The following is a 71,750-nucleotide window of genomic DNA, read 5'->3' on the forward strand; positions in this document are numbered from 1 at the left end:
GAGTAAAAAGGCAAAGTGAGCCAGGAAAGACGCCAAAAAGCAGAGCAGAGCCCAGAGCTAGCAGAGCGACCGAGGACCCGGCAAAACCAAAAGCTGCTTGTCTGAGAGGACCGCCCCCCACAGGTGGCCAGGAAGAAGGCAGGAGACACTTACAACAGCGCCAGGGATAAGGGAGGTGACGTCACCTCAGATTCTGCAGATACCGAGATGGTGAGTGAATGTGATGGGCAATTTCATGCCAAGGATTCAACAATTAGGTGAAATGAAAAAATTCCTCAAAAGACCAAACTACCAAAGCCCAAACACGATGACATAGGTAAACTGAATCGGCCTATATTTAATGATGAAATTGAATCTGTAGTTTAAAACCTTCCCACGAAGAAAACTCCAGGCCAGGATGACTTCACTGGTGTATTCAACCAGTTTAAGGGGAAAATACACTAATTCTACATAAACTCTTTCATAAAATTTAAGAGGAGTGAATATCTCCCAACTAATTTTATGAGGCCAACATAACCCTGATTAAAAACAAAGCCATTACTAGAGAAGTAAACCGCAGAGCAGTCCCTCTTGAAGAGAGGAAAACCCTAAACCCAGTTTTCATAAACTGAACGTAGTAACAGGATAAACATAGTGACTGGGGGGGGGGGTTTCCCAGGAATGCAAGATTAGTTTAACATTTGAAAATCAATAAGCTTATTTCATCATACTAAAAAAATCAATAAAGACAAAATATGATCATCTAAATACAGAGAAAGGATTTGACAACACTCAACATCCATTGCCAGTAAGAGCTCAGCAAACTAGGGAACAGGGGACACCCTCAGCCACTTCAGGGTGCCTCTGAAACGCAGCAGCTCCCGTCCCACTCAACATGAAACGCCCGGTGGTTGCCTAAGATCTAGGAAGGGCCAACAAGACCCTTCTCACCGTTTGTGTCCCTTGTTGTCCTAGAGACCTTGGCCAGGATGGCAGGGCGAGAGGGAGACGCAGACCCACCTGGAGAGCAGGGAGCAGGCCTGTCCTCACGTGGAACGTTCTGTGGGAACGATGACAGCGGAGAACCAGGAGAAGCGAGTTCAGCAAAGTGGCAGATGAGGTCAGTTCACATAGACCGACTGCATTTCCACAACCAGCAACAAGCAACTGGAAAGTGAAATTTAAAAAGCAGTATCATTTACAACAGCATCAGAAACACATAATGTGATAACCATTGCTGCAACAGCAATCACACTGCACTACACAAATGCGTCAGAGTAACGTTGCACACCTTAAATGCACACACTGTCACGTGTCGAATGTACTCGATGAAAGTTTTTAAGAATATGAAATACTAACTTAGGGATATTTCTGACAAAAGCTGTAAAAACCACTAAAACCTACAAAATATTGTGAAAAAATTAAAGAAAATCTAAATAAATGGAGATGCATTGTGTTCATGTGTCAGGAGACTCTGTTGTCAAGACACCAATTCTCCCCAAGTCAATTTATAGATTCAGTGCAATTCTGATGAACCCAGCAAGCTTTTTGGTAGAAACTGACCAACTGATTGTAAAATTCATGTGAAAAAGCCCACTACTGTGCTCAATTTACCGACCAAATTGTAATCATCTGAGTATTCAAAAGTCAATTCTGGTTGATCGGAACAAGCTGAGTCTGTGGAAATACTGACTGACCCAGCATTTCATTCGTCATGAGGCTCAAAAAGGAAAACATTATACGAGGTGCACAGAGGATAATCACAGTAGAAACGGCGACTCAAGTGAGACGTGATTTTTAAATTAGCCTCATTTCATAAGGATTTTAATAAAATGGGTTTCTATTCATAAATGTATTAAGAAGAGAGACCCCATGAGTTAGAGTGGCCCCCTCACCTGCTTATGTTAGCAGTGATGCAGACACCAGCCAGCCCTGGTAGGAGCGAGACACGCCAGACCCACACAACATCACATGGGACAGAGGGACACTCCAGGACCCACATAACATCACTCAGAATGGCGGGACATGCCAGGACCCACGTAACATCACGTGGAACAGAGGGATGCGCCAGGACCCATGTAATATCACAGAACACGCAGCGGTGCATGTGGACAGCACTACATGGGGTGGTCACGAGACACAAAACACATCACGCCCAGGGAAGTCGGGGAGCCCAAGCCAGAGTGAGATCGGGAAGCTTTGGTGCCGAGAGGCCTCCTGCCGTCTGAAGCTCCCGGTGCTGCCACTGGGCCGAGTCTCTGGGAATCGAGCGGGACAGCTCGGACCTGTGGTCTTCTAATCTCAGATGGTACTCCTTCCCTTTTCAGGCCCAGTCAATGAGTGAAGCCCAGGAAAATAGGGAATAAAAGTCAAAAAGATGAAAACACGGCCAAGCCTGTGACCTGAAGGGCTCTGCAGTCGGCTCAGGCATGGTGTGACATGCTCTTCACCACTGTGACTGTTTGGCCAAGTACGATGACCCACGGGGTCTGAGGCATTTAAATGAGTAGACATTTAAATAAACCTATGTTTGTGATTTAGCTCAATGGGATTTGATTGAGTCTAAGAAAAGTTTTCATGTTTAAGAGAACTGAATGTACAAAATGTATGTTTTACTAGTTGTGTAAGCAATGCTTAAGGGCTTAGTAAATCTTTTAAGATTAAAAAGTCAGGTATTAAATAAAGTACAGTGACTTTCACTACCTACAGAGCCCTTTGGACAGGGCTCAGGGCGGTTTTTCAGGGTGTGCGTCCAGTGAGCCCTGAAGGGCCCCTCCCGGGAGATCTCCCTGGGTTTCCAAAGATCAGACCTATTGTCTCCTTTACTCAAATAATGAGTTACTACTTTGCAATGAAAAGAGAATGAACCATTCGATCAGGGGCAGCACAGATGGACCTCAGAAACATTACACAGCAAGGAAGTCAGACACCAAGTGTGCTGCTTTGTAATGCCACTTACATGCAGCTCAAGAATAGGCAAAGCCGAGCCACGTTTTGGGAGTCAAGAGCTGTTTACACGTGGGGTGAGAAAGTTGACAGGAAGATGGCAGAGGGAAGTGTCGGGTGATCAAAGTGCCCTTTATACTGGGGTGGGTGTGGTCACGTGGAGACACAAGTGCACAGAAGTACACAGAAAGTGCTGGGCTCTCTGGATAAGACTTCTGTTCCAGCTTATGGTATGTAAAACACAATTCAGTAAAATAATGTAAAAAAACAAAAAACACTGGCTACACCTCAAAAGAGAAGCAGTAAACTGAAGACAGTTCAGAGGTTAGTGTCCAAACTGAAAAAAACGAAAGACAGCAGGATGGAAACAGCGAGATGAGCATGAAATTAAGTGTGGGACATAATCCAACAGGCATCCAAAAAGGATAACGGAGGAAGGGTAATATTTGAAGAGTTAAGACTAGGAAATTTCAAAGCTTGTCAAAAATGCAGATCATGGAGGCACCGCCGACGTCCTAGTGAAACAGCGGCAGTGCGGAGGAAGTCCGAGGGCCAGCTGGAAGACAAAAGGCTTGCTGTCTTTTAAGGAAATGAAATAATGAAGCATACTTATTGATTTAAATGAAAGCAAAAGAGACAAAAAGGAAGTTAGAGAGTGCATTGTAAACCATCAGGATAAACACACCGCAATTCTATAAATACAAACACACTAAATACAAGAGCCTACATCTCTGTATTAAGAAAAATCAGCTGTGTGATGGTAACAGGAGACATAAATGTAAGGACTACAAAAAGGAAGGGAACGTTATGCTACATAAATTTAACCCAAAGAAAGCTGGTGGGCTACACTCAAAACTTCAGACTTTAGGGCAAGAATCATTATATGAGACAAAGAAAAAATTAATCATGACAAAAGGCTTGATCCACCAGGAAAATGAAACCATTTTCAATTTGAATGTGCTTGATAACATAACCTCAAAATATACAAATTAAAAAGATATAATTTACAACAGAAATAATGAATCAACAGTAATAATGAGAGATTTGTAACACGTTCTCAGCAGCTAGCAAAAGAAACAGATTAAAAAAACATACTATCTAGAGAAGATTTGAACGTCAAAATTTTAAGTGAACATACGTGTTGTAAAAAGAACAGTACAACCCTCAACTACAGAGCACACATAGTTTTCAAGCGTGCATGATTTATCAAAGTCGACCAGATGCTGAGTTATCAAACAAATCTCAACATACTTCAGAGCACTGACAACATAAAATACAGTGTCTCTAATCACATTGGAATATAGTTGGAATCAGTACAAAAAGAGAACTGAAAATCTCCACCAGTTTGGAAATTGAAGAAAACACATATGAATAATCCACAGATCAAATAAGAAATCTCCATGAGAATCAGAAAGTGCTTGGAACTAAATTATAATGTAAATGACCTGAGTTATAATTAAATTATAAAATGAAATGAACTTCAATGAAATTTTCATCAAAATTAGTGGGAAGCAGCTAAAACCATGTTTAAGGTGGAAACTTAAAAGCATTAATGCACATATTAGGAAAAAAGACAAGGCAGAAAATCAGTGATCAAAAGAACACACTCAACAAGCTATAAAAAGAAGAGCAGATTAAACACAAAAAAAAGGTAGAGAAAGAAAACAATATACATAAAAGAAGAAATTAATGAAATTTTAAAAAACATAAAAAGAAAAGATCAACAAAGTCAAACTCTGGTTCTTTGTTAAGACTAATCTGGGGGGTGGGAGACAGAGACAGGGAGAGAGACAGAGAGAGAGAGAGATTACCTGTCTGCTCTAAGGCCTTCCTCTCCTACAGGATGATGCTGCTGACGGCCCAGAGGGTTCTCCTCTTTGACCCCCACGGCCCTCAAGACTGAGCACTCAGTATACAAGTGACAGATGATTCTCTATCTCGTGTGTATAGGGGACCTTTCACTGTTGACACCTCACCCTGTTCCTCATAGTCAAGAGTCTGGCATGTAGAGACACTTGTGCAAGAGCTCAGGGACACACAGGCTGACAGAAATGAGGTCATCATTTGGGGAACAGGATCAGAGAGATGCCTTTACAATTCAGGTACAGATTTTGATACAATTGAACATTATGCTTCTTGTCAAGGAAGCTGATCTCTTGCAATCCCATGGACTCAAGAAGACTGGGAAAACCATGAAGAGGGTCCCAGGGACCCCTTTCCCAGAGGAATGCTGCCAGTCAGAAGGGCAGCCTAGTTCACAGGTGACATGACCTTGCGTGACCCTCACAAGATCTGTTGTTTCTGCCCTTGTGGCATGTTTAGTGAAGCTACATAACCTGTCTTGTTTTGATTATTTTCAACTAAAACTCTGGTTTTCCCAAGCCCAAACTGAAGAACCTGCTTGGAACACGCTGAGAAGAAACATGGGGACCCTCTTTAGGTGACCCCCCTCACTGGAGCTGCAAATTTGCCTGAACAAATTGTGTCTCAGATGGGGCTGGGTGAAGCAACGCTTCATAGTTGCTAGTGCTAGAAAGATGGGTCTGTTCACGGTGGGGCTTGAAGACTGGCCGGGAAACCACTGAAATGTCTAGGCAGCAGCGGAAATTGAACCACAGCTACCCAAGTGCTAGGTGAGTGCCAGGGACAGGACGGCAAGCTCTGAAAAGTTGCCTTCAACTACTTATTTCTTTTCCCTCTTTCTTGTTAAAAACAACCTTAGTGAGTATAATTTATTTACCACAAAAGCACCCATTTTAAGTGTCTGATTCCATAATTTCAAACAAGCCCTACCTTAGAGAGATCTGTGCTGGGCAGCCCCTCCAGGCGGGAGCTGAGGGGTGGAGCGTGGGGCGCGGCCTCAGCGGCAGGAGAGCAGCCTCCTGAGTGCAGCTTTGACCTCTGTGTTTCTCAGCGAGTAGATGAGGGGGTTCAAGGATGGCGCCACAGACGTGTAGGTCACCGACACCAGCTTGTCCTTGTCCAGCGAGTAGCTGGACGTGGGGCAGATGTAGGTGTGGATGATGGTGGAGTAGTACGTGGAGACCACCAGGGGGTGGGGGGAGCAGGTGGAGAAGGCCCGCCGCCTGCCCGCGGCCGAGCGGATGCACAGGATGCAGGCGATGATGCAGCCGTAGGAGAGCAGGATCACGGAGAAGTTCCCTATGGCCAGGACCACATCTGCTGTGAAGGTCATGGCCTCGTTCAGGCCGGACGGGGCGCAGGAGAGCTTCAGCATAGGTGGGATCTCGCAGAAGAAGTGCTCAACCACGTTGGAGTGGCAGAAGGGCAGGCTCAGGGTGAGGCCCGTGTTCACGCTGGTGTTGGTCAGGCTGACCATCCACACTGCCGCCACCAGGAGCGCACACGCCTGGGGGCCCATCAGGGCACAGTAGTGCAGGGGCCGGCAGATGGCCATGTAGTGGTCATAGGCCATGGCGGAGAAGAGCAGCAGGCTCGGCCCCCATGGACCACGTGAAGAAGAGTTGGGCCGTGCAGCCCCCGTAGGAGATGGTCTTGCTGGCCACCATGCCGGCCAGCAGCTTAGGTAGGATCGTGGAGGTGCAGAGAATGTCCACCACGGCCAGGTTGACCAGGAAGAAGTACATGGGTGTGTGCAGGGCTGGGCTGGAGTTGATGAGCACCACGATGAGCAGGTTTCCCAAGAGGGCCGCCGTGTACAGGAGAAGGAAGGCGGGAAAGAGCAGCATTCACAGCCCAGGTGTTTCTGAGAGCCCCTGAATGAGGAACTCAGTGACCAGAGTCTCGTTCATCACAGCCCCAGTGGGCACCAGGCCAGGTCCCTGCAGGAGCACAGGGGCAGCTCTGACACTGGCTGTAGAGAAAGGGCTCACGGTTTGAACTTGTTCTGAACACTGCCTCTTGCAAACATGTGTGTGACACACTAGAAAGAATTTCAAATCCTATTTCGGTGATAAAAATGGGGCTTTGTGCCCCTGATAATTTTGGACACCTGGGAAATTGCCATGAGCTGCTGCCTGGAGATGTGGAGGAGCTCCAAGCCCCACCCCGTCTCTGCCAGTGACTGCGATGGCCACTCAAAGGTCTCCAGACTCTGAGTCCTGGTCAGTGTGCATAGCATGTCCTTCCCCAGCCCTCCTGGAGCACCGAGCACATGTCGGGTGGGGTTGGGTGGGCTTCCTGGGAGCCCCAGGAAGGAAGGTCCTGAGCTCTGTCTCCTATTTGAAAATCTGTGTTTACAGCCCACTCACACACTCCGACAGTGTCAGGGATCAGAGGAGGAACCAGGGGAAAAGGTAACATACTAAATGGGAAAGAACCTGTTTCCAAAATCTCAGTGTCTCCTCCTACACTGACCATATCCAGCCAGCACTGACTGAGGTGAGCCAAGGGTCCTCACACCCCTGGTCTCTGGACAGCCAGGGGCCAGGATGGGACTGAACCCTGACTCAGCTTCAGATCCTGTTGCTGCCTGCCCCCACCACAGCCCACAACAGGGTCCCCCAGATCCTGCTGCTGCCTGCCCCCAGCACAGCCCACAGCAGGCCCCTCAAAATCTGGGACAAATCACCACAAAACTCTTCAGCTGAATCAAAAAGACCCCCCAAGACAAACCTGAAATAGGTGTACTCGGGCTCAAGCATGCCAGCTTCCAAACAGAGATGGAAGTGCGCATGTCTGGGCTTGTTACAGACTGCGACCCTGTGTAGGGCACTGTGCTGATTTCAATGAATGCTTCCTGAAAGCATTTCACCACTTAGATCATAGCACCTTAATTAACAAAGAAGATTGTCGCATGTCTGCATAAAGCTGGGGGCCAGCAAACTACTTCATGATGTTGACTTAGACCTGGTCTCTGTGCCCTGAGCCTTTAGAGGCAGCATCTCAGACATTAGGACTTTGACTAAATATTACAGAGACGTGTTCCTGTGAAGGGTGGTCCATGACTGACACCCAGACCACCAACTGGAATGTGCTCACTGGTGTGGAAAGTGCTGACACTTTTCAACCAACAGTCTCTTACACTGGGAGAGAAACAGAGAGACACAGAGACACACAAAGAGAGAGATGGAGACAGTGATTTCATAGCACATTTTGTGCACATTACTCATTTTCCATTTTTAAATATAACTACAGAACTTCCATTCTTAAACATGACAGCCAAAGTGGGTTCATGGCTCTTAGTCACAGGGCAGAATATAATCATCTACTCAAATCTAAGTATTGTTTTCATACATAAAACACACACAATATACAGAACGCACATTCAGTTATAGCAGGTGCTTACAAAAGATGGAAAACTCTGTCTGGAATTCCTGGTATCTTCTCAAGAAACTTCCTTCTCAGTCCAAAGGAAAAACTTTGGAGAATTATCAGCAGCCATTAGGAGATAGTGTTGATTTTTTTTGAAGTATAGTGAGTGCATCTGCTGTCGAGAGGAGGTCAGCCAGAGATCCGTGACCAGGGCCAGAGAAGCTCTATACCACCTGAAGTCAGCAGAGACATGGCTCACAGTTGGTGCTCAGGGCCCTCAGGGACCAATTAGCACAGAACCTGCTCTCCCTAATTAAGCAGAACCAGCCCATGAGTTCAGGACTCTCTGGAGAAGATGACCAGCATCTAGGGGACAGATCTAAACACGACCAAGTAAGGACTGAGGACGCCCTTGGCACCTGCTGGAATAGGGGCTGGTGCTTAGAAGTGACCGCCAGGGACTGGCTGACCAGCAGCAGCAGCACGGACCACTGCGGGATGTGCAGAGCTGACATGTCAGACAATGAGGTTGTCATGGCACCCAGCCAGTGAACAAACTCACCCATCATCTCTGCTCAGGGCAGACACTGCCTTTCCTTCCCAAAAGGAAGCACACGCAAGTCAAGGGTAACCCCTATTAGTTGGTCGTTGGCCAAAGGCTGTTACTGGACATCACCAGATTTCAGCACCTTGGAGTGCTAATGGCCTTGTGTCCGTGGCCCCTGGTGACATCGCTCTCTTTCACTGTTACCTTCCTCACACAGCGAGCAAGTGCAGACTTCATCCGATCATCACAACTCCTCTTAACAAGTGCTTAACAAATGGGGAGGAATGGAAGCCACCCTGCCCTGGGCAAACCACACACCCAGGCCAGTGCTAACCAATGGCTGCAGGCTGCCCCCTCCTGGAAACATTAATCTTACAGCTGGGGACTTTTCCGTCCTCTGGGACATTAAATGTGGAATCAATGTGGGCTGGTTGCCTGGTCTTCTGAGACCCATCCTGCTGATCTTGCCTGGACATCTTCCATTCCTGGCCAGGGCACCTACCAGTTTGCATCTAAGCAAGGGTCCACTCACCCTGACTCAGCATAGGGGTTTTATGTCTTAATCCTCCATCCTTTTTTATCAGAAAAGGGGTCAGCTTCTCACTTGGGGTGCTCATTGAGAGTTGAGATGGAGCCAGGTGTTTTCACCTACTTTTATTTAGGAAATTGATAAATGTAAGTATATACACTTTGTTTGCACAACAAAGGTTTTTTAGCGTGTACAACATGATGATTTGATATATGCACACACTGTAAAATAGTTACCACAATAAAGTTGAAAAACATATTCATCGTCTCACAAAGTTACTCTTTTATTGGTGAGAATGCTTAATACTTACTCTCTTAGCAAATACCAAGCACACAATACAGTGTCATTAACTCCAGTCTCCAGGTAGTGTCTTCCATCCTCAGAATCTACTCACCTTATAACTGTGTGTTTGTCCCCTTAGATCAGCATCTCTCGATTTCCCACACCCCAAGCTCCTGGCAGGCACCATTCCGCTCTGTTTCTGTGTGATGAAACATCTGTTTAGATGCCACATATTAGTCATAATGTGCAGTGCTGGCCATTTTTGTCTGGCGTATCTCACTTGTCATGTGTTCTCCAGGTTCACCTGTGCTGCAGCAAATGCCAGGGTGATTTTTGTGGAGCTGATTAATGGAGTCTTTACTGCTTTCTCTATACAAGATCATGCCATCTGCAAACATAGCCGGTTTTACTTTTTCCTTTCCAATTTAGTTGCCTTTTCTTTCTTTTTCTTGCCTGCTTGCCCTGGCTAGGACCTGCAGTACTGTGTTGAATAGAAGTGGTGAGAGTGGGCATCCTTGTCTTGTTCCTCATCTTAGAGGTAACGCTTTCAGCTCATCACCACTGAGGGTGATGCTACCTGCGGGCTTGTCATGTGTGGTGCTCGTGCGGAGGTGCCTCTCCTCTGTATCTAACAGCTGAGAGCTTTCGCTGTGAAAGGATACTTTATTTGGCACATTTCTTTCTGCATCTATTGAGATGGTCATATGGTTTTATCCTTTATTCTGTTAACATGGTATACCACATTGACTGATTTGTATGTGTTGGACTAGCCTTGCATCAAAGGATAAATATCACTTGATCATGGTGTATGAACCTTTTAATGTGCTGTCAAGTTTGGTTTATTAGTATTTTGTTGAGATTTTTGCCTTTAAGTTCATCAAGGATATTAGCCTGGAATTTTCTTTCTTTCTTTCTTAACATTTTTTATTGAGTTATAGTCATTTTACAATGTTGTGTCAAATTCCAGTGTAGAGCACAATTTTTCAGTTATACATGAACATATATATATTCATTGTCACATTTTTTTTCACTGTGAGCTACCATAAGATCTTGTATCTATTTCCCTGTGCTATACAGTTTAATCTTGTTTACCTATTCTACATTTTGAAATCCCAGTCTGTCCCTTCCCACCCCCTGCCCCCTTGGCAACCACAAGTTTGTATTCTGTGTCAATGAGTCTGTTTCTGTTTTGTATTTATGTTCTTTTTTTTTTAATTCCACATATGAGTGATCTCATATGGTATTTTTCTTTCTCTTTCTGGCTTACTTCACTTAGAATGACATTCTCCAGGAACATCCATGTTGCTGCAAATGGCGTTATGTTGTCAGTTTTTATGGCTGAGTAGTATTCCATTGTATAAATATACCACCTCTTCTTTATCCAGTCATCTGTTGATGGACATTTAGGCTGTTTCCACGTCTTGGCTATTGTAAATAGTGCTGCTATGAACCTTGGGGTGCAGATGTCATTTTGAATTAGGGTTCCTTCTGGATATATGCCCAGGAGCGGGATTCCTGGGTCATATGGTAAGTCTATTCCTAGTCTTCTAAGGAATCTCTATACTGTTTTCCACAGTGGCTGCACCAAACTGCATTCCCACCAGCAGTGCAGGAGGGTTCCCTTTTCTCCACAGCCTCTCCAGCATTTGCCATTTGTGGACTTTTGAATGATGGCCATTCTGACTGGTGTGGGGTGATACCTCATCATAGTTTTGATTTGCATTTCTCTAATAATTAGTGATATTGAGCATTTTTTCATGTGCCTATTGATCATTTGTATTTCTTCCTTGGAGAATTGCTTGTTTAGGTCTTTTGCCCATTTTTGGATTGGGTTGTTTGTTTTTTTCTTATTAAGTCGTATGAGCTGCTTATATATTCTGGAGATCAAGCCTTCATTGGTTTCATTTGCAAAAATTTTCTCCCATTCTGTAGGTTGTCGTTTTGTTTTACTTATGGTTTCCTTTGCTGTGCAGAAGCTTGTAAGTTTCATTAGGTCCCATTTGTTTATTCTTGCTTTTATTTCTATTGCTTGGGTAGACTGCCCTAGGAGAACATTTTTGAGATTTATGTCAGATAATGTTTTGCCTATGTTTTCTTCTAGGAGGTTTATTGTATCTTGTCTTATGTTTAAGTCTTTGATCCATTCTGAATTTATTTTTGTGTATGGTGTAAGGGAGTGTTCTAGCTTCATTGATTTACATGCTGCTGTCCAGTTTTCCCAACACCATTTGCTGAAAAGACTGTCTTTATTCCATTGTATATTCTTGCCTCCTTTGTTGAAGATTAGTTGACCAAAAGTTTGTGGGTTCATCTCTGGGCTCTCTATTCTGCTCCATTGGTCTATATGTCTGTTTTTGTACCAATACCATGCTGTCTTGATGACTGTAGCTCTATAGTATTGTCTGAAGTCTGGGAGAGTTATTCCTCCAGCCTCTTTCTTTTTCTTCAGTAATGCTTTGGCAAATCTAGGTCTTTTGTGGTTCCATATAAATTTTATTATGATTTGTTCTTGTTCTGTGAAACATGTCCTGGGTAATTTGATAGGGATTGCATTAAATCTGTAGATTGCCTTGGGCAGTGTGACCATTTTAACAATATTGATTCTTCCAATCCAAGAGCATAGGATATCCTTCCATTTTTTAAAGTCTTCTTTAATTTCTTTCATCAATGGTTTATGGTTTTCTGTGCATAATTCTTTCACCTCCTTGGCTAGATTTATTCCTAGGCATTTTATTACTTTGGGTGCAATTTTAAAGGGGATTGTTTCTTTACTTTCTTTTTCTGTTGATTCCTCATTAGTGTAAAGGAATGCAGCAAAGTTTTGAACGTTAATCTTGTAACCTGCTACCTTGCTGAATTCTTCGATTATTTCTAGTAGTTTTTGTGTGGACCTTTTAGGGTTTTCTATATATAGTAACATGTTGGCATATAGTGACACTTTTACCTCTTCTTTTCCAATTTGGATCCCTTTTATTTCTCTCTCTTGCCTGACTGCTGTGGCTAGGACTTCCAAGACTATGTTGAATAGGAGTGGTGATAGTGGGCAGCCTTGTCTTGTCCCAGATTTTAGTGGGAAGCTTTTGAGTTTTTCACCATTGAGTACTATGCTGGCTGTAGGTTTGTCATATACAGCTTTTATTATGTTGAGATGTGTTCCCTCTATACCCACTTTGGTGAGAGTTTTTAGCATAAATGGGTGTTGAATTATATCAAATGCTTTTTCTGCATCTATTGAGATGATTATGTGGTTTTTGTCCTTTCTCTTGTTGATGTGATGTATTACATTGATTGATTTGTGTATATTGAACCACCCTTGTGTCCCTGGGATGAACCCCACTTGATCATGATGTATAATCTTTTTATGTGCTATTGGGTTATATTTGCTAATATTTTGGTGAGGATTTTTGCATCTATGTTCATCAGTGATATTGGCCTATATTTCTTTTTTGGTAGTGTCTTTGCCTGATTTTGCTATCAGGGTGATGGTGGCTTCATAGAATGAGTTTGGGAGTATTCCCTCCTTTTCAATCTTCTGGAAGAGTTTGAGAAGGACTGGTATGAGTTCTTCTTTGTATGTTTGGTAGAATTCTCTGGTGAAGCTGTCCAGTCCTGGACTTTTATTTGCAGGGAGGTTTTTTATTGTTAATTCGATTTCATTTCTAGTGATCAGCCTGTTCAAGTGGTCAGTTTCTTCTTGGTTCAGTCTTGGTGGACTGTATGTTTCCAGAAACTTGTCCATCTTCTCTAGGTTATCCATTTTGGTTCCATATAGTTTTTCATAATATTCTCATATGATATTCTGTATTTCTATGTTATTTGTTGTAATTTCTCCATTTTCCTTTCTTATTTTGCTTATTTGTGCTCTATCTTTTTTCTTCTTTGTAAGTTTGGCCAGAGGCTTGTCGATTTTATTTACTTTTTAAAAAAAAACAGCTTTTGGTTTGATTTGTTTTTTTCTATTTATTTTTAATCTCTATTTTATTTATTTCCTCCCTGATCTTTATTATTTCCTTCCTTCTGCTGCCTTTTGGGCTTTTTTGCTCTTCTTTTTCTAATTCTTTTAGTTGGTGGGTTAGATTATTTATTTGAGGTTGTTCTTCTTTTTTGAGGAAGGTCTGTATCGCTATAAACTTCCCTCTTAGCACTGCCTTGCTGCGTCCCATAAATTTTGTGTGGCTATGTTTTCATTTTCATTTGTCTCAAGGTATTTTTTAATTTCAACTTTGATTTCATCATTGACCCATTGGTTTTTTAATAGCATGTTGTTTAATCTCCCTGCTTTCCTTTTTTCTCCTTTGTTTCCCTGTAGTTGATTTCTAGTTTCATGGCATTGTGGTCAGTAAAGATGCTTGACATAATTTCTATCTTCTTAAAATTGTTGAGGCTTCTTTTGTGCCCGAGTACGTGATCAATCCTAGAAAATGTTCCATGTGCACTTGAAAAGAATGTATATCCTATTTTTGGGGGGTGTAATGCTCTGAAAATATCCACCGAATCTAATTTTTCTATTGTATCACTTAATTTTTCTGCTGCCTTATTTATTTTCTTTCTGGAAGATCTGTCTAGTGATGTTAATGCCATGTTAAAATCTCCGGCAATGACTGTATTCCCATCAATATCCCCCTTTATCTCTGTTAGTAATTGTTTTATGTACTTAGGTGCTCCTATATTGGGTACATATACATCAATGAGTGTAATATCCTCATTTTGTATTAATCCTTCAATCATTACAAAATGTCCTTCTTTATCTTTCTTTATGGCCTTTGTTTTAAAGTCTATTTTGTCTGAAATCAGTACTGCTAAACCTGCTTTTTTGACTTTTCCATTTGCATGGAATATCCTTTTCCATCCTTTTACTCTCAGTCTATATGTGTCCTTCTCCCTAAAGTGGGTCTCTTGTATGCAGCATATTGAAGGTTCTTGCTTTATTATCCAGTCTGCCACTCTATGTCTCTTGATTGGAGCATTTAGCCCATTAACATTTACAGTAATTAATGATAGATGTGTGTTTATTGCCATTTTGAATTTATTTTTGCAGTTGATTTGGTATTTCTTCTTTGTTCCTTTCTTCTTCCTTTTGTGGTTTGATAATTTTCCTTTGTATTATCATCAATTTTATTTAGTTTTTGTGACTCACTTGTAAGTTTTTAGCTTGTGGTTACCCTTTTTTGTAAGTCTATTAGTCCATTACTATAACTGGTTTTATTAAACAGATAGTAATATAATCTCAAACCCATCCTACCGAGAACAAAAATTTTAAAAAAGGAAGAAAAATACTCTATATTTTCTTGCTTCCCTCTCCCACTCTTAATGATTTAGATGTCTTCTTCTACAATTTTGTGTTTATTATATTAGTAATTCATGATAGTTATCACCTTTCCAGTTATCAGTTTCTCATTTCTGTAACATCCTGCTTCTTTCCTATTTAGAGTAGACTTTTCAGTATTTCTTTTAGCATGGGTTTAGTGTTGTTAAACTCTTAGTTTTTGCTTGTCTGTGAAATTCTTTATCTCATCTCTCCTTTTATTCTAAAGGATAGCCCTGCTGGATAGAGTATCCTAGGCTGCATCTTTTTTTCATTCAGGACTTCGAATATATCTTGCCACTCTCTTCTGGCCTGTAGTGTTTGTGTAGAGAAATCAGATGAGAGCCTTATGGGGGTTCCCTTGTAACTCACTCTTTGTTTTTCTCTTGCTGCCTTTAGGATCATTTCTTTATCCTTGACTCTGGCCATCTTGATTATGATGTGTCTTGGTGTGGGTCTGTTTGGATTCTTCCTGTTTGGGACCCTCTGAGCTTCCTGTACTTAGATATCTGATTCCTTCTTTAGGTTTGGGAAGTTTTCAGTCATGATTTCTTCAAATACATTTTCAATCCCCTTTATTCTTTCTTCCCCTTCTGGAACCCCTATTATGTGTAGATTGGCATGCTTTATGTTATCCCATAGGTCCCTTATGTTGTTTTCATTATTTTTTATTTGTTTTTCTCTCAGCTGTTCTGATTGGGTGCTTTCTGTTGTCCTGTCTTCTAGGTCACTTATTCGTTCCTCTGCATTATCTAGCCTGCTTTGTACAGCCTTTAGGTCAGCTCTCATCTCAGCAAATGAGTTTACCAATTCTACCTGGCTCTTCTTTATACCTTCAATTTCACTTATGACATATTTTATATCTCTAAACACTATCTCTTTTAGTTCCTTCAGTACTTTGATCACTCCTTTTTTGAAATCTTGATCTAGTAGGTCATCAATGCCTATTTCATTGATCGTTCTTTCAGGAGATTTCTCTTGCTCTTTTAATTGGGAGTGGTTCCTCTGCTTCTTCATATTGCTCATATCTCTCTGGCACTGTGGCCTATGGAGCATCAGTTATCTATCACCTGGAATTTTCTTATGGTGTCCTTACCTGGCTTTGGTGACAGGGTGTTTCTAGCCTGGTAAAATGACTTTACAAGTATGCCCTCCTCTTTATATTTTCAGAAGAGCTTCAAAGGATTGGTATTAAATCCTTTCAAGCATTAACTGCTACATGTTTGGTAGAATTCACCCATGACTTATCTGGTCCTGGGCTTCTGTTTGTTGGGAGGTTTTCCATTACTGTTTCACTCTCCTTAGTCATTATCATTCTGTTCAGATTATCCATTTCTTCCAGTCTTGATAGATTGTATGTTTACAGGAAATGATTGCGGCAGGGGGGAAATGATTGTTCACAGTATTCCCTTATGACTGTGTATGGATCTGTGGTATTAGTTGTAATGCTTCTCATTTACTTACTTAAGTTTTCTCTTTTTGTCTTGTTTAGTATAGCTAATGGCCTGTCAATTTTATTATTTCAAAAACATCATCTCAATTTTGTTGATCTTTCTTTTTCTGTTTCTAGGCTGTATTTCATTTTTTGCTGCTCAAATTTTTTAAATTTCCTTCTTTCTGTAATTTTGGGCTCAGTTTATTCTTTCCTTAATTCTGGGAATGTCTAAAGATAGGTTGTTTATTTGAAATTTTTCTTTTTTCTTTGATTTTGGTATCAGGGTGATGCTAGTTTCATAAAATGAGTTCAGAAGTGTTCCTTTTTCTTTAATTTTTTGGGACAGTTTGATGAGGTTAGGTGATAACACTTTTTAAAATGTTGGTAGAATTTACTTGTGAAGCTATCTGGTGCTGGACTTTTGTTTGTTGGGAGTTTTAAAATTACTGATTAAATTTCATTACTCATAATCTAACTTCGTATTTTCTATTTCTTCCTGATGCAGTCTTGGGAGATTGTACATTTCTAAGAATTTATTCATTTCTTCTAGTTTATCAGTTTATGGCTTATAATTGTTCAGAGTAGTCTCTTGTGATCCGTTGTCTTTCTGTGATGTCAGTCATAATTTCACCTCTGTCACTTCTGACTTCATTGATCTAGGCCCTCTTCCTTTCTTGATGAGTCTGGCTACAGGTTTAACAATTTTGTTTATCTTTTCAAAGAACCAGGTCTTAGTTTCACTGACATTTTTCTCTTTCTTTCTTAGTCTGTCATTTACTTCTGCTCTGTTCTTTACTGTTTCTTTCTTTCTACTAACTGTGGGTTTTGCTTGTTCTTCTTCATATAGTTCCTTCAGGTTTAAGGTTGGATGGCTTATTTAAGATTTTTCTTGTTTCCTGAGGCAGGCTTATATATCTCTATAAACTTTCCTTTCAGAGCTGCTTTTGCTGCTCCTCATAGATTTTGGATTGTTGGGTTTCCATACTCCTTTGTCTCCAGGCACTGTCTTTATTTCCTGTATGATTTCTTTGTGATCTTTACTCATTTAGTGGCATATTGCTTAGCCTCACACATTTGTGTTTTTTGACTTTTTTTTTAAGTTGATTTCTAGTCTCATAGCATTGCAGTCACAAATGATGCTTAATATCATGTCTTCTTAAATTTATTAAAACTTATTTTGTGGTCTAGCATGGGATCTATTCTGGAGAATGTTCCAAGTGCACTTAAAAAGAATGTGTACTCTGCTGTTTGGGGACATAGTGTCCTGTAGACATCTGTTAAGTCCAACTGGTCTAGTGTGTTGGTTTTCTCTCTGGATGATCTGTCCACTGATGTAAGTGGGGTGGTAAACTCCCCTACTATTATTGTGTTACTGCCAGTTTCCCCTTTTATCTTTGCTGATATTTGTCTTACACATTTACATGCACCTATGTTGGGTGTGTATATATTTAGAATTGTTATATCTTCTTGTTGGGTGGATACCTTGTTCATTATGTAATATCCTTCTTTGTCCCTTGTTATGGTCTTTGTTTAAAGTCTATTTTGTCTGACATAAGTATTTCTACCCCAGCTTTCTTTTTGCTTCCATTTGCATGGAATACCTTTTTCTGTCCCCTTACTTTCAGTCTGTGTGTGTCTTTAGATCTGAAGTGGGTCCCTTGTAGAGAACATATATAAGAATCTAGTTTTTTTATCCATTTAGCCACTTTATTTTTTGTTGCAGCATTCAGTCTGTTTCCATTTAAAGTAATTATTTATAAGAATTACTTATTGCCATTTTTTCACTGTTTTCTGTAGATCTCTGTTCCTTTATTCTCCTTCTATTCTTTCTGTCCTCTTCCCTTGTGATTTAATTACTATATTTAGTGTTATGGTGGGATTCCTTTCTCTTTTATGTGTGTGTCTGTTATAGATTTTTGGTTTGTGGCATATATATATATATAAAACGATCTCTTGTGTTTGAACACCTTCTAAATCCTTGCATTTTTTTTTACTCCCCCCAACCATGCTTAACGTTTTTGACATCCTATTTCACTTTTTGTTTTGTGTATCCTTTAACTACTTATTTGGGATACAAATGATTTTACTACTTTTGTCTTTTAAACTTCCTACTAGCTTTTTTTTTTTTTTTAAGTGAAAGCAAGTTTATTTAGAGAGACATACACTCCATGGACAGAGAGCAGTCTGCCTCACTCAGAAGGGAAAACAGCTTAGGAGATACACACTCCATAGGCAGAATGTGGGCCATCTCAGAAAGGTGAGAGGGAGAGAAGCTGAGAGGTGTGCGTGTTTAGTTTAAAGTAAAACCAACACCTTTTGATGGGAAGAGCTACAAAGGCATATTGCAAATGATATTAATTCAAAGAGGGGTAGGGAATTATGTTTCACTATCTTGTCTAGGGAATTGATATGATACACTGTCCTCTTAAGTATTATTTCACTTTTAAAAATAAAATTTTATAATCTCCTTTAAAGTAAAAGCAGATACATGCTGCACAGACAGAGTGTGGGCTGTCTCAAAAAGCAAGAGCCAGAGCGACAGAGTGAGAGTGAGCCCCTACTAGCTTTAAAAGTGGGTGATCTATTATCTTTACTGTATATTTACCTTTACCAATGAGATTATTCTTTTTGTAATTATTGTAATTCTAGTTGTGGTCTTTTCTTTTCTGCTTGGAGAAGTTCCTCTAACATTTCTTGTAAACCCAATTTAGTGGTGCTGAACTCTTGGCTTTTGCTTATCTGTAAAACTCTATCTTTCCTTCAGATCTGAATGATAGAGTATTCTTAGTTGTGGGTTTTTCCTTTCATCACTTTAAATATACTTGCTTCTCCCTTCTAGACTGCAGAGTTTCTGCTTTAAAGACAGCTGACTGTCTTATAGTAGTTCCCTTGTACATAGCTACTTACTTCTCCTACCTCCTCATTGTGGTTCCTTCTTAATATCTTTAGTTGTAGAAAATCTTTTCTGCTAGACTTCAGGCTGTTCTCATAAATACTTGCTCTGAAAATAGTTGTAATTTTGTTGTGCCAATGGGAGGATGTGAGATCAGGGTCTTCCTACTTCACCATCTTGGCCACATCCTCTACTCTGTGTCTTTTGATTAGAGGATTTAATCTATTTACATTTGAAGTAATTATTAATAGGTATGAGATTACTATTGCCACTTTATTGTTTTCTCACTGTTTGGTTGTTCCTTTCATTCTTCCTCTTGTTGCCTTCTTTATGATTTGTAGATTTTTTTGTAGTTATTTTTTGCTTTGATTCTTTTCTCTTTACCTTTTGTGTATCTATTAGCAGTTTCTGCTTTTTGTTTACCATGAGGTTTACATAAAACATCTTGTAGTTATAAAAGTCTATTTTAAGGTGATAGCAACTTAACTTCAATAGCATACAAAAACTCTAATTTTATTTTTCTCCACTCCCATATTTTATGCCAGATTGATGTCACACTTTGCATCTTTTTAGATTGTGCATCTATTAATAAATGATTGTAGCTATAGTTATTTTTAGTACTTTTGTCTTTTAACGTTTATACTATAGTTAAAAGTAACATACACACCACTATTAAAATTTTAGAGTATTCTGAATTTGATTATATATTTACCCTTACCAATTTTATATTTTCATAAGATACAATGATATGACTTGGTTTCTTTCATGAAAACTGTATGAACTCCAGTCAGCACATCCTGTAAGGCAGGCACAGTGCTGATGGGCTCCCTCAGCTTCTCTCTGTCTGGGAATATCTTCTCTCTGCTTCATTTCTGAAGGACAGCTTAAGTGTGGCTGGTGGCATTTTTTTCTTTGAATTTATCATGTCATTCCTTCCAAAGCCGGCAGTGTTTCTGCTGAAAAATCCAGTAATAGCCTAACAAGGGGCAGGAGTCTGTTTATGTAACAAGTCACTTTTCTCTTGATTCTCTCAAAATTCTCTCCTTCTTTTTGGTTTTTGGCAGTATCATTATAATATATCGGGGAATCTTTGGGAACCACGGGGCTTCATGTATCTGGATGTCCATATTTCTCCCAAGATTTGTGATGCTTTCAGTCATTACTTCTTCAGTTAGTTTTCTGCCCTCTTTTCTCTCTCTTTCCCTCTCTTTTTCCTGGGTCTCCCATCATGCTTACATTTGTTCAGTTGATGATTTTCCATAGGTCTCGTATGCCTTTTCAGTCTTTTTCATTCTGTTTTTTCTTTTTGTTCCTTTAACTGGCTGATTTCAAATGACCTGTCTTTGGGTTCCCTGCTTCTTCCTTCTGCATTATCCACTCTGCTATTGAAGCTCCCTATTGAATTTCTCAGAGCTGGCATTGTAATCTTTAGCCCAGTGTTTCTGTTTGATTTTTAATGGATTTTCTTTCTTTATTAAACGTCTCTTTTTTGTTCATGAGTTGTTCTCCTGATTTCAGTTAATTGTCTATCAGTGTTCTCTTGCATCTCACTGCACTTCTTTAAGATGATTATTTTGAAATCAATTCACAGATTTCCATTTCTTTGGGATCAGTTTCTGGAGTTTTATTATTTTCCTTTGGTGGTGTCATAGTTGCTCTATTTTTCATGTTCTGTGTAGCCTTACTTTGCTGTCTGTGTATCTGAAGGAACAAACACCTCTTTCAGCTAATTTTCGCAGCTAAAGACCCTCTCCTCTTAGGCCCCTGGGCTGATAGTACTATTTATGGGAACTCAGTTGAGTGGGTTGGAGCCAAGTCATATGGTCACTTCTGAGTCCACAGCTGGGTCCGCAGTTGGTGGTTCTGTTAACAAGGTCTTTCTCTCTCTCAGGTAGGTGTGGATTCTATCTGGTCTTTGGGTGGATGGGACTGTCTCCAGGATCTTGATCAGTAGAGCTAACACTGGAACAAAAGTCTGTTCAGGGTCTGCAGATAGTACGCCTGTTATCAGATTTGCAGATGTTTGTGCCTTCAACAGGTCAGTTGAGCAGGCACAGTTCCCCAAGATGCAGCTGAGAGGAGATGGTACTGAGTCACAGAGCTTCTTTCTGGCACCAAGGCCAAGACTGAAATCTCCAATCTGAGTTTTGAGGCACAGACAGGTGTGCCTTCTGCCAGGTTCCTGTGCAGACAGAACTCCCCTTTACTGCAGTCTTGCCAGAGCCAGGTCACAGGTCTGAGTCAGGATCCACAGCTGGACTGAGATCAGCAGACCTGCCTCCAAGAGCACATATAGGCATGTCTCTATGTGGGTCCCCAGACAGGCTGGAGCACACCCAACCTGCAGTTGGGAGGAGTGTGGATCTATAGTCAGACCAAAGTTAAAGGGTTTGCCTCAGGAGCAAACACTCAGGTCTCCCAATGTGGACCCAGGTTCCTTAGTTCATCCACACCTGCTCAGTAGAAACCTTGCAGCTTCTCCCCTCATTTCTGCCCACCCCATGTTTACTTGTATTATCTTTAATTCCTCAGTAATCCTAATCACCCAAGCCAAGCCCTCTTGATCTGCACCAAATTCTGTTCCAGCATAGAGTCCAGTCATCCATGCATTCATTAGAAATTTGTAGATCATAGCCCAGCACCAGACACATTTAGCCTCAGGGATGCAGTTAAGGAAGGGCCACACCTGTGCCCTTCCTAGAACATTTACACAGCACACATCCAGCATGTGCATTTATCATGTGGAGCTGCACTAGACACTGTAGCATCTCTGCCTTGCTCCCTCTGTGCACCCAGCTCCTGAATACTTCACCCCTAACTGGACCCCGACCTTCATCTGAGGTCTACACTTCAGCTCCTGACACCACATCACTGGATGTGAGGACAAAGATGCACATTTACATTCTTGCCCCATGGCCACAGGGCAGTGACTCTTCCACTCCCCTTACCTATGCCAACTTTACGCTCCAAGCTCCCTGTGGGATCAGGCTGAAACTTTGCCTGAAATCAGACACACTGCTTAATAAACCACTTAAAACAAAGTGCTACCTCAGGGTCTCCTTCTAGGAAACCCACCTGCTTCTAGACAGTCAGCCAATGGTTGCTAATGGCTGACTGATGTGTGTTCAGGTTGAGAAATCACTCACAATTCAATGAACAGGAACACCAGTGGGAAGCACATATTACAAGCAGTAAGGACTTTGGGATGGTGTGCCTTTGGGTCACCTTGTCCCTCTACAGGGGGAAGCAGCACTAGATCACCAAGGATTGAGATGGGTTCAGTGCTTCCAAGGACTTTCACACACACACATTTTATCTAATCCTTCCAATTCCTTATAACCCGGGAAAGAGATGCACATTTTTCAGTCCTGCTTTCAGAGGCTATCCCCTCACTATCTCCAGGCTTCTCATGACACTGTTACCCTTTCCTGTCTACTAAGGCCTTTGGGAGACAGGTATGCTTTCAAGGACTAGTGGAGAAGCACTTTGATATGTGTTTCAGGCTTTGGAACCATGCACTTTGCTTCTTTGATGTCTTAATTATAGGCAAGACTTGCTACTGTTGTCCTAAAATATCACATAATTGTGTGGCCCAATTCTAAACATCTACAAAATCACATTTACTGTATGTTTGTAGTCCAGCATCACAGTGATAACACGAAGAACATGGACATGCCATTCATTCAAGAAATATTTATTGCACACCTACTATGTGCAATGCATTCAGTGTTGTGCTCAGCTTGAGTAAAGCAGAAGACTTCCCAAACACAGAATCTGTACTCTAGTATGTGAGACATTCATGCATTTAGCTGACATTCATTAGATGCTTACCACATGCAAATTATGTATCTAGATGCTGAAAATACAACACTAAACTGAACATATAAAACTCCATGCACTTGTGGAGTTTATGTTCTAGTAAGATACACATGTAAATAAATAAATAATATAATTTCAAAAATTAAACCAGATGATATAGTGTGAAAATGGAGGAGAAGTTCCTGGTTAGAAGACAAAGAGACCAGAATGAAATCAAGGCCAGTGGTGAGGGGAGAGTGGGTGCAGCTGAATCACATGACACCCTGGAGACATCAGTGAGGAGTTTGACTTTTATTCAGAGTGTGATGAGAAGCAATTGCAGTCTGCATTTTGGATGAAGATTTGGGGAAAGGCGAAAAGATCACTGGGCAACAATTTGCTGATCTGTTGTCTCATTCTTTAACTCCAGGTCACGCCTCCCTCTTCCCCACTCATCTCAGGTCCGGCAATGGCTGGACCAAATTTCTACCCTGGTCTTTTCGAGTTCTTTCAACATCCTATGGAATCCTCAAGCCAAGTGGATGGGCAAAGAAGAAAGTGGTTGCACAGTGACCTGAATCTCTCTGCATGGCTCTACTTCCAGCCAGATTCACCAGGAAAATCCTATCAGTCAATGAGAGGAGCTGGATTTTTGAACTCACCCATTTCCTTCCCTGCAACAGCCCCAGGAGCACATGTTAAACCCCAGAGTATGCATGGGGCACTTTGGGCCAGAGACTCCATAAATGCACTTGCTCATTACTGATGGCACTGTGTTTGGTGGTGCTTCCCTAGTCTATGAAGTCTGGAAAACACTGGGTCAGACGTGTACAAAGTGTGTCTTTGCCACAGGTCTTTTCAGAACATAGTTCTCACACTGCCTCTCCAACAGCTGAACAAATAATCCACTATTTTTTCTAAAGAGTTTGGCCACACACCTCTCCTTTTGTTGGACATTCTCCAACCATTCTGCTTGAAGGAAGTCAATTTATACATTTCTTTTCAATCACATGACAGTACTTATGTGGGAAAGGAGAGAAAATGAGGAGTCTGGAGTCTGTTTCACAATCCAGCTAGGGATGTGTTGAGGAATCCAGCATTGTTTTCCTTAGTTGCCTCTGCTCCATGTTTCACACACAAAAATACAAGCATCACCATCTGAGCAAATCACCAGCTGTGGTCACAAAATCCCTAGCCATCCCAAGTACTCTCAAATATTCCCTTCATATTTCTTAGAAACTTAAGAGTAATAAAACCCCACAAACTCTTGTAAGAGCACATTTTCTTTACACAGAGTGTATTTTCCCCTCGGTGTACACTTTCTCACTGCCCAGCATCTGAATAGATTGCATATGTCATTAATTACAGCAAATGCATTCACGTGCTCAGCAGTACTGATTGGTCCCCTGTTATGTGCCAGAGTCCGTGCTATCTTTTGAAGACGTAATGGTGAAGAAAAACAAACACAACCCCTACCCTTAGTAAAATTAGAGCCTACTGCAACAGGAGTACATTAATCAAATAACCATTCAAATTAATTTCAAATTTTAAGTATATGTCCCATACAGAGGAACAAAGATAATGGCAATTTTCTTGTTAAACCCAAAGCTGGAAAGAAAAGCTCAACATCACGAAAGTACTGAAAGAAAAAACCCTAGGAATTCTCTACCTAGCAAAAACATCTTTCAAACATGAAAGCGAAATAATTACATTAAATGTAAATGGTCAAAACATCCCAATCAAAAGATGGAGACTTTCAGGTTGGTATAAAGAGCATGCTGCCTACAAAAATAAAAACACTTTATGAAGACACAGGTACATTCTACGTAAAAGGATGGGGAAAATATGCCGTGTAAACGGCAGTCAAAAGAAAACTTGAGTGATTACGTTATTATCAGACAGTGTTAATTTCAGAGCCAAAATATTGCCAGGTATAAAGGAGGTCATCTAGTAATTAATGTTTAGAATAAAGTTGGAAACAATTAACATGACATAAGGTCCTTAAATGTTTATGCACCTAATTACAGAGTTTTGAAATACATAAAGCAAAAATTGAGAGAACTGCATGGGGAAACAGACAAACCCACAATTATAGGGAGATTTCAAACCTCCTCTCTCAGTAATAGACAGAAGAATTCAGACAGAACATCAGCAAGGATATAGTAACCTGATCAACACGATGGCAAACTTGACCTCATTCATACTCATAGAATGTTCCATCCAATAATAGCAAAATATGCATTCTTTTTAAGTACGTCAAAACATTTACCCTGAAAGACCATATACTAGACCATAAAATAAATCTCAACAAATTTTAAAGGATTTAAGTCATGGAAATCTCATGTGCTGACCACAATGAAATTCAATTAGAAGTCAAAATAGATAGCCATCTGGAAAATACTCAAATATTTTTAAACTAAATAATGCACTTCTGAATAACAGATGATTCAAATAAGAAATCAGGAATTAGATCACATTTGGAATTTAGTGAAAATGAAAAGAAAACCTACCAGAATCTTGGGATGCTGGTAAAGCAGTAGTTAAGGTGAATTTTGTAACACTATACCTCTATAGAAATTAAGGAAATTTCTAACTTCATCCTATGAGCAATAAGAAGCTACTCAAGGTTCTAAGCAGTGGAATGACTAATTAGATTTCAATTGTTCACATATCTTTCTACACTAAATGTTGGGGAAGATGTGAAGCAACCAGAACCCTCATTCATTGCTGTGTGAGCATAAAATGGTACAATCACTTTGGAAGAAAGTCTGAAAGTTTCCTTCTTTTTTTTAACATTTTTTTATTGAGTTATAGTCATCTACAAATTTTGAACTCCCAGTCTGTCCCTTCCCATCCCCAACCCCTTTGGCAACCACAAGTTTATATTCTATGTCTATGAGTCTGTTTGTTTTGTATTTATGTTCTTTTTTTTTTCTTTACATTCCACATATGAGTGATCTCATATGGTATTTTTCTTTCTCTTTCTGGCTTACTTCACTTAGAATGACATTCTCCAGGAACATCCATGTTGCTGCAAATGGAGTTATGTTGTCCTTTTTATGGCTGAATAGTATTCCATTGTATAAATATACCACAACATACCTTGGACCCAGCAATTCCACTCCTAGTTATTCAGTCAAGAGAAACAAAAACAAGTCCAAAAAACACTTGTACACAAATCTTCATACAAGCTCTATTCCTAATAGCCAAAGTTATAAATGATGTTACTGAAGCACACGCAAAGGAATGAAATTGGATGACTCTCAAAAAGTTAACTCAAAGTAGACTGAAGATTTACATGTAAGACCTGAACCATAAAACTGCTAGATGGAACACAGGAAACACGCTCCTGGACATAGGTCTTGGCAATGAGTTTTGGATATGACACCTAAAGCACAACAAAAAAATCAAAAACAAACAAGCTGGACTACATCAAACTAAAGTCAAATCATATATCTGATAATGTGTTGATGTCCAAAGTATATAAAGAACTCATACAATTCAATAGCCAACCAACAAACAACCCAGTTAAAAAATGGTTAAAGGATCTCAAAAGACATTTTTCCAAAGATATTCAAATGGACAACAGGTATGTGAAAAGGTGCTCAATGCTACTGATCATCAGAGAAGTGAAAATCAAAACCACAGTAAGTTACCATCTCATACCGGTTAGAATGGCCATCATCAAAAAGATAAGAAAGAACAAATGCTGCTGAGGATGTAGAGAAAAGGAAATCCAGGTGCACTGTTGGTGGAAATGTAAACTGACGCAGCCACTGTGGAAAACAGTATGCAGGCTCCTCAAAAAATTAAAAACAGCAATATGACCCAGCAATCCCACTGCTAGGTATTTATCCACAGGAAATAAGATCACCATGGCAAAGAGACATCTGCACCCCCATGTTTGCTGTGGCATTATTTACAATAGTCAAGACATGGAAACTACTGTAGTGTTCATGAATGAATAAAGAAAACGTGATGTATACATTATCCAACCCTAAAATAGAAGGAAATCCTACCACTTGCAACAGCATGGATGGACCTTGAGGACGTTATGCTAAGTGAAATAAGTCAGACAAAGATACATACTGTATGATCTTAATTAAATGTGGAATGTTAGAAAGAAAGAAGAAAGAAAGGAAAGAAAGAAAGAAGAAAGGAAGGAAGGAAGGAAGAAAGAAAGAAAGGAACCCAAACTCATAGAAAAAGAGATCAGATTTTAGGTTACCAGAGCCAGAGGGTTGGGGAATAGGATGAATTGGTCAAAAGTGACAAACTTCCAGTTATAAGATGATTAGTCCTGGGGATGTAACCTACAGTGTGGTGACTACAGTTAACACTGGTGTGTGGTAGATTTGAAAGATGCTAAGAGAGTGGATCCTTAAAGTTTTCATTCCAAGGAAAATTTTTTTCTTAATTTTTTGTATTTTTTGTATCTGTATGAAATGATGGATAGTAACTAAACTTACTATGGTAATTAATTCACAAATTGTGTAAGCCAAGTCATTATTCTGTACACCTTAAACTTGAACAGTGCTATGTGTCAATTATATCTCAATAAAACTGAAAGAAAGAATAAATAAACACACCCTTAGATCAGCGGTGGCTCTTGCACATGGATGAGGCTGAGGGGCTGCAGGTGGTGCCTCTTACCTCTGAGCAAGGCCCTTGGAGGACCTCCAGGCCGATCAGGGGCTCCTCTGTCGGCTCAGTGCCAGGGAAGCAGTTACAGCACCAGGTCTGAGGTTCAGAGGTGAGGCCCTAACTGCAGCTCTACACCTGGACATCACTGGCAGACACTGAGGATAGCCGCGTTTATCACGGGCGTAAAGAAGACCAGGGCCTGGATGGGCCGGGAAGAGCAGCAGCACCTGGAGGCCAGCACAGAGGGTGAGGCAGACATAACGAGGAGATTGAGAAGGAAATGGGCCCCTAAAAATAACAGTGCAGTACTTTGTGCGAAGAACCCAAAACAACTCTTTCCTGCCATGGCAAAGTCTCTTGGTTAAAGGATGCATGTGCTCTTTCTTGAAGGGAAAAAATAAATAAAAGCACACCTCCTTCTGCAGGTCATTAGGTAGAAGGCTGGACTTCGCCGTCTGTCACTGTCTCTGTAGTGCCAGGGCCCGGGACACTTGCGGACCAGGTGAGGGGTGAGGAGCAGCAAACCCTGTGCTTTCCCGGACCTCACACCTACAGGGCTCTGGTGGGAGAGTCTGGATCTGGGAGACGTGGTCCAGACCAGGATATTGGGAGACCCCCAAGCAGAATGTACCAGGCCATGTGCACCCTGGGCGAGTCTGACTCTGGGAAGACCCCAGACCTGGACCCCCGGCTCGGATCAGGAAGAGGCCAGCAGTATCCCACAGGTAAAGTGCCAGGTGCCAGGTGCTGGGGAAACTGGTCAGCAGGGTGCTGTTGGAGGGAGCCAGGTGGGCTCTGCCGGGCTTCCTGCTCTGCCTCCTCACCCCTGCTGGCTCTTCCCGTCCCCACAACCCCCCACAGCCCTGACGGCCTGCACCCTTGTGACGCTGGAAGACTTAATCAAGAGCCACCTGGAACCCCGGGTGTGCCCCCAGGACAGCATGTGTTAAGTCTATCACATTAATTACCTTGCTCTTCGTCACTTACATCAGATTTCAATGTCCTATTTTGAAATCAACTGGTTAGCCTACAGCCCACCTGAGCCATTCCCTTCTTTACCGGATGCAGGAAAACACCTTCCTGAGGGGCCTTGTTCCGCAGAGAGTAGACGAGGGCGTCGGTGTGGGGCTGGCCGCTGTGCACAGCAGGGCCGCCACCCCGCCAGTTTCCACGGAGGAGCGGGAGCCGGGAGGGTGTGTGTAGAAGACGGCAGAGTGGCGCAAGGAGACCACCAGGGCGTGGGCACGGCAGGTGGTCGGCGGAGCAGGTGGAGGAGGCCCGCCGCCTGCCCGCGGCCGCGCGGATGAGCAGGATGCTGGCGGTGATGCAGCCGCAGGACGCCAAGGTGAGCAGGAGGCTGACCACCCCGAAGTCCCCACCCTCCATGGCGATCGACCATAACGTTGTTCCGGGTGCGGGTGCGGGGCTGCAGGAGGGCAGCGGCGGGGCGGGGCTTCACGGAGGAAGTGCTGGATCTGACGGAGCTGCGGGACGTCAGCCTCATCACCAGGCCTGCGTGCGCAGACGCGCCGGCCACACTGACCGCCCACACGCCGCCCGCCAGCAGGCCGCAGCCAGGCCAGCGCCGCGGTGCGGCGGGCGGCAGAGGCCTCGTGGCCGTCACAGGCCGTGGCCGTGAGCAGCAGCAGCTCGGCCCCCAGAAGCCAGGTCAGGAAGAAGAGCTGGGTCATGCAGGCCCCGCAGGAGATGGTGCCACCCTTGACCACCAGGGTCTCCAGCAACATGGGGAGGACAGTAGATGTGCGGACTATGTCTACAACTGCCATGTGAGAAAGAAGTACACTGGGGTCTGGAGGCCTGGGTGCAGGCTGGTGGCCATGACGATGAGGGTGTCCCTGCAGGAGCCCCAGGCAGAGGAGGAGGAGCAAGGCCCCCGAGTGCCCGCTTCTCCGAGAAACTGCAGGGCACACTCCTCCAGGGCTGTGTGGTTGTTTGTGGCCATTTGGAGTGAGCCCCTGCAGCCCCTGGGATGCAGCCCCTGGGACCCAGCTCCTGGGACAATGCGGGGACACGGAGGCATTGGGTGGTGGGGTGCGCTGTGGGAATGTTTGCTGTTGGCAACTTTGCTGCAGAGAGCACATAATTAAGATATCAGCAAAGGTCTCTGCACCCAGGGAGACATTCTGAGAAATACTCCACCCTGGACCCCCTGGTGGCCCCTGGAAGCCCCGGAGACACCCCATCCCCGTGACAACCAGCATCACGCCGAGTCACAGCGAAGTGCAGCATGAGGCTTCCTCGCTTTGAGTTTGAGGGTTTTCTATAGAATCCAGAGACGAGGAAGCTTGCTGTTGCATGTGTGCCCGGCCTGCCACAGTGTGAGGAAGGCCCCCCGCAGCAAGGTGGACCCAGGATCCAGGTTCCCAAAAGGAAAACCCAGTCAGCAGGGGTCAAGCCTCAAGAACAAGAGGGAAATTTCGCCCACGGCAGCTGCAGAGTGTGCACTCAGCGGGGAGTGCATGGTCTTGGAGGGGAGTGAGTGACCAGGCACAGCCTGGACGTGGCTGGGGGAAGGTCACCCTCAGCTGTCAGAGTCAGCTGTGGACTGACCTGGCCAAGCCCTTTAGTTGAAACCACAGTTGCCCAGCTCTGCCTGGGTCACTCCAGGCTGCGCCCTGGGGGAGGGCAGACCCGTGAGACAGAGGAGGGTGGGTCATCTGGGCTCCTGGTCCTAACCCCACCCCTTGCTCCCAGCTGGATGGGAAGCTCTTCTCGCACTGAGGGTCAGGCTGGGCTGGGGGCCGGGATACAGGGAAGGAGGCACACACCCAGCTCAGCGTGGCCCCACAACACCCAGCCTACACACCCATCCAGCTCCCAGGCCTCCCCACACAGCCTTGCATACCCATCCCCAACCCTTCTGGGACCACCAGGTCTCCCTGGGCGGGACAGGGTCCAGCTTAGTTGAGGAGACCATCTTCCTTGTGCCCATGGAACAGTCTCATCAAAGCACTCGGGTGGGTGGGGGAAGGAGGCCAGCCCCACCCCCTCCCTGGTACCAGCCCCAGGCAGCCCTGGGGGACAGCAGGTCAGAAGGTCCACGACCTGCCTGGGGGGTTCACAAGGGCTGTGGGCCACCTGGGAACAAGTGTCCACATGGGAAGGCTTGTCCTTTCCTGCTGGAATATGAGCAAGACACGTGATTTACAGGAGTAAATCATCAGCCGTGACGGCCAGCGGAGCCCCATGGTGGGCAGGCTTGGGCTCCCCCCCAGCCCCTGCCCCTTGTCTAATCCACTCACCCTCCTCATTCCCACCCGCAGAGCCGAGGTGCCAGTGAGTCGGCAGGACGGCTCCCCCTTGCTGGTCACTGCTGGCCCTGTCCAGGGCCACACGCCACACACGCCCCTCCTCAGCAATCACCCAAGACCTACTACGTGCAGCCTGAATTCCCAAAGCCCCTCCAGCTGCACATCTGAGCCACCTGGGCCCCCCAGGCACCTGTCCGCCTGTGCTCGCTGGCTGCCCCTGAGCCTCATACCTGAGTCCCAGGAACCACAGCTGGGTCAGGGGCCTTGGGCTCTGGTTTCCCGTAAGGATCCTGACCTGCTTAGAAACCAAGCCATACTGCTGGGTTCCTTCCTTCTGCTGATCTGGGGGCCAGACAGGTCACAGACGGGCAGCTGTGCCAGAGGTCCCTGGGGACTTCCCAGTTTCAAGTGGAACTGGAAAAAGACACAAGCAAAGCACATGTGGTGCCGTCTTTCCACAATAACATCGGTCAGGGCAAAACAAATCTGTCTTTTCAGAAACATTAAAAGGAAAATGAGGGAAGACAGTCCAAAGGCAAGAAGGAATAAGGACAGGAAGTTACTTGCCGTGCGTGTGGAGGACAGTCCCCTCTCCGCCTCCTGCCTAAACCCACGTGACCTGCGCACCTTCGTGCGACGACGCAGGGACTCCTCCCTCTGGTGGAAAACGAGATGCAGCGTGAGGCTGAAGCCCTGTCTCCCAGTGCAGGGACTCCCTGTCTGCTATTGCCCTTTGAGGGGAGAGCATCCCCTCGGGTGGACGGCGAGGCTCTGGGGAGCTCAGGGCACCACCAGGCATGGCTCCTAGGGAGCAGTTACCCCACCTGCAGGTAAACAGGGGCCCCGTGGGCACAGCCCACAGGCTGAGCAGAACCAGGACCCTGACAGACACAGAGAAGGGCCAGGGTGCCTGGTGCCACAGGGGATGGGGCTCCGGGCAGCCGAGCCCAGCGTGAACTCAGTGTGAGCTGGCGGCCTCCCTGCCGAGGGTCTCTCCTGTGGACACATCTCAGACAAGAGCTGTGTACAACTGATCCCTGCGGGAATGACAGGTTTGAGTTTAAATAGAGTTTATTTTTTAGAACAGTTTTTAGATTCACATAAAAGTTGAGAAGGCAGTACAGAGAGTTCCGGGAAGCCCCACACCCAGTCTCCCTTGATAGTAAGACCTCACTTGACTGTGGAGCACTTGTGGCCATTAGTGAACCAGTGTTGGTATTACCAGCTGGAGCCCATTAATTCAGACTGCATTAGTTTTCACCCAGTGTCCTTTTACTGTCCCAGGATCCCATCCAGGGCACCACGTGACATCAGGGGCCTCTTGGCTGACAGTGTCTCAGGCTTCTCTTGGTTTTGGCGACTGTGGCGGTTGTGAGGAGTGCTGGTCAGGTGTTTTTTGAGTGTTCCGCTGCGGACCTGTCTGCTGCTTTTCTCATGATCAGACGAGGGCGATGGGTTGGGGTGAAGATCCCAGAATGGAGCTGCCATCCCCACCTCTCCACGCAGGAGACGCACCATCAACCAGCCCTTCCCTGTTGGCGTTGGCCTTGACAGGGTGAGCACTGGCATCACAGTTGTCGAGGCGACACCGTCCTGCCCCTGAGGCCAGAGCGTCTGGGGAGAGACCCTGCTGCAGGTCTGACCCCAGCACCGAGCCTCAGCAGGGCTGGGCGGTAGGGGACGAGGGGCAGCGAGAGGAAGGGCCAGCAGGAACCAAACCTGCCGCTTCCCTGCGGTGGGGCAGCCGGTCACGAAGCAGCCTCTGCCATCCTCTCTTTACTTCCACTTCTCGTGGGACCCTTGGACACGTCTCCTGACCACCCTCCGCCTCAGTCGGCACTTCTGTGAAGTGGGGTTATCAGCAGGACAGAGGGTTGTTGTTGGGCTGACAACTTTACAGTGATTACAGCCACGTAAGCACCACATAAATGGCCTTATTTTGTTGCCACCCTCACTGTTATTCATAGATTATGGCTTTTATTACCTGCAGGTGATCCTGAGTGAGGTGGAGAATGGCCTCTCGCCAGTATCTCGGCCCAGTAACTGCCCACAGGCCACCATCAGCTCCCTCTCCCCACCTGAGCTCTCCACAGTCTTGGCAAACCGACACTGGGCACAGAACACCTGGGAGACGTCTCGGGCCTCGCTCTGCTGCCCGGGGCCCAGGAGGACCTGCATCTGCTCAGGGGGCTGAGCGAGGGTCCCACCTCCCTCGTGGGCCCAGGCTCCAGGCAGGGCTGGTTTCTCTCACACCCTCACTTGTGAGAGGGGGAAGCCAGTCTCAGAGAATGTTAGGGGCTACAAACAACGACTAAGAAGTAGCTCAGTTCCTGAAGGACAAAGGGGACGTCCTTTCTCTGTGAGGACGGGTGAGCCGCCTGGGACCTGCCTGGAGCACTGTTCTCACCCCAGAAAACAAGCAGTGCTGAGAACAGGCCCTCACCTCCTGTTGTCACTGATTTCAGCAAAGTGTGGTTTTAGGGAAAAGAAAAAAGAATGTTTTAAACATGTAAGTTTGCACATTTCATGAAGCTTGTCTCTAGGATATTAGAATATGTAATAGCCTATAATGAAAAAACATGACAAAGAATACATGTATATGTACAACTGAATCACTATACTGTACGCCAGAATTTGATGCAATATTGTAAACTGGCTATACTTCAATTTTTAAAATGTATACATATACATAGATAAAGTTAAGCTTCTCCCTGCAGTGTGCCTCAGTTAGGTTGGTGGCTCTTGGAAAGATATAAACCCAGTGGCATTTCAAGGAGTCACTTAAAAAGGCTGAGGACGCACCTGGAGCACAGCACGTGCTGGAAGCAGGTGTTTCCCGAGCCTGGGTGACAAACAGGGTCAAGACGGAAGCAGAGAAGGAAGGTGTGACCTCCACCTGCCGCTGTCCCCCAGCACCAGGACCCAGGCTGCTGGCAGAGCCCGGGGTGGAGGTGGGGGCTACACTCCTCCCCGAGCCAAAGCCCCTCACTCACCCCTTCGTAGTGCCTCCTTCACCACCTTCCCCTTGGGCAGGAAACAGTTGGCCCAGAAATTCTCCTCTGTTAGCTCAGCCTAACCCCCAGGGAGCCCTGACCCCCCAGCTCACCCCATCAGCCCATCACTCACTGGCCTGGAGCTCTGGCTCCACCAGCCACAAAGGGCAGGACTGGGGGGTCTACCCTGTCGGCTCACCGAGGTTCCCCTGCGCCCCACTGCTCGCAGGGTCTGTGCTGAGTCAGACGCTGCGCCATGCATTTTGCAGGTATCTTCTAACAGTCCTTTTCAGTTAAACATGATTAGTCTGAGGAGGCTCAGGCTTTTCAAACATTCTACAGACATTTAAGAAGAATGTTAACTCAGAGATGTGAAGATATGAGGAAACACGACATACATTTTACCAAACTCCTGTGTGTCACCATTTCTTGACCTGAAAATCAGAGGCAGTAATAAACATCTTACAGAGTTTGGGGGAGAATTACATTTTATAAAACCTAAAGTTCCTTTTTTTCTTTTATTTAATTTTATGTTTTAGCTGAAGTATAGTGATTTTACAATATTGTGTCAATTTCTGGTGTACAGCATCGTGTTTCAGTCATGCACACACATATTTTCATTTTCATATTCTTGGTCATTACAGGTTACTACAAAATATTGACTATAGCTCCCTGTGCTGTACAGTAGAAATTTGTGGTTTACCTATTTTATAAACAGTACTTAGTATCTGCAAATCTCGAATTCCCAATTTATCCCTTCCCATCGCCTTTCCCTCTGGGAACCATAAGTTTGTTTACTATGTCCATGAGTCTATTTCTGTTTTGTAAATAAGTTCATTTGTGTCTTTTTTTTTTTTTTTTTTTTAGATTCCACATATGGATGATATCAAATGGTATTTTTCTTTCTCTTTCTGGCTTACTTCACTTCGTATGACAATCTCCAGGCTCATCCATGTTGCTGCTAATGGCAACATTTTATTATTTTTTATGGCTGAGTAGCATTCCATTGTATAAATATACCATAACTTCTTTATCTAGTCATCTGTTGATGCTCATTTAGGATGTTTCCATGCTTTGGCTATCATAAATAATGCTGCTGTGAACATTGGGGTGCCTGTATCTATAAAACCTAAAGTTCTTAGATCAGTCTTTGACACATTATCACACTCAAATTCTAGATTTTCTTTTTATTATTACTAATAGTTGAATTCTGAGAAAGTTGTGGCAAAAGCATTTCATTCTGTGGCCCATTCACCTTAAGTTTTACATAGCTCTTGATTTATATTGTTTAATACCTGGAACACATCCAAACACCAGTCTCAGAGGTTTTAGCCATTTATTATTAAGATATTATTTTCACAGAAATATGACAGACAATATTAAAATATGTATGGGCCAAAAAAGACCTAGAATAGCCAAAGCAATCTTGAGAAAGAAGAACAGAGCTGGAAGCATCACACTTCCTGGCTTCAATCTATATTACAAAGCTGTAGTAATCAAAACAGCATTATATTGTCATAAAAGCAGACATACAGATCAATGGAACAGAATAGACAGCCTAGAGATAAACACCCACATATATGGTCAATTAACTTATGACTAAAGATCCAAGAATACACAATGAGGAAAAGACAGTCTAGTCTCTTTGATCCATGGTGTTGAGAAAACTGGACAGCCACATGCAAAAGAATAAAACACTGCCTTATACCACACACAAAAACTAATTCAAAATGGATTAAAGACTTGAACATAAGACCTGAAGCCATTGAGCTCCTAGAAGAAAACATAGGCTGGCAGCTCCTTGACATTAGTGTTGGCAAGAGTTTTTTGGATTTGACACCAAAAGTCAACAAAAGCAAAAACAAACAAGTGAGACTACATCAAACTAAAAAGTTTCTGCACAGTGAAAGAAACAATCAACAAAAGGAAAAAGCAACCTATGGAACGAGACAGAATATCTGCAAATCATGTATCTAATCAGATGTTAATATTGAAAACATATAAAGAATTCCTGCAACACAATAGTGAACAAATAAACAATCCAATAGGCGGAGGACCTGAATAGACACTTTCTCCAAAGGAGACATACAGTGGCCAACAGGTCCATGGATCATAATCATCAGGGAAGTGCAAATCAAAGCCACAGTGAGTTGTCACCACATAGCTGTTAGAATGGCCATCATCAAAAAGACAAGAAATAACAAGTGTTGGCAAGGATGTGGAGAAAAAAGAACCTTCATACACTGTTGGTAGAAATGTAAATTGGTGCAGCCACTTTGGAAAACAGTATGGCGGTTCCTCAAAACATTCAAAATAGAACTACCACATGATCCAGTAATTCCACTGCTAGGTATTTATCTGAAGAAAATGAAAACAGTAATTCAAAAAGATACATGCACTCCAGTGTTCATAGCTGCATTATTTGTAACAGCCAAGATGTGGAAACAAATTGTGTCCATCAGTAGATGAATGAATAAAGAAGGTATGACATATATATACATACATATACATACATATACATACATATATATATATTATTCTGCCATAAAAAGAAGAAAATCTTTCCATTTGTGACAGCACTGATGGACTTTGCAGGCATGACACTCAGTGAAATAAGACAGTGAAAGACAAATAAATACCTCATGATCTCACATGCGCAGTCTGTTAAAAAATGAATTTTTAGATACAGAGAACAGAATGGTGGTTGCCAGAGGTGGGGCAGAGGTGGACAGTGAGCAAAATGGGTGAAAGGGATCAAAAGGTACAAAGTTCTAGTTATAAAATAAATGGGTCATGAATGTAATGCAGAGCATGGCAATTACAGTTAATAATACTGAACTGCATATTTGAAAGTTGCTAAGAGAATAAACCTTAAAAGTTCTCATCACAAGAAAAAGATTTGTAACTATATGTGGTGATGAATGTTAACTAGACTTACTGTGGTGATCATTTTTCAGTGTATACAAATATCAAATCATGTTATACACCTGAAACTGATATAATGTTATATGCCAATTATGCCTCAATTTAAAAATTAATGTATAAAATTCACAAATAAAAAAGAAAAAATACATAGACACTAATGTAGACTATGGACTGTGGGTGATAATGATGTGTCAGTAAAGTTTCATAAGTTGTAATGAGTGTACCATTCTGGAGGGGTGTCAATAGTGGGGGGGGTTGAGCAGGGCAGGGGGTATATGGGAAATGTCTGTACTACCTCATCAATTCTGTTGTGACCTGAAATTGCTTTGAAAAAATTGTTTTGAAAAAATAGTCTATTTTTTTAAATGATAGGTAGATAGATATGTAAATAAAATAAAATTTAACTTAAGAAGGGAAAAAAAAAAGGGAAACCAAAAGGAAATAGGAGAAAGGATTTGATGGAGACTTGAAAGAAGGAAAGAAAGAAAAAGAAAAAGAAAGGAAGGAAGGAAGGAAGGAAGGAAGGAAGGAAGGAAGGAAGGAAGGAAGGGTGAGCCAGAACAATGATCACAACCAGGCTTGATTTCCACCATCATCTCTCTGAGAAACCATCCTATTGCTCACTTTCCTCCAGGGAAACACAAATTAAAACCACAATAAGATACCACTACACACTCTAGAAGAGCTAACACTGACAAGACTGACAACAACAAGTGTTGGAAAGGATGTGGAGCAAATGGAACTCTCCTCCGTTGTTGGTGGGGATGAAATCTGGTAGAGGCGCTTTGGGAATAAGGTCTGGGAGTTCCCTATAAAACTAAATATGCATCAACCCTATGATCCAGCATGTCCTCAGCTAAGACAATTAAAACATATGCCCACAAAAAGACGAGTGCAGGAAATTTGAAGCAGCTTTATTCATTCACCTAAAAAGCAAAAACAGCCCAGGTGCTCATTGGTGAGAAACTGGAGAAACCAGCTGTGGCAGAGTTGTGCAGTAGAAGATTGCTCATCACCGTGAAGATACAGACTTTCGACACAGCAGCATGGATGGACCTCAGAAGCACTACGCTGAGCAAGAGAAGCCTCTTAGAAGCCTAAGAGCACGTGTTGTACGAACCATCTTACGTGAAAGTCTAGAACATACAAAACTACCTTACAGTAGGAAAAATTAGAACTGTGGTTACATCGGGGAAGGGATGGGACCTGACTGGGAAGGAACCTTCTGGAAGTGGTGGTAATGTTCTATAACTTAGTAGGTATTTGGGTTACACGGCTTTATGCATTTATCAAAACTCAATGAACATACACTTAAGATCTGTGCATTTCATTATATGTAAGTTATGCAACAAAAGAAAAAATAGAACTCTAGTCAATGCATGCTGAAATACTTAGGTGAGGTGTATTGAAATCTGCAAGCCCGCTGAAATGAATCAAAAAATATAAGTTCATGGGTGATGAGATGCATGCAGAAGGCAGACACGCTAAAGTAAGCAAGCAAATGCTGAAGGGAAACTTAAACAGTGGATAGACAGCTGTTTGGTGCAAATGCTTTTAACTCTGCTGTGTGTTTGAAGTTTTCCACAATAAAATTTTGGGGAAAGACAAGTAAAAGTTCTGATATATTCAGATATTTGAAAATACACGCCTAACTAACTCATATGTCAAGGAAGAACACCTAATGGAGTCTTCAGAACACTTAGAACTGAGTGACAATGAAGAGCTGCACATCGAAACATGTGGAGACTCCACAAAAATAGTATTTAGCATGAATGTGTTGCTTAAATGCCAATACAGAGATACTAAAAACAAATGAGCTGTAATTTTAAGTGAGAAAAAGAACTACAATAAAACCAAGAAAAATGAAAGTTGTGGGAGGTAAGAGTAGAATTTAATGAAACAGAACATATAAAAGCCAGAATTTCATGTTTACAGAGACACAAAATAAATACCTAACAAGACTGATAAAAAGAAAAAAGATCCAAACCAATACCATCAAGAATTTAAAAGGAGACATGAGAATGAGTCCAACACGAGGATGCTACAAACAACTTTAAGCTGATAAATTTGAAAACTTACATCAAATGAATAAACATCTAGACAAATATAACTTATAAGTAAACAAAACTAATTCGAGAAAAAATAGTTACACACTGAATTAATTACCGAGTACTGAAATTGAGTAAGTTCTTTAAAGTTTTTCCTTCAAAATAATTAATAGTCCCACATTAAGGTGAAGTCATTCCAACCATATATAATTTCTTCCATAGAAAAAAGAGGCAAAATCTTCCCCATCTCATTCTAAGAGGACATTATTATTTTGAAATCAAAGGAAGAAAAAAAAGAACATGACAGGACAATTTCCAACATGAACATACATGCACAAATCCTTCATGCACAAGAGAATCCCAAATCATGTAATGTATTAAAAGGATTATAGTAGCTAGTAGCATGTAAAAACCACAGTGAGGTCAGTTTGGCACGACTTAACCTCATGCCTGGGTCCATTTAAAGGAACCAGGGCTCTGCAGAGAGGCCAACAGAAGTCCCGGGGCTGTGGGAATGAAGCCAGGAGACACACCAGTAAGTGCTGAGAAGTAAGGATTCTTCGAGAAGGTGGGGAGGACCCAGAGGAGATGTCTGAGGACCCGCACTGCCAGGTTGCCACAGAGGTGGGGAAGCTAAACAAAAAGGAAACCACAGCTCGTTGGAACAATCTGTGCCTGTAATGAGCCATTAGTCTGAGGACACTGAGGAGAAAATGGGTGAAATGAAGCAGGAAACAGTAAACGTGACACAAGGGAAATGCTGCTTCCGTTACTAGGTGGGCTCTGACCTCTGAGAGCTGTTGATGCAGCTCTCCCAGGCCAAGCACCCACGCCTGGTTTTGTTCTCTGTAGAAAGGGGGGGCTACATTCAGGGACCTGCGCAGCCAGGCATGCGCACGCGCACACACGCGCGCACACACACACACACACACACACACACCAGGAGCAGGCAACAGTGTTGAGGCCACAGGGTCCCAATGAGAGCATTCTCTTCCCTGTCAGGGAGAAAAAGGAACTGAGATACGGAAACAGGACTAAAGCAAACAGAAACCAAAACCTTTATTGCCAGCAAAAATGCGGCGTGGAGGAGGTGAGTCTGCTGAGGGTCCATCCTTGGCCACCAGCTGCCCTCCCTGGGAACTCCTGGTGTTCTGAGGCCTGGGGCTCGTGGGCACACGGACCTGGCCCAGGGAGGAGGTGGAGACAGAGCCCCGTGTGTGCGGGCCACACACAGATTTGTGTGTGTGTGTGTGTGTGTGTGTGTGGTCTGTGCACGAGTATGCATATGTGTACCTGCAAATATTCTCACGGCTTGGAGGTCTGGATCCCTTCACATGTACCCCATAAAAAGTGTCCATCCTTTCCCAGGTTGAGCCCCACCCTCATCACTGCCTTCACGTCCTCCCCTTTTCTGCTAGTGTACTGCCTTTCAGTCAGCTGTCTCAGGCTGGTACCGGGACCGCAGGGAGGAGTGTGCCTCAGTGGTTTTCAAGTATGTTTTTAGGAAGGAAACAATTGCTACCAACTGCACAGTGAGCATTTCTTTCTTCTGGATAAGTCTCTTTCTCACGCTCTCTACAAAGCACATCTCGTTCGTAAGAACAAAAATGTTGCCTGAAAATGGAAAAACATGATGGCCGTGGGAACAACGGACCCCTCACCCCGGATCACGTCTGTGGGGAGTGGGAAGCTCCAGCGCAGGGTCGGAGTGGAGCGCGGCGGCGCACAAGGGCAGTGCGAGGCGAGGGCACCGGGCTTGGACCCAGCGGGACCCCGCGGCAGCGGTGCCAGGAAGGGCTGAGGGTGCAGAGGGCCCACAGGGCCGGGCTGACGGGAAAGCGGGGGGGCACCTGGGGCAGGGTCTCCCGCCGCACGTCCCGGGGTTCGGGAGCCTCTGGGCACCACCGGGTGGGAACCGGCATCGTCCAGCGTTGCAGGGTTTACCGACCCTGTTCCCACCAGCGCGAGGCCGGACAGAGGCTCTAACTCTATTAAATCGGGCGACCTTTATTAACATATCTGCATTGAGGGCGGCGGGGTGGTGGGGGGTTGTTAGTGAAAGTTCCAAAGACGAATCTGTCCAAACCAGGAAAACCCAAGTCCTTCCCGGAAGCCCCACAAGGGACAGGTGCCGCTGGAGGAGCGGTCGGCTCACCGCCCGGTGCCCGCCGCCGCGGCCACGTCGTCATAGCTGGAGGCGAGGACGCCAGTGAGGGGGGCTCCTCTCCCAGCGCCGAGGGGCCACCTCCCTGTGCATCACCTGCCGGCCTGAAGGTGCGCGGGTCACCTGGTCATCAGGTCGCAGGGGTGTCTCCAATCCCAACCTGTCGGTGCAGATCTCCCCCTGGCCTACGGGGAACCCTGGGCAGGGCCCACCTGGGCTGCCAAGGGGGCTGCCCAGGACACCCTGGTCCAGAGAGGCTACTACTTTGTCAGAGAGACGCACCCCCGCAGGGGTTCGGGCCATGTGCCTTGGGGGAGAGGCGAGGAAGGCCCACCCAGGGTCCCCCTCGGCTGCGCTGCCGCCCAGGCGTCCTCCGGGCCCCACCCCAGCACACAGCCCGCCAGTGGGCAGCGTTGGGTGGATGCGACCAGCTCTGTGCCGGGGCCTCTCTGACCAGGCCCAGGAAGACCTGGCTGGGGCGCTTAACTCCCGGGCGGGGCTCCAGGTGTGCCATGCTCCCCTCCCCTTAGCCACCAGAGCAGAGTGTGCGGGTCCTAGGGATCAGGACAAGATTTACGGACTTGTAGGCACCTTCTGTCACCCTTCCCCAAGGTCTCGGAGGCTGGGTTGCCTGCCTGGGGGTCTCAGGGAACCCAGAACAGCAGGAAAGGGTGGAGCCAGCACATCATAGGGCGGTGAGAGGGATGCAGATATTAGTGGGTTTGGGAGCCCTGGGAACTGGCCCCACTGCCTCTCTGACCACCCCTCACAGTCCTCTTGCCCTCCTGGGAGCACCAGGCTCCTCCCTGCTCCTCCCTCTGCACACCAGGTGCCCGATGGGGCCCGCGCTAAATGCCACAGTAGGGCTGAGACCCATGCCATCACATCCCCACCCCTGAACTCTCAGCTCCAGGGCTGCCTCCTTGTCCTGATGTCAGAGTAGGAGTGGGGTTCAGGAGCCCCCACACTCACTGGTCAGTCCCCAGGCTTCAGGTTTGTACCACTCAGATCCATGCAGTCGTCAAGTATCTGCTCATAGATGACCTCAGAGGAGACTTCCCCATGTCCCTGGGATCTTGCAAAGGAGCACACTGAGAGAGACCCCTCCCTGGGAGGTCCTGGAGAAAGAAAACTCCAAACACAGTTGGGGAGGGAGGCCGGCCTGCCAGGGCCACCTTGTGACTAAGGTGGGTGTTGTCAGGTGGCAGGTCTTCAAATTCCATTCCATGCTCAATGCCCTCGCCCTTGGCAGCCCTGGAGCTGTGGACACCCTTCCCTGGGCGCCAGGGATTCAGAGTGTCCTCACTCTCCCTGGCACCTCTCACATCTGTCCCTGCCCCTTGAGGGTGCCACCTCTGCTTCCAAAAGGACAGACACTTGGAGGCGCTGGAGTCCAGCTGAGTCCCCGGGCCATCAGCTCTCTCCGCCTTTGAGTCTGCGAAGGCAGCTGGGAGCCCACACGAGGTGGGGCAGGATGGGGGCTGGGCTCAGGGAGAGGGAATCCAGGTCAGGTCGGGGGCGGGGCCTTGAGCAATCAACCCAGCACCTACTGCTTGCCTTGGGGAGCAGCCTAAACTCAGATGTAGCAGATGAAACTTCCTGCTCGGGGCTCAAAAGATTTGCAACAGGAATTTAGCTAAACTCCATCCTTCTGTCCATAAATGTAAAAGGGTTCCCAATATTGATGTTTATATTTTTACTAAACTGCTGAACAATTTGTGAGATCAGCAATTAAGAAACCACAACTTCCTTTCTAGGCACTGCCTACTCCTTGGTAAAACTCTGCAGGTGTTCACTGCAGCATTTGCGCTAAGTTGCAAACACTCACACTCAGAGAACCTCTTTCTAGGGTTGCTGGATAACTGCAAAGGATGGGGAACACTTGCATCACCAGCACCATATTGTAGTTACTGGTAGTCATGGTTAAAGGGCGCAGTAATGATACCTGACTGTTGATCACTTGCACCCTCAAATCTTGTCTGACTTCTCTGTGATGGCGCCATATGCTGAAGTCCCTGTGGGCACTCCAGGGTGAGGAAGCCGTGGGTCCCGAGGCTCCGACGTGGCTGGGCCGGGGTTCAACCCCACACCCTTAGTTGAATCTGCCTCTGGTTGAAGCCGGGGTGCTGTAATTATGCTAGTGCTACCAAATGAGGTCTGAGACACAGACCCCAACACCACAGCCACATGTCCCCTCCCAGGAGCACCTGAGACAGGGGTATACTGAGTGGCTGTGTCTGAGTGCACATTTCCAGCTGCAAACAGGGGCTTCACATTACCTCCACCCCCTCGGGCACCCCGGGCCATGCGTCAGGCAATGCTCTGTCTCTTTTCTGTAGTTCAGTCTGTATAATAAATACTGTTCCATAAATTATACTTAAATACTAACTCATCGTGTGAACAAGGATAAACATAACAGATGAAAACGTGAGAATTTCTATCACAAGAAGGCAAATATTCCAAATATAACAAGACTTCCTGAATCACCCCCCAGCTCCAATGCTGCTGCTAAGAGTCTCAAAAGCGAACGTTTTTAGGAGAGTAAACTGTCAAAGAGCACTGAGTGTAAATGAAACCCCAGGAGACTTGCCACGGAGAGTCGAAACACCCACTCAAGCTCCAGCTTAGTAAAACCTTCTCCACCTTATAATTTGGCTAAAATTTACATTTTTTTCTATGTAATGTTCTTTTCAATGAAGATGACTCATTGTATGTGTAACTACTAAGGAGTTAATATCTTTATATTTGAAGGCTTTTTACACAAATAAACTCATAAATAAGAAAATCTCTTTTGTCGGATCCTACAGGCTCGTAGTGGTTTAGAAACATGCCCAGCACCCCATCAAGCCTACCTCCGGCACAGGGGTTCCTAGCCCAGGCAGGTTTGCTGCCGGGGACATTTTGTGTCGTGACCACGGGCAGGAGGGTACTGTACTGGCATCTGGTGGGTGGGGGCCAGGGGCCCTGCTCAACACCCCACAGTGCCCAGGACACCCACAGAGAGTTACGCGGTCCAGACACTAGTGGTGAAGCTGAGTCTGCGGGCACGCGAACTCCTGGGCTGACTAAAGTAGCTCCACACCCTCCCTCCCCTCAGAGAGACCCTAAGGGCCCAGTGCCAGTGATGGCTGCAGCAGGCTGGCCAGACCCTGAGGGTAAACATTAAGGGGTAAGTGATAATCAGTGGCATCACTGGACAGACGCTGCAGAGGACAGACTCACAGGATAATTAAACCCCATCTTTCCCCGGATTCTGAGATGGGAAAGTGGGAGTTCAGAAACATCTAGATATGGGTGGGTCTGGTCATCTGCAAACTGATACCAGACCCACACATGGAAGAGGAGGCAGGGAAACATTTTCCAGGGAGGGTGTGGTCAGGGAGGTGTGGTCAGAGAGGTGTGGTCAGGGAGGGTGTGGTCAGGGAGGTGTGACCAGGGAGGTGTGGTCAGGGAGGGTGTGGTCAGGGAGGTGTGGTCAGGGTGGGTGTGGTCAGGGAGGGTGTGGTCAGGGAGGGTGTGACCAGGGAGGTGTGGTCAGGGAGGGTGTGGTCAGGGAGGTGTGGTCAGGGAGGGTGTGACCAGGGAGGGTGTGGTCATAAAAGAGTTCAGTGGGGTCATCAGAGCAGAACAGCTGTGAGTGTTGGAGAATCTGGCACAACATTTGAACTAGATGGAGCCCTGTCTGCAGAAGAAAGGAGGGGTGGCCATGAGCTGGTTCATCAGGGATCCCCACCCCACACCCTGGGAGAAGCGTGTGCACAAGAGGCCGTGGTGAGGACACCACTGAAAAATGTCAGAAACCACAGCAGACCAGGGGGAGGCAGAAAAGAGGCCAAAATCAGAACCTGGGCCACGAGGGCATATGAGGGAAGTTTCTGAGATGAATTAAGGATGAATGATTTAATAAATCTCTTTAAGAAACAAGGAAAACGAAAGCCCCCAGGCACACTGGGCTCTCTCCCACCCTCTGGTCTCGCTGGTGTCCCCCACGGCCAGCTGACAGTCAGCACGCCCTGGGCCAGAGGCTGCTGTGGTCTTCATTCCCAGCCTGAGCTTGGAGGAGGCCCAGACTGTGCGGAGCACCACCTGTGTAAGGAGAGAAGCGTGCACTGGGGACCCTCAGCAATTCCTCAGAGCTCCCAGGGCTTCCGGGCCCTGGCCTCCTGCTGCTCCGTGAGGCCAGAGGGTGAGACAGGGCTGGACAGTGTGGTAGGGGGTGCGTTCCTGCTCAGCCCCTGCAGCCGACCGCAGACAAGGCACTGGGGGACTCTGCGCAGCCATGAAAAGAAGCCAGATAAAACCCAGGGCCTCCCTAAGCTCCCAGTCTACCCGCGAGAAGGTTTCAGTCTAAGGAGCAACTCTGAGGGGCGACCGAGCACCCTAACACCAAGCCTGGGGCAGGAGTGAGGGTCACAGACACACACGAGAGGGGCTATCAGCAGCTTTAGATGTAGGGGCTGGCCGGAGCGGAGCCCCGGGAGCAGGAGCAGTACAGCAGGACAAGCGCCACGGACGCCAGGGCACAGAGATGCACACCCACGGAGCTCAGGGGGGGCCTGTCCTCTGCTTCCTCCTCCTCGGAGCCGGGCTCGGGCTCCCCTGCGTCATCATACTCCTCCTCCTGCGCTAGCACCCAGGACACGCCAGGCCCCTCGTCTTTCTCCCCGCCAGGAACAGCTCCAATGTCCTCATAAACACCTTCCGAGGGCAGAGTTCCCAACATTCCAGAACCTGCAGAGACCACACCAGAACCTTTTAGGAGAGACATTCCCCGTGGTTTGAGCCGGCCCACGGGGCCCCTGTGGGATGTCTCATGCGCGCCAGGACTCCCTGGACCCCGAGGTCCTCTGCCACAGTTCCCCACCAGGGGCCACAGGCCTCACCAGGCACACCAGGCCATGGGCAGGATTTGTGGGCACAGACAGAGAAGCAGGACCTGGGGGCTCTGAGGAATTGCTGAGGGTCCTTAATGCACGTTTCTCTCCTTGGAGCCCTGTTCTCCCACAGAGGGAACGCCGAACTGCAGGTCTCATCCAGCCCCTCCAGAGCCCAGAGAGGGCCCAGGCTCCCCTGTCACGAACTCATGGGTTCATGTCTTAGGAAGCTGCCAAGGCTGGGGATGGGGAGTGGTCCGAGGGGGACCCAGCACACAGGGAAGTGACCAGGACAGAGGACCTGCGATGAGCTAAGGTCTCAGAGTGCTGCCCCCACCAGCCTCCCCATCCGCAAGGCCCAGTGTTAACCTCGATCACCACGCGCACCTACCCCTACAGGCTCCTCTGCCCCGGAACCACTGTATCCCCAGGACGAGTGAGATGACAAGCAGGAGGGAGCTGAGGACCAGGCAGAAGGTCATGGGCAGCGTCTGGGCCTTGAAGGCAGGTAGAGGTTTCAGAGGAGGGCCTGTAGGGACAGTGAGAGGCCGGCTCTTCCCTGTGTGCCTGCATTGCCCACGGTATTATGACCTAGGGCCTGGACCACCTGAGCAGGAGGGGGCGGGGCGCCCAGAGGAGCCATGGGCGTGTGCTGCTCCTCCCCCAGGGGCGGCCTGAGGTCATGGGGCTGAAGCCAACAGGGTGTCCAGGAGAGAGGAGGACACAGGAGAGAGGGGCTGGGGGACAGCTCTTAGGGTCCTGTCTGTGCTCTGAACACAGAGCTGCAGGGGCTAAGAGGCTACGACATACTGGGGCCAACCTCGCGCACCCCCTCACCTCCTCACCCCCACGTCGGCAAGGGAAAGGCCCAGAGGAGTGGCCCGGCAGGGCCTGGGCTCATGGTCCCTCCCTCTGGCTCTCCACCCAGCCTGGCCCAGGGACACCCTCCGAGATGGACATCTCCAGCACCTGGTTCTGGTCTTCCTGACCTCTGCCCTCCTGCCTGGGGAGGGGCTGACTGAGGCATGGCCTCTGCAGGAGACACCAGGCACCCGCCCCAGGCAGGGCCCCTCTGGGTGGGGCTGCACAGGAGGGTGCGAGCTGCGGCTTGAGGAAGCACTCACCTACCTGATGCAGGGGGCAGGACCGTGGTCTCCCTGTCACCTGCAGGAGAATGGGCGGGGTCTGAGAGCCGCACGGGGCTGAAGGCAGCCCAGACCTTCCCCCGGCCCCTCAACCCGAGATGGAGGTCGTGGGGGCAGCCTGTGCCCCAGTGCCCGGCAGCCTCAGGCCTGGGTTCTGGAGCACCCAGGGTAGAGGGATACTCCAAAGGAACCCTCGCGGCACCCTGCCGCGCCCCCGGCCACCCTCCCGCACGGAAAGGGCAGAGGGCACCTCAGGCCCCGCCCACTCACCTGAGCAGCGCACGCCCGCGTCCTCCTTGTGCCCGCAGTCTCCGCGGCCCCACGGCTCGGCCGGGCAGCCCCGCAGGGACGCCTCGCTGCCCCGGCACCCCACCTCGTCCAGCCACACGGGCCCCGAGCCCGGCCCGAAGGCAGCCCCCACCAGGGCGTCCACGGCCCTGCCACAGCCCAGCTGGCGGCACACGACCTCGGCATCCGCCAGGTCCCAGGAGTCGTCGCACACGGTGCCCCAGGAGCCGGCGTGCCAGAGCTCCACGCGGCCGGAGCAGCGGTCCTCGCCCCCGAGCAGGCGCAGCGCGCCCTCCTCTGGAAAAGGAGGCTGTGGTCACCGCGGGGCAGAACCCGGATGGGCAGTGAACAGGAAGGCGGTGGGAGGGGTACCTGGGCAGCTGTGGGTGGATGAGCAGTTAAGGGTCTCCCGGGGATCCTGTGTCATTTTCTCTGACAATCCTGTTGGATTAAACAGCGGCCCTCCCAGTGTAAACGCCCTGAAAATCTTCAGAATGAAGCCTGTGGAGCCCAAGTGATTCCCAGGCTCCGAGCCATGGGCCAACAGCAGCCCCTGCAGAGGACTTATCAAGACATTTAAGCGCCTCCCAGCCCCTCAGAGACTGCCAGGGCCCACCTGCACAGGTGATCCAGACTTCCTCTCCAGGGACACAGGAGCGCGGGTGCCATGGAGCGGAGGGGCACTGCCATAGGGTGGAGTTTCGCAGCCTGCGGCACTGGATGTGGTCCACCCAGGAGATGCCCAAGCCAGTGTGGACGGGTCTGTTCTCCAGCCAGCCCTGCTCCCCACAGGCCAGCTGCTTGCAGATGATGGACAACGAGGTGTCCTTCAGGGCATTGCTACACACGGAGCCCCATGTCCCATTGTAGAACACGTCTAGCCACCCAGCACAGCGGCCAGTGCCACCTTTCAGCCTCAGGGCCACTAACTCTGGAAGACAAACACAGTCAGCCCAGGGAAATCTCTGAAGGAGGAGGCGGAGACGAGGGGGTCCCAGCACCAAGACCAATGCCAAGCAAGGGCATCGACCCAGTGAGCCCCTGGCATCCCCTTCATATCAACCCCACATCCCATCAGTTTCCACCCCAAAGATGGAAACTGTTGACCACAGATAACCAGATTTAATCCCCAGTTGTAACATCTTAGTCAGCAGGCATCAGCTGATTGTCCAGAAATCTATCCTTGGAAATTACTTGAAATACAGAATAATCCTTTGTACAAGATGATTGATTTAGCAGTGATCATAAAAAAATTTTAATTAAAAAAAAAAACAGGAATTAGCCCAGATCTCTGAGTTTGGAGATAGTATGGGGCCTGGTTGATCGGTGCTCAAGTACTGGCTCGTTCCCCTTGAGCAGTGCACGTCCAACAACAGTGTGATGCATTAGGTAGACTGCATAATATCACCGCATGACAAGGTCTTAGACAGCCCCTTAAAATTATGTTACAAAAGCCCGTAATACATCAAAAATGCCTATCTGAGGATGAATCCAGGAACGTGGATAAGAATTGCATCTGAAAGCATCATAATGAATTGAAATAAGCTTAGAAAAAACACCGGAAGGAAACACATCTGTAATTACAGAAGTGGCCACCAAGACCTCCTGTCTGTATCCGTGCTCTTTGAGTGAGTCTGTTTCCCAGCCCTGCATCTGGGCTGGCCTCGGGGCTCTGGCCAACCAAGTTAATGGGGTACGAGTCACCCATTCTTGTTCCATGCTGGGGCCTCAAGGGTGCCCTGCCTGCCTCTGCTCTCGCCTTTAAAACCTGCTGCCAGGCTGACTCGTAACAGAAACAGACGGTCCCCAGCAGCAGAGCCCTACTGGCCAGCCAGTGCCTGCAGCTGCCCGAAGAGGCCACAGCACAGAGAAGGAAGAACTTCAAGGAAACTGAAAACACAACGCACATTCGCACGTACATCCAAGAGCATGACGGCCAGCAGTGACAGAACAGCAAGTCAGTGATCTGGACAGCTCCCAGAAAAACTCCAGAACGCACGAGGAAAGAGCGAGCACTCCAGCCCAGATAAAAAGGACGAGGATGCTCCAAAACCAGGGGCCTGCTACTCACAAAGAAATACGAGATTGAAATCAAAGCAGTTATCTAAGACCGCCAACAAAGTCGAAGAAAACTTTTCTAAAGCAAAAACAGGAACCAAAATCAGTGAGAAAGGGCCACCCTGGGATGCCCAGCCCCACCCTGGAGGGCTGCCTGGAGATGCCTGGGGAGGCAGGACTTCCCAGGTGCCCCCAGCATACGGCAAAATTCGGTCATTAAGAATAATCACAGCCAGACAAGATCCACAGAGGAGTCTCAGATATATATGAGCTAAAAAACTTCATACTCTGCCTTAAAAATATCTGGAAAAAGTCATCCAGCACACTGAAACATGGATCAAAGTTAGGACTTCAAGACGGAAACCTCAAGCACAGACGTGAGATGAGCTCATGAGCAAGAGAGAAGGACCCCAGGCAGTGCTGCACCAGGACCAGGAGCAACAAGTAGCAGACCCAGCCCCTCCCCGGCCTCCTCCCCACCCCCAGCCCCACCCCGGCCTCCTCCCCACCCCCAGCCCCACCCCGGCCTCCTCCCCACCCCCAGCCCCAATGGGAAGAACGTGCTTAGTCCCGCAGCATCTCTGTAGCAAGAGGACACTGAAGCAGTGAGCTACGGAGTCCTCCAAACCAGGAAGAGCTGGGCGGGGAGACACTAGTGGAATCCGAGGAAAGCACGTGGGTATTATTTAATGTGCTAAAACAACACAACCATTTCAAACCAAACTACCCCAGGAGGGGACTCAGCTTAAGACACCCACCTGAGCAGACGACACTGGCATCCTCCTTGTGCCCGCAGTCGTGCAGGCCCCAGCCCCGCGACGGGCACTGCCACAGCGCAGACTCCTGGCCCTCGCAGCCCAGCTCATCCATCCAGATGCGCCCGGCCCCGGCCCCGAAGTGCGCCGCCCCCGGGGCGCTGAGCGCGTGGCCGCAGCCCAACTGCCGGCAGACCACTTGGGCGTCCCGCAGGTCCCAGCCGTCGTCACACACAGTGCCCCATGCGCCCCCGTGCAGCACCTCCACGCGCCCCGCACAGCGGCCTGGCCCCGAGGCCAGCCGCACCCGATGGCTCCCTGCCGAGAGACCCAGTCAGGGCAGCCGCGCCCCGGGCCAGAGGGAGGGAGGCGGCCGCCGGGCCCCTACTCACCGGAGCACACGACACCCGCGTCCCGCGACGTCCCCGCGGCCACCAGCGGGGACACGGACACGTTGCACTGGGCCAGGCGGGTCTCGGTGCCCAGACAGCGCGTGCTGCTCAGCCCCAGTGGGACAGCCCCGCGCCCAGGCGCCGGTGCCTCATAGGTTTGCTCGGCCCCTCCGCACCCTAGCTGCCCGCACACCACGCTGGCGCTGCGCAGATCCCATGCGTCGTCCAGGACACGGCCCCACACCCCGTCCAGGGACACCTCCACACGGCCATCACAGCGGCTCTGTCCGTTCCTCAGCCGCAGGGCGTGGGGGAGACCTGGGGAGGGACGCGGGGCACTGCAGGGGCCACCAGGGTGTCAGCGGGAAGGCCACTCGGCCTGGAAGGGGAGAGGACCCCACCTCCCAGCAGAGCCCGGTCCACTCCCAGCCTCCATCTGTCCCGCGACCTCGCTGACCCACCTGAGCAGACGGTGGCGGCCGCATTGCCAGGGGCGCAGGCGGGGGCCCCCAGGGTGCTCACAGGGCAGTCCCACAAGTAGGGCTCTGTCCCCACACAGTGAAATGCGTCAGGCCAGATGGCTGAGCCCCCATCCCCAAAATGGCCTCCTGGGGGTATGGCCACTGTGTTGCCACAGTTGAGCTGGTGGCAGAGGACTGTGGCATCTTCTAAGTCCCAGTGGGCGGCACAGAGGGGCGCCCAGGCCCCCTGAACCTGGAGCTCCACTCGGCCCTCGCAGCTGCTGCTGCCGTTCACCAGCCGGAACTCTGTGCGGGGGGTGGGGTGGGGCAGGGGGGGCGGGGATCAGTGTCCTTCCACCCACAGGCCAAGCAGGTGGCAATTTCTTTCCTTCACACCCAGTGTGGGGGCACCAGAGCCCTTGTTCCCACCAGCTCCCCACCCAACTCAGCCTCAGCACCCGACTCACATCTCTGCAGAAGAGCCCGGGCTCTGTGGTGCGGCCATAGGGGTCACATCCCTCTGTGACCAGAAGTCTTGCCTCCCTCTCCTCCCTCCCCTCAACCCACAGAAGCAGCATTTCCTTCAACAGGACCATGCACACCCTCCTGGCCTCACCTGAGCACCTGAGCCCCGCATCCTGGCCATGCCCGCACTGGTTCCCGGGCCCCCGAGGGCAGTGGAACAGCAGAGACTCGTGGCCCTCACAGTGGAAGGCCTCCGTCCACACGGGCCCCGAGCCCCGGCCGAAGTGGGCGTCCCCAGGTGTGGACACGGCCACACCACACTGCAGCTCCCGGCACACCACGTGGGCAGTGGCTAGGTCCAGGTCAGCGTCACAGACAGTGCCCCAGGTCAGGCCACGCCTCACCTCCAGGCGCCCAGAGCAGGGGTGCTCGCCACCCACCAGCCGCACTTCTGTGTGTCCTGGAGGAAGAGACAAACTCAGCTGGGACAGGTGCTCTCAGATGACCAGCTCAGCCTGGGCCCCACCATCCTTGGTCCCGGGAGGCTCCAGCACAGCCCTGGTCACTTCCGCAAGGTCAGAGGTCAGGGACACCTCCTGCAGGTGCTCACATGTGGCACACAACCTCTGCCTGCCAGGGGCGGTGGCATCCAGGCCCCCCACAGTCTCAGTGGCAAGGTCAAAGCACCCTTCCTGCCGCAGACCACTACACCCTTGGGCACACCAAGAGAGTGGACAGTTTGCCTCATTTCACCTTCCGTAAACCTCAGAGCACAGCTCTCAGAGGGCCAGCTCACTCTCACAGACCAGAGACAGGGCAGGAGGGGTGACTCACTACCAACTCTGACTCGTGTTGGACACGCAACAGTTGCAGCTAGAACAGCACAGGTGCTGCAGACAGCCAGTACCCGCAACCTGCACGGGGGTTCTGAGCAGACACCCCTGCCGGGATGCAGAACCACGGCTCTGCGCCACTCTGTTCCTGCACTCACTTTCCCCAGCCAGCTCTTACTCCCTCTACAGTGGGGACAGCTGTGCAGGTGTCCAGGGGAGAACCAGCTCCTCCCACATCTGCACCTCACGCCTCAGGCAGGACTGAGTTTGTGGGGACGCACCCTTCCTGCAGTCACTCCCCTGCTCCCTGCTGTCCCCCAGGGGGTCCCCCAGGAGCGTGAGGGGTCGGCCTCACCTGAGCAGACCACCTGGGCGTCTTGCTGGAAGTCACAGCCGCTGCGAAGGTTGTTGTTCAGTCTGCAGTTCCGGATGGTTGGCTCGGTGCCCTTGCAGGTCATGTACTTCCTGGCGCTGCCCCCACCCTGGCGGGGGGCCTGGAGCGCGGGGCCGCACTCTAGCTCCTGGCAGAACACCGTGGCCTCCTCCTTGTGCAGACCACAGAGGCGATCCACCGAGTTCATGTTCCTGATCTCAGGGAGTCCCGCACAGGGGCTTCGGCCCTGCACCAGCCGGACCGCCTGGAAAGTACCGTCTGCAAAGGACACGCAACACTGCACTTGGAGCCAGCGGCCTCAGTGCCCAGACATCCCCACCAGGCACCCCATCCTGGGCCCAGACCCACCCTGCACCTCCCTCTGGGGGATAAGCACTGGGCCAGCACAAAGGACCTGCTCAGAGGCCCTGCCTGGTTTAGTGTTCTGTGTTGCTCTCTGGGAAATCCTTCTCGTTGAGTTTTCAACACAGGCACCTGCATTCTCACTCTGCTCCGGGCCCCACAACCCATGCAGGGGGTCAGCTCAGAGATGGGACATAATGAGGGCCTCACAAGCTCTCAGCACATAAAGCGTCCAGATATTGCTGTGGACCATCCAGACAGACCTCCAGGGAAAGCGTTTGCAGAAGCAGCAGTGATCCCAGGGACAAGGCGTCGAGGCCCCCACACATCCCAGCACTGCCCTTCTGCCTGCATAGTCATGTGCTCTCAGTCCCTCCCAGGGACAGCGTGGCCCAGGCCGCAGGCCTTCGTGCGGTTCATCCACAGCTGTGTCCCCAGGACCCAGAGCAGTGCCTGGTCAGTAAGCGCTTGTTGAACGAAAAACAAACAGCTCCTAACACAGGAGGAATGAGGAGAGATGCGAGGCCAGCCGGTCCTACGGGGGCCAGGGGCTCTGGAGGCCCCCACGAGGGAGCCCTGGACCCTCCCTCCTCCTCCCATGGCCTCCTACCCCATGACTTACTGGAGCACAGAGCGACCACCACCCACTCGTAAGGGCACTGGCTCTGCGTCCATGCCCCAAGGCTGCACCCCCAGAGGGAGGACTCGTCGCCCCTGCAGGACACGTTGTGGAGCCAGGGCTGCACCACCTCTCCAGGCAGCGGGACGTACTTGGGGGCGCCCACAGCATGGCCACAGCCCAGTTGCCTGCAGACCACGGATGCTTCCTTCAGTGTCCACTCCTGGTTGCACACATGTCCCCACTCCCCCTTATGTTGGACCAACACGACCCCATCGCATGGGCTGTGTCTGTACGCCAGCCGCAGGTCACTGGGTCCACCTGCAGATGGAACAGGCCAGATGGGGGTCAGCGACAGCAGCAAGGGGGCAGAGAAGACGCCTGCGTTTGACTGGGGCCACCTCCAAGGCTTCAGCACAGAGCCAGGTCCTCCCACCCACCGCAGAGCAGTCCAGAGAGGTGATGGATGGAGCAAGGGTCCTTGCACACCCTGTGCAGCCCACATCCTCATCCCCACAGCCCCCCTCAGCCTGCTAGAGCCCCCACATCATGGGTGACCCCACCCCTAGGCATAGAAGTGCCCTGTCCTCCTCTGCCTGGAGATGGGGGGCTCCTCCCACCATCCCATCCAAGCCTCCAGCCAAAGGTCATTTCCCAGCTTCCACCAGAGGCCCTGCAGCCCACCCCTCCACCCCCCATATACTCACTCACTCCTGCCTGACCTACCTGGCCACCCACCACCCGTCCAGCTCACTCTCCTCGAGGCTGCCTCCTAGGGCTCTGAGTGTCTCAGCCACCCCCTGACCTTTCCATTTCACTGGGACCAGGGACCCATCCCCTAACCACACCCTCTCTAGGCCTCTGCACCCTGGTCTTTCCCGCACAGCCCTGGGGAAGCCCCACTTCATCACAGCCTCTTGACCCTCTATCCTCACTTCCCCTCCTGGGCTGGTGCTGGGGACATGCATGTGGGTGCGGCCAGGACGTCCTGGCCTGGGCCACCCCAGACCAGCTCCAGGGCCTGTCCTGGATTCATGTTGGGGAAAGATACCCCCACCCAGGGCAGAGGAAGGCACGTTGCTCCCACCTCCCACCCAGGGTCTTCATCTATCACTGCCACCCACTCAGTCCCCACCTATTCTTTTTCAGGCATCAGTGTGCAGGGTCATTTTCTGTCATTTTCACACAAAACAGAACCCTTCGGCCAGAACTGCATCCCATCCCTGTCCCGAGGGGTGCCTGTGTCCAGCTCCTGGTCACCTCCTGGCTGGACCCCAGGATCAGCTTCCAGGGCACTGCACACTGCTACCCTTGCCCACCCTCAGCCCTGACACACACTCACACGTGTACGCACACAATTGCTCACACTTGACGTTCACACTCATACACTCATCATAGTCCCATGTCACCACATGCCGTCCCCCAGGGACTCGCTCTCATCTCCAGCTTCTCCATGTTATTCTGGCAGGACTACCTCCTTACAGCTCCCTGTCCATGACTTAGCCTCTTGGCTTCTGTAACAGCAGCCCCCCACCCCCCACCCTGGTGTGGCATCTCTCTGAGACTATGGCTCTCCTCCATGGCCCAGCACCAAGCTCCATGCTCACCTGGTGGCCCAGTGTGGCCAGCTTTCCCATTCCCCTACCCACCCCCCTACCCTGCCCCAGGGGAAGGAGATGGGGCCGTCCCCCTGCAGAACCCACCAGCACCCCTGTTGATTTGGGTAGCTGGCCATGTTCCCCCACTTTATCTGGGCTCTGACCCAGCCCTGCACTTGACTCCAAGCAGTAGGGCTGGGGGCTCTGGCCTCACCCTGGGACTGAACCTGCTCAGTCAGTGTTGGGACAAGCATCTCCAGGGGCTGCACTTTGGAGCCCACGTGCCCTCCTGCTCTAGGACATCCCACCCTCTTTGGCTGAGTAAGACCCAAGCAGACAGCTGGTCACAGCAGGGATCCCCGCAGCTCAGCATCTACAGAGCCTCCAGAAGTTTCTGTGGGTGAGAGAAGAAGGACCTTACCAGTGGGCACTGCCATGACACTGAGGAGAAGCGCGCTGAGTCCCACAGCCCGGAGAGCTGCCCGCATGGTCCCGCGGCCCCAGGGCCCTGGCCAGCACCTGCTGCTCAGCTGGGCAAAGGCAGGGATCACCGTTCAGAGCCAAACACACAGAAGTGGAGCCACCAGTGGCCTCCTGGGACCAGTGGAACAGCGAGGGCCTTTCCAGATCAAGTCAGTGGCTCTGTCTCTCCACCTGTGAGCAGAGCAGGCAGTGGCCTCAGCCTGAGCATTGCCAGGCATGAGCAAGGGGCCCAGGCTGTGGGTTTCCTCTCAGGCTGATAACTGCTGACAGGGTAGCTTCACTCAGACCTCACAGTCAGGCAGGTGGTCTGGTCTGCCCACAGCCACAGCAGCAGCCAAGCCCTGTCCTCCAGCCAGGCAAGTGGCTTTGACTCCCACTGTGGATGGTGACACAGTAACACTGGGCATTGGGAGCCAGCATTGGGGGAACCAAGTGTCATTGAGGTCACCAGAGCCCTTGCTCCCACCAAGCTCCCCACCCAAAGCACAGAAGAACAAGACAGGCCTGGACAGCTTTGCAAGGGCTCTGAGATCTAAATTATCATTGGAACAAAAGCCACAAAAGACCAGAACCTACACCCTGAACCTAAACAGGGTGAGCACCTGCTGAAATAGAAGATTTAAAAAGAATCAAGAGTGTCTTGACATCACAACCAGTATGTCCAGGACACAACCGAAAATCACTCACCATGTGAAGAACCAGGGAAACCACTCTTTGATGGTAAAAGACAGTTAGCCAATACCAATACCAAGAATTGGATGTCAAAATTGTCTGAAAAGGATTTTAAAACAGTCTTCATAAAAATGCTTCCACAATAAATTGCAAATTCTTTTTAAACAAATGGAAAAAAAAAATCTCAGCAAAGAAATAAAAGAATACAAAAATGAACCAATGGTGAAGATGTGGAGAAATTGGAACACTCGTACTTTCCTGGGAAGATTGGAAAATAGTGCAACCACTTCGGAAAACAGCCTGGCAGGTCTTCAAAATGTTAAACATAGAGGTACCCTATGGCCCAGCAATTCTGTACATCAGAGAGAAACAAAAAATTATGTCCAAGATAAGCAACAAAGATATACTACACAGCACAGGGAATTATAGCCTTATCTTATAATAATTTCTGAGGAGTATAATCTGCAAAAATACTGAATCACTATGCTGTACACCTGAAACTAATACACTGTAAATCAACTATATTTCAATTTGTAAAAATTACGTCCACATTAAAACCTGTATATAAATGTTCATAGTAGCATTATTCATAATAGAAAAAGTAGAAACAACCTAAATGTATGTAAATAGATGAATGGATAAACAAAATGCGATACATTCATACCATGAAATATCATTCAGCCATTAAAAGTCATAAAGTACTGACAAATACTTCAGTGGGATTAACCTGGAAAACAATATGCTGAGTGAAAGAAGTCAGACACAGAAGACCACATATATGACTCCAATTATGTGAAATGTTCAGAATAAGCAAATCCATAGAATAGAAAGTGGATTGGTGGTTGCCAGGGACTAGAAAGAGGAAATGGGAAATGACTGCTGGTGGGGACACACAGACTGAAAAGTGAGAGGAAAGAAACAGATATTTCATGAAAATGGAAATGACAAGAAACAGGGGTGGCAGTACTCACATTAGACAAAGTAGACTTTAAACCAAAGGCTACCCAAAAGACAAAGAAGGGCAATATATAAAGATCAAAGGATCAGTACAAGAGAGGCCATCACACTAGTTAACATACATGCACCCAATGCAGGAGCACCTAAATACATAAAGCAAATAGCAACAGACATAAAGGGAGAAACTGATAATGATACAATAATAGTAGAGGACTTTAACACTCCACTTACAACAATACAGATCATAAAGACAGAAAATCAATAAGACAGCAATGGTCTTAAATGACAAACTAGACCAGTTGGATTTAATAGATATCTATAAGTCATTACATCCAAAAATAGTGGAATACACATTCAAGTGCACATGGAACATTCTCAAGATAGATCACATGCTAGGTCACAAAATAATCTCAACAAATTTAAGAGGATAGAAGTTTTATCAAGCATTTTTCTGACCACAACAGTATAAAACTAGAAGTCAACTACAGAAAGAACATGAAAAAAAAAACCATGGAGACTAAACAACATGCTATTAAAAAACCAATGGGTCAATGAAGAAATCAAAGAAGAAATCAGAAAATACCTTTAGACAAGTGAAAATGGAAACACAACATTCCAAAATATATGGGATGCAGCAAAGCAGTTCCAAGAGAGGAGGTTATAGCAATACAGGCCTTCCTCAAGACACGAAAATACTCTCAGATAAGTAACCTAACTTACAGCCTAAAAGAGTTAGCAAAAGAAGAAAAGATAAACCCCAAAGTTAGCAAAAGAAGGAAAATAATAAAGATGAGAGAAGAAATAAATAAAATAGATACCAAAAAATAGAAAAGATCAATGAAAACAAGAACTGGTTGTTTGAAAAGATTTTTTTTAAATAGATAAACCTTTAGCCAGGCTCACCAAGATGAAAAGAGAGAGGACTCAAGTAAACAAATAAGAAATTAAAGAGGAGAAATAACAACCAATACCACAGAGATACAAAAAATCATAAGAGAATACTACAGTTATATGGCAACAAATCGGACAACCTAGAAGAAACAGACAGATTTCTAGACACATACAACCTGCCAAGACTGAATCAAGAAGAAACAATTTGAACAGACTGGTCACCAATAGTGAAATTAAATTTGTGATTTAAAATCTCTGAAAAAATAAAAGTCCAAGACCAGATGGCTTCAAAGGGGAATTCTAGCAAACATATAAAAAAATAACTAATACCTATACTTCTCAAACTATTCTAAAAAACTTAAGAGACTGGGACATTCCCAAATTCATTCTACAAGGCCACCATTACCCTGATACCAAAACTAGACAAAGATACTACAAAGAAAATTAAGTTACAGGCCAATATCTCTGATGAATACAGGTGCAAAAAGTCCTCAATAAAATATTAGCAAACTGAATCTAATAATATATTTTTAAAAAGATTATACACCACAGTAAAGTTGGGTTTATCCCAGGGTTACAAGGATGGTTCAGCATTTGCAAATCAATGTGATACACCACACAACAAAAGGGAGGACAAAAGTCACATGATCATCTCAATAGACACAGAAAAAGCATTTGACAAAATTCAATGTTCATTCATGATAAAAAAAAAAAAAACTCTCATCAAAGTGGGTAGAAGGAACATGCCTTAACATAATAAAGGCCATTTATAATAAACCCACAGCCAACATCATACTCAAAAATTAAAAGCTGAAAACCTTTCCTCTAAATTCAGAAAAGAGACAAGCATGCCCACGATTGCCACTTCTATTTAACATAGTATTGGAAGTCCTAGCCACAGCAGTCAGACAAGAAAAAGAAATAAAAGGAATCTAATTTGGAGGGAAGGGATAGAACTGTCACTATTTGCAGATAGCATGATACATTCTATAGAAAACACTAAATACTCCACCCAAAAACTATTAGAAGTAATAAATGAATTCAGCAAAGTTGCCAGATATGAGATTAACATACAGAAAACTGCTGCATTTCTACACACTAATAATTAAATTATCAGAAAAAGAAAGTTTACAAATCCCATTTAAAATCTCATCAAAAAGAACAAAATACTCAGTAATAAACTTAACCAAAGAGGTGAAAGACCTATACTCTGAAAACTATAAAACATTGATAAATGAAATTGAAGATGGTATAAAGAAATAAAAAGATACCCCATGCTCTTGTATTGGAAGAATTCCTATTGTTAAAATGGCCATACTACCCAAAGAAATCTACAGATTTAATGCAATTCTGATCAAAATACCCAAGATGTTTTTCATAGAACTAAAACAAATAATTCTTAAATTTGTATGTAATCACAAAAGATCCTGAATTGCCAAAGCAATTTGAGAAAAAGAACAAAGCTGGAGGTATCACCCTCCGAGACCAAAGACTATACTACAAAGGTAAAGTAATCAAGACAGCATGGCACCTGTGCAAAAACAGACACATAGATCAACAAAACAGAGTAGAAAGCTCAGAAATAAACCTATGCACCTCTGGTCAATTATCTACAACAAAGGAGGCAAGAATACACAGTGGAGAAAAGAGTATCTTCAGCACACGGTGCTGGGAAACTTGGTCAGCTACACGTAAAACAGTAAGATTAGGTTACTTCCTCATACCAGTTACAAAAAGTAAACTCAAAATGGATTAAAGATCTAAATGTGAGACCTGAAATCGTAAAACTCCTAGAAGAGAAAAAGGGCAGAGCATTCTTTGACATAAATCATAGCAATATTTTGGGGGGTCTCTCTCCTAAAGCTAGAGAAATAAAAGCAAAAATAAACAAATGGGACCTAAAGCTAAAAGCTTTTGCACAGCAAAATGAAAAGACAACCTATGGAATGACAGAAAATATTTGCAAATGATGTGACCAACAAGGGGTTAATTATATATATGTGTGTGTGTGTGTAGACACAAACACAGCTCGTACAACTCAATATTAAAAAAAAAGTAAGCAACCCACTTCAAAAATGGGCACAGGATCTGAATAGACATTTTTCCAAAGAAGACATACAGATGACTAACAGGCACGTGAAAAAGATGCTCAGCATCACTAATTATTAGATAAATGCAAATCAAAACAATGAGGTATCATCCCCCACTTGTCAGAACGGCTATGATCACAAAGTCTACAAGTAGCAATGTTGGAGAAGATGTGCGGAAAAGAGAATCCTTGTACACTGCTGGTAGGAATGTAAATTGGTGCAGCCCCTGTGGAAAGCAGTATGGAGTTTCCTCAAAAAAGTAAAAGTAAGACTACCGTACAATCCAGCAATTCCACTCCTGGGTATATATATAGAAAAAATAAAATACTAATTGAAAAAGATACATACACCCCAATATTCATAGCAGCACTATTTATAATAGCCAAGATATGTAAGCAGCCCTGTGCCCATCAACAGACTAATGGATAAAAGAGATACAGTATATATTACTCAGCCATATAAAAGAACAAAATTCTTCCATTTGCAGCAACATGGATAGACCTAGAGAATATTACGTTCAGTGAAATAAGTTAGACAGAGAAAGACAAATACTGTATGATTTCACTTATATGTGGAATATAAAAAGTAACACAAGTGAATGTATATACAAAACATAAACAGACTCACAGATACAGAAAACAAACCAGTGGTTGCCAAAAGGCAGAGGGAAGGGGGAGGGGCAAATTAGGGGTGTGAGATACTAACTACTACGTATAAAAAAGATAAGCAACAAGGATAGCTTGTAGAGCACAGGGAATTGTAGCCATTATCTTGTAATAACTTTTAATTTGATATAATCCATAAAAGTACTGAATCATTATTCTGTACATCTGAAACTAACACAATATTGTAAATCAACTATACTTCAATAAAAAAGGAAAAAAAGAAAATTATACAAAACTCAGAAACATTATAAATACATCAAAAGTGTAGCTCTAAAAATGTTCACATAACTCACAAGGAGACAACAAAGAAAAAGAAATAGAAGCATGAGAAACAGTGGGGACAAACAGGAAACAAAAATAAGATGGCAGACTTAAGCCCTAACTTATCAATAATACTTTAAATGCAAATGGTATAAATTCACAAATTAAAAGACAGATATTGACAGACAAAACAAAACAAACTAAAAAACCAAACCAAAAAAAAAAGTGACTTCAATATGTGCTGTTTACAAGAAACTCTCTTCAAAAGACAAACAAAAGTAAAAGGACAGAAAAAGATACCCCACCTAAACATTAATCAGAAAAGCAGAAGTGGCTAAAATAATGTCAGAGGAACATTTTAGACAAAAGAAAATTACTAGGGAGAAAGGGGGACATTATGCAATGATAAAAAGACCAACCTGCCAAAAAGGTAGAGCAGTCCTACATGTGTATGCACCAAACCACGGAGCTTCAAAGTATGTGAAACAAAAACGGGGAGAGCCAAAACGAGGAATGGACAAATCCACACTTCTTACTGGAGACTTCAACACCCCATTCACAGCAACTGGTAAAATTACTAGACAGAAAATCAGCAGTGGTCTAGAAGAACTGAAAAATACCATCAACCAACAGGATCTAGTTGACGTTTATAGAACTCTCATACAACGAGAGTAGAATACACATTTGTTTCATGCACACGTGGACTGTTCACCAAAATTGATAATAACATAGGTCATAAAACAAACCTTAACAAATTTTAAAAGACTGAAGTTACACAAAGTATGTTTTCTGACCATAATGGAACCAAACAAGAAATCAATAATAGAAAGACAACAGAAAAATCTGCGCTTTTCCAAACACACTTCTAAGAAATACATGGGTCAGAGATAAAATCTCAAAGGAAATTTTAAAAACATAAAGAGCTGAATGAAAATGAAAATACAGCATATCAAAATGTGTAGGATGCAGCTAATAAGAAGTAATGCTAAGGGAAATTCATTCTGCTAAATGCTTATGTAACAGGAAACATCTCTAATCAAAAATCTAAATTCCCATCTAAAAAATCTAGAAAAAGAAATGTTAAATAAAGCTAAAGTATGCATAAGGAAGAAAATCAGAAACATAAACGCATGAATCAATGAAACAGGAAACAATAGAGAAAATAAATGAAACCAAAAAAAATGGGTTATTTGAAAAAATAGATAAAATGCATAAACCTCTAGCACGATTGACAGAGATTTTAAAGAAGACACAAGTCAACATCTGGAATAAAAAAGGCGACATCACAACAGACCCTACAGCCATTAGAAGGGCACTGGGGAGACCCAGTGAGCAATTTTAAACTCATGAATTTGACAACTTACATGAGATAATTCTGTGGAAATCAGGAACTACTAAAACTCAGCCAGGATGAAACAGATAGCCTGAATAGTCCTGCAACTATTAAGGAGGTTAAATTTCTGTAATCAGCATTCTCCTACAGCCAGGGCTCTCGCTGCTTGAGTGGGCATTTGCAGGTCAGCAAGAGAGGAGGCTAGCGTGACTCACGTAGCGGTGGATTGGGGTTGGCGGTATCAGTAAGAGCTCATGTTTAGATAATACCGGTACCAATGGTTACACAGAGAAATACTTACAGGTATGTGTATATATCCATAAACACACATGCAAGTATGTGTACAAACACATATTTTCCTTTGCTCTGCCAGCTGAGAGGGCCTAGAAGCAGACACTCCAGTGGCAATGAGCACACCTAGTGTCCACATCTAGGCTTCTAACATCGCTGTGCAGCGCAAGGAACCAGGGCACCGTCCACTCCATGTCCTCCCCAACATCCAGTCTTGTCGATCCTTCAATTCCACCCGTTCTTGTGTGTGTGCAGTGTGATCTCACTGCGGTCTTAACGTGCAGCTCCCTGATGACTGAGGAGGTTGAGCACCTTTTCGTGTGCTTGTTGTCCGGTCGTAGAACCCTGAGAATCATCTGTTGGAGTCACTTGTCTTTTTGTTATTGTTGTGATTTTCTCTCTTTATTATTGATTTGTAGGAATTCCTCACATTTTCTGGGTACGGGTTCTTGGTCATTTCCTCCCAATCTCTGGCTTGTCTTTTCATTTTGGTGTCTTTTGATGACAGAGGTTTTCATTTTTATGGAGTTCAGTTTATCCATTTTCTCCTTTTTTGCTCTCTTTAAGAAAACTGCCTTCCCGAGGTTGTAAAAATACTTTTCTATGTTTTATCCTAGATATTTTACAGTTTCAGCCTCTACATTTAGCTCTAGGGCCATCTCTAATTCATTTTTGTGTGTGGGGTGGAGGACATGCCAGGGCTTCTGTTTTTTCCAAGTGGATATGACGCTGTCCCTTCCAGGTTGCAGTGCCTTTCACTCTGACTGGGATCAACTGAGTGCATGTGTGTGGGTTTACTTCTGGGCCCTCCGTCTGCTCCATTCATCTCTTGCCTCTCCTTACACCAGTCCCACGCTGCCATTGCTTACTGCAGCTGCCGAATGAGTGCTGAAATCCAGCACTCTAAGTCCTGGTATTTTGTTCCTCTCCAAGATTTTTCTGTGGCCGTTCAAGGTCTTTTGCATGTTTGTACAAATATTGGATTAGGCATAAATAAGCCTGGAATTTTGTCAGATGGATTTCTGCATCTACTGGGATGATCACATAATTCTTCTCTTTTAATTCCAATGATTGTCGGAAAATTTATTATTATCAGTAAATTGCTTTGATGACTCATATATTAAATTGACCTTCCATTCCTGGGTCAAACTGAACCTAGTTATGCTATATTATCCTTTTCATATGTTGCAAAAATCTAATTGTAAGTATCATGTTCGTAAAGTATATTTTTCTGTATTTTCCTGATAGATTTTGATATCAGGGCTATGCTGGCCTCATTAAAAGTTTGAAGAAGTATTTCCTTTTCTTTTATTCCTCCTCTCCAATTTGCGGGTGATTGGCATAATTTTTCCTTAAATGTTTGACAAAATTCACCAGTGAGGTCATCTGGATCTGGAATTTTCTTTGTAAAAAAGTTTGTTGTGTATTCATCATCACTCAGTTTGAAATATTTTCTAATTTCTTTTGTAATTTCTTTTTTGACCCATGTTACTGAAAAGTATGTTGCTTAATTTCCAAGTCTGGGGAGTTTCTAGATATATTTCTTTATTGATACCTAGTGTAATTCTGTGTGGCTTGAGAATACACTCTTATGATGTCAGTCCTTTCCAGTTTATTGGCATTTACCATATGGCCTGCATACAGTCTACGCCGGTGACTATACCATGTGCCTTTGGAAAGAATATGTATTGTGAAAGTGTAATGTTTATATATTTTTATTAGGTCATTTGGTTGATAGTGTTGTTCACATTTTCTATGAATAACTGAACCTTCTTTGACTTATTCTGGCAATGGCTGGGCATGGAATGTTCACTGCTCCAACTATGATGCGGTTTTGTCTGTTTCTGCTCTTAGTTGTGTCGATTTTTGCTTCCCATATTTTGAAACTATTAATAATTGCATTCACCTGTAAGATCACCTTGTCTTTCTGGAGGACTGTTCCTGTTATCACTATGAGACTGTCCTCGACCTCAGCAGCACGCTCGTCTTGAAGTCTGTTTTGTCTTTCACTTATGTGGCCTCATCAGCTTTCATATCCTTACTATTTATGTGGAATATGTTTTTTAATCTTTGACTTTTTATTCTGTTTGTGTCATTTAAGTATTTAAAGTACATCTCTTGTAAATAGCATGTAACTTGACCGTGTTTTTTATCCATCCTGCCATTGAACTAGATTGTTCAGTCCATTTACATCAGTGCAATTATACGTAGCGTGTGCATCTGTCACTCCATTGTTTTCTTTTTTGTCCATCTACTCTTTGTTCCTCTTTCCCCAACTTCTTTGGGGTTTTTTTTCAGTATTCCATTTTATTCCTATTGGCTTTTTCACTATATTCCTTACACAATAGACATTCCAAACCTACAACAGTACATCCTGCATTAATATTGTAGCATTTCACACGATCCTATTTCATGTCCTGTCTTGATATTAATTCTGTTAATGATTTTAAGAGGAGATACTACGCTTTTCAGCACTGACATTTTCATTTGTTTTTCCTCTGGATTATCCATATGTTACTGGAATTCTCCTCTCCTCACTCATTATATTCATCTTCTCTTCTGATGTAAAACACACACACACAGATATCATCCCATCCAGTGAATTTTCATCCCATACATCTAGTTGTCATCTCCAGAAGTTTGATTTGGATCTTCCATGTCTCTATTTAACTTTTTGAACTAATAAATGAGTTTAGCAATGTTGCATGACATGAGATCAACATACAAAAATTAACTGTACTTCTATATACCAGCAACAAATAGTTACAAATTAAAACTTGCAAACACCATGTACCATATCACCAAAAATATGAACTACTTAGGAATATACCCAAACAAAAGCTATGAAAGATCTATACACTGAAAACTACAGATGACTGCTGAGGCAAATTAAGGACCTAAATCAACCAAGAGCTGTTCTGTGTTCACGGATTGGAAGATCAGGATTGTTAATTCTCACCAAACTGATCTCTAGATCCAATGTCACTGCGACGAATACCCCCAGGAAACTTGTTTGTAGAAAGTGACAAACTTACCCTAAAATTCATGTGGAAATTCAAAGGACCTCAAAGAGCCAAAACAACTCTGAAAAAGAGTAACAGATTTGGAGGACTGACGCCCCCTGATTCCAGGATTTACTGAAAAGCTACAGCAATCAAGAAAATGTGATATTGGTGTCAAAACGGACAAACAGATGAAGGGAACTGAACAGGGAGACCAGAAGCAGATCCACAAACGTACAGCTGATTTTCATCAAAGGTGCAAAGGCAATTCAGTAGGAAAAAATGAACTTTGATCCATACTTCATACCATACACAAAAAATAACTCAAAATACATCATAGACACAAGTGTAAAATCTAAAATTATGGAACTTCCAGAAGAAAATCTTTGTGACCTTGTGTTAGGTGCGACACAAAAAGTACAAAATACAAAACAGCCAGTAGACAAATGGACTTCAGCAAAATTAAAACCTTTTCCTTGAAGGAGACCACCAAGAGGACAAAACGACTGAGGACAGAGAGGGAGGAACCAGCTGAAAACCACGTCGCCGATACAGGACTTGTATTCAGCAGACACAATGAACTCTCCTGGTCAACAGTAAGGAAACAATCCAATGATAGAACAGGCAAAACATTTCAACTTCACCAAAGAAGAAACGTGGGTGGCAGGTAACGCCCCGGGGAATGGCTAATGAGCACAGTGCAGCAGGCTACACGCTGTCAGGACGACCCAAATCGAAAGACGGGCCAAGTGTCGGAGAGGATGTGGAGCAGCGGAGCTCAGGGTCCCACAGCCACCCAGGGAAGCGTGGCTTTTACGGTGAGTCACACACACCCCACCACCCACTCCCAACACCTCACTCGTAAGTAATTACCTGGGAGGAACCAAAACCTATGTGTAAAGAAGACGTGTACATGAATGTTCATGGCAGCATTATTCACCATAGTCCAAACCTCAAACAACCAGGATGGCCGTCCGCAGACAATCGGATAAACCAGTCACAGCAAATCCACAGAACGGAGTAAAAGGGGGGCCCATGCGGCCACGCGGATGGGCTCAAAATAACGCTAAGTGAAGGAAGCCAGGCTGAAGGGTACACGCTGTGTGAGCCCACTTGTATAAAACAACCGACAGTGAGGAAGGCCGTCCGGGTTCTCTGGAGGGAGGTGTGGGGAGGGGCAGGAGGAGGGCAGGAGGGGCTTTGGGGTGAAACGCAGCTTCTCTTGGTTGTGGTGATGGTGTCATGGCTGTGTACCTGTGTCAAAGCTGACCAAACCGTATACTTTAAATATGTGCCACTTAGAGTGTGTCGATTACACCTCCATAACGCTGTTTTTAAGGAAAAAAGAACCTCCCACAGAGAAAACCCCAGGCCTGGAACCAACAGAACCGTCAAGGTGCTCAAAGCATACCAACGATGCCCAAGCTGGCTTCTCTCCAGGAGGGCAAAGTTGGCTCAACATTAGAAAACCACTGTAAGTCTCCACACTGAAATACTGAGGGGGAAGCTCACACTGTCGTCTTCAGAGATGCAGAAAATGTTTGTACAGAATGTAATATCCACTTATGATAATAAATAAATAACGTGAGTCTTTGCAAACCAGAAGTCAGAGGGAACTTCCTTAATCTGATAATGAGTGTCACCGGGACACAGCTCACAGTCAGTGTCCTACTTTCTGAAATCAGAAGCAGCCCGGAGGCCGCTCTCACCACTTCCACCCGGCTCTGCCCTGGAGGTCGTAACCAGCGCCGTTTTAAGTTTCGAGAAGGAAAGTCATAAGGGTTGGAAATGAGACTGAAACTCATGAACTGTAGGAAAACAGGGGACTTGTTTACTGTGTCCAGTTATCCTGCTGAACTTTCTTGTGAGCTCTGCTAACCTGTCTGTAGATTCCTCTGGATTTTTCACATCCCCTGTTTTCCTACACGTAAGAATAAACAGAAAATGAGTTCTTTTAAATAGCTACGCTTTATAAAAGCAATAAAAATGTTAAGTATCTCGGAATACTCTAATGAAAGATACGGAAGACTTTATGCAGAAAACTGAGCCGCACTGAAGGAAAGTCTCAGTGTAGAAACGCACCCAGTTCATGAGCTAGAAGACTCAGTCTTGCAAAGACGTAAAACTGTCCCAAATTGTCTCAAGGAAAGGAGACTGGACTTGACAAAATGCTTCTAAAATTTACATGGAAATCCAGGTGGGTGGCGTCCAAGCCGACTAGAAGCAGGCCTGAGCGGCTCCATCTGTGGGCAGCACGTGGTCGCTGGGGGTCCCCAGCGCAGTGCTGGCTGGGCCGCGTCGGGTGGAAGCAGAGAGCAGGTCTGGGAGTGGATTCCCTCCTTCCCGCAGACACCGCCAGGCGCCTCCTGGGGCCAGTCAAGGCCGAGTAGGCCCAGCCAGCACTAGGGGTGGGTAGGCGGGGATGCTGGCTACCAAGGGGCAGAAGGCAGGAAAGGCTGGGGACTGGGGACTTCCTCTGCCTCCATGCTGATGTTGGGAGGCAGATGAGAAGAACCGTGAGGACTCAGGAGTGAAGCCGAGGGAGGGTCCTTGGGGAGCGGGGTGGGGTGGAGAGCTGGCAGGAGGCCCCCAGGAAGTACTGGAGAGAGATGACCTCTCTGCGGGGAAGCAGGAAGTGGGGCCCCCGCCCTGTGGCTTGTCTTCCGAGAAGGGGTGGGGGTGTAGGCTTTAGGCAGCCCTCTGGGAAGGCAGCTCCTGCAGCAGAGACAGATTCCGGGGCTCTGTGGGGCGGGGGGTGCCTCTGGGACCAGGGGTGCTGCAGGAGTGACCTAAGAAACAGGCAGGACCTTACTCTTGGACAAGAGGTGAAGTCCTGGGGGATAGGAAGCCCAGGGTGGCAGTGGGGTGGGGGCTGGGATGGCGTTGTGGGCAGGGCTCTGAGAATCAGGAGGTTGTAGCCGGGAGGGCTGTCTGTGGATGCCTGGGTCCCTGAGAAGAAAACCTCCAGCCATGCAGCAAAGTCTTCAGCAAACGAGTGGGAAGTCCCAGCAGCTCTGCGGCCCAAGAGCCTCTGCACCAAGCACAGCCTCGGGGAGGGACATCTGGCCCCGCCACTCATGGTGGGGTGTGGTGCCAGGCCCCAGGGGCGCAGCGGTGGGGAGGCCTGCCCCAAGATGAGCAAGTCCTGACAGCCCATGGGGAGGCCGGGGAGGCCGCGGTAGGGCGGGAGCCACATCCCCTAGAAGGTCCTAGCTGCTTCTCTGCGAAGCTGCCTGGTGCGCACAGGCAGAGCCAGGGAAACCAAGGCCACAGGGCTGCCGACAGAGGCCCAAGGGCGGCAGCCCTGCACCGAAGGCCGCAGCTCCTCCCCTGCATCCAGGCCCAGCAGGAAGAGCAGGTGTCGGACTGCGTGACACACCACCCACACCGTCAACGTGTCTCGGTGTCCTCCCGTGATCGTCAGGGCTGGACACGCTCTTGGTCGCTTACAATTTCATCCTGAATAGACTAACTCTAGCATCCGCAGAATGCTCTGGACTAGGCTAGGTAAAGACACCGCCTGCTCACGGAAAACCAGCCTCATCAGCCTCGCCTGCCCACTCAGGCTTCTTTCTCATTCCACACCCTCTCCTCAGCCTCACGATGAAATGCTGTCGGCACCCAGATGTACCCCAAAGGCTCAGCTCCACTTGCAGCCCAGCCCACTCGTCCGCATCTCCACCTAACTGTCCCTTCATCTCTAAACTAGCACGTCGACAAGTTACTTCTGACTTCTCCCCAGCCCGCAAATCCCACTGATCTCAGAGCCTGAGACCCCTGGCTCTTCCACCCCCACGTCCAATCCATCAGCCAATCCCACTGGCCCCGAAATCCATCCTGTGACCCTGGCCCCAGGCCATCACCATTAGACTACAGCCTACAACTTGCAACCACAGCCCCCAGCCCAACCCTCCGCAATTCGGTCCTTTGAAGCAAAGTCGCATCCAGCCCAGCTCTGGTCAGAACCCTGCACTTCTCCCCCGAGAGAGCCAAGTGCCATGGGCTGTGGGTGCTGACTGCAGATGGGTGCCCACCTCTGAGCTAAGCCACGGCTCTTCCCCAGCCCCCTCCCCAGTGTGGAGCCCACCCCTCCCTCAGCCCCAGCTCTCAGAGCCATGCCTCCCCAGCACCCTGAGGCCTCATCCACTCCCAGCCTTTGCAGTTGCTGTTCCCTCTACCTGGCACTCCCTTACCTGCTGTCTCCAGGGCCCCAGGGGCCTTCAGGAGCCTTTCAGGCCGCCCAAAGCCCCTGCCCCACATCCCTGTCTTCCTGCTGGCCCCGGGCACAGGCCACCATCCCATGTGCCCTGTGGTGGCCTGTTCATTGGTCTGTTGTCTGTTTCCTGCGATGCCTGAGCTCCATGCGCAGGAACTTGTCTGCTGCTGCTGTGGTTCAGGAGACCGGTAAGGACCCAGCAAACATTGCTGAATGATGCCTGAGAAAAGAGTTCTATAAAATGACTTTGGGGCAGAGGGACAGAGCCCAACTAACCCCACCCTGGGCCCCCACCAGGACCAGGACCCCAGGCTGGGCCGGCAGCAAGGCCCTCACTCACTGCTAACCGTGGGACAGCTGTCCCCTGCAGCCTGTGGGGCCCCCTCTCTGACTCAGCACAGAGACTGATGGAGAGATGTGGGCTGACACTGGACCCCATGTGCAGGGAGGGGCCAAGGTCCCCTTGTGGGGTCGGTCCTGGGCACCTTCCTATCACCTGGGCAGTGTCCTAGTGCCTGTACCCCCTTCAATGCCCCACTAAGGGGTCTTTCTGTCCACCTCGTGCGACCCTCACGGTGACCACTGGAGATCAGGGAAGTAAGTGACCAGGAGGCCGGCCTGGAGCCTCAGCACCAACCATCTGAGCGGGAAGTGTGGAGCCCCCCTGGATGGCAGGGTCTAGGGCATGGCCTAGGCCCACTCCTGCACCTCCAGCTCTGGCCAGGGGTGTGCAGTGGTTTCTACCTGAGCCCCTCCTCTTCATGGAGCCACTGCTGAGTGGCGAGGGTGTCACCTGTTCCCACCTCCTACCTCTGGATCACACCTGCTCTGGCCCCACAAGGACAGCAGAGGAGGGCAGCTTTCCCTTTGGGCTCTGATTCTGGCCACTTTGACTGACAAAGCTGATCACAGGAGAGTTGGGCCCCTGGGCAGGGGCTGGGGCCTCCCGGGAGGAGCTGTGGCCATGTGGGTGTCTTGTGCACTGGCCCCTGGGACAGCGGGAAGGGGCCTCGCCCTCTCCGCCAGCTCCAGGTCCTCCTCCTTCTCCTCCACCTGCCTCTCTTCTGTGGGTTCTTTTCATGCAAGAAGGGAGAGAGTGAGGACGGAGGTCAGCTTCCCATTTAAGACGAGGTTATCCTCTAGAAATGCACTCGTGGCCTGGGGAGGGGGGTGGTGTGGGCTCCCAGGCTGCCTGGCCCTCGACCCCTCTCCCCATGCAGAGAGGACTGGAGTCCCTCATGCTTCTTCCCAAACAACCTGACTCCTGCTCCTGTGAAACACGGACACTGGGGGAGGACCGCTTCGGTCCTGGCTATCAATCGCTGTCTCCAACTAGGGGGTCTTCTATTGTGAAGGGGACCTTCGTAGTCAGGCTCATCTCATTTTGCATACTCAAGGCTCCATCCTGGTGGGAAGGCACCTGGATGGTCGCAGGGAACCCGACAGCCCTGGGAAGGAGAGACCTGCGGGCCCAGCACCCAGAGCTGGGTTCAGCTGAGGGCAAGACACGACCTGTGGAAGCCCCTGGTCAGCCTCCGTCCACCCTGGCCCGGCCCTTGCGTGCCTGCGTGACCATGGCTGCTGCTTCTCTCATCTGAGCCCTCCGAGGGCTCAGGACCAGGTGAGGAGCTGTTTCTGCCCCAGAGAACTGTCAGGTCCCCAGCGACAGG

The 71,750-nt window shown here is 47.0% G+C and overlaps 1 protein-coding gene and 1 pseudogene across 4 annotated transcripts; both read right to left on the reverse strand.

Moving 5' to 3' along the window:
- Positions 1-5,785: 5,785 nt before the first annotated feature.
- On the reverse strand, positions 5,786-6,707 carry LOC105067436 (olfactory receptor 13G1-like; annotated as a pseudogene).
- Positions 6,708-38,242: 31,535 nt separating this feature from the next.
- Positions 38,243-59,529, reverse strand: SCART1 (scavenger receptor family member expressed on T cells 1). 4 transcript variants are annotated; one of them, XM_074373305.1, is made up of 14 exons: positions 55,641-59,529; positions 53,625-53,942; positions 52,622-52,918; positions 51,585-51,893; positions 50,969-51,274; positions 50,508-50,825; positions 50,119-50,433; positions 47,919-48,233; positions 47,675-47,743; positions 47,285-47,599; positions 46,998-47,033; positions 46,261-46,398; positions 45,532-45,726; positions 44,881-45,081 (listed from the first exon to the last, which is right to left on the reverse strand). In XM_074373305.1, the coding sequence occupies exons 1-14, from the start codon at positions 55,705-55,707 to the stop codon at positions 44,999-45,001; spliced, it is 3,081 nt and encodes a 1,026-aa protein (XP_074229406.1). In that variant the 5' UTR covers positions 55,708-59,529; the 3' UTR covers positions 44,881-44,998. The 4 variants fall into 4 exon arrangements, with proteins under 4 accessions (XP_074229407.1, XP_074229406.1, XP_074229405.1 ...); XM_074373306.1 differs by lacking the exons at positions 44,881-45,081; positions 55,641-59,529 and adding an exon at positions 38,243-39,464 and having other exon boundaries at positions 53,774-53,928; XM_074373304.1 differs by lacking the exon at positions 44,881-45,081 and having other exon boundaries at positions 45,098-45,726.
- Positions 59,530-71,750: the final 12,221 nt, after the last annotated feature.

The sequence above is a fragment of the Camelus bactrianus genome, chromosome 11 (genome assembly GCF_048773025.1).
Source record: "Camelus bactrianus isolate YW-2024 breed Bactrian camel chromosome 11, ASM4877302v1, whole genome shotgun sequence".
Lineage (NCBI taxonomy): Eukaryota > Metazoa > Chordata > Mammalia > Artiodactyla > Camelidae > Camelus > Camelus bactrianus.

What these genes read in the sequence shown, in the direction of transcription:
- SCART1 (XM_074373304.1), bottom strand. Translation starts at nt 55,707, where the DNA reads ATGCGGGCAGCTCTCCGGGCTGTGGGACTCAGCGCGCTTCTCCTCAGT. An exon ending in AGTCTGGATCACCTGTGCAG is followed by an intron (nt 47,744 to 47,918) that starts GTGGGCCCTGGC and finishes TTAATCCAACAG; the next exon opens with GATTGTCAGAGAAAATGACA. An exon ending in CGCGGGCGTGCGCTGCTCAG is followed by an intron (nt 47,034 to 47,284) that starts GTGAGTGGGCGG and finishes ATTCTCCTGCAG; the next exon opens with GTGACAGGGAGACCACGGTC.